The 72,089-nt window shown below is 46.5% G+C and overlaps 1 protein-coding gene and 1 pseudogene across 4 annotated transcripts; one reads left to right on the top strand and one right to left on the bottom strand.

The window, feature by feature from the left end:
- Positions 1-20,801: 20,801 nt before the first annotated feature.
- Positions 20,802-66,610, bottom strand: LOC134935055 (caspase-7-like). Of its 4 annotated transcripts, none has more exons than XM_063930358.1 (5): positions 66,525-66,610; positions 32,083-32,299; positions 23,117-23,289; positions 22,910-23,039; positions 20,802-22,349 (listed from the first exon to the last, which is right to left on the bottom strand). In XM_063930358.1, the coding sequence occupies exons 2-5, from the start codon at positions 32,288-32,290 to the stop codon at positions 22,129-22,131; spliced, it is 732 nt and encodes a 243-aa protein (XP_063786428.1). In that variant the 5' UTR covers positions 32,291-32,299; positions 66,525-66,610; the 3' UTR covers positions 20,802-22,128. The 4 variants fall into 4 exon arrangements, with proteins under 4 accessions (XP_063786428.1, XP_063786427.1, XP_063786426.1 ...); XM_063930357.1 differs by having other exon boundaries at positions 66,533-66,585; XM_063930356.1 differs by lacking the exon at positions 66,525-66,610 and adding an exon at positions 66,173-66,261.
- Positions 44,304-44,423, top strand: LOC134937777 (5S ribosomal RNA; annotated as a pseudogene).
- Positions 66,611-72,089: the final 5,479 nt, after the last annotated feature.

Here is a 72,089-nt window from a genome sequence, read left to right as displayed (position 1 = left end):
TGGCCACGTATCAGAAGAGGGGAAGGTCTTCCACTGGTAGAAGGATTACTAATCGCCCGTTTTAAAAGGGAACAATGAAATGTTTTATTGATACCCAAAGAACGGGGCAGATCTAACTGAAATGCCACCGGATTGATAACCCTGGTGATCTTATAAGGGCCGATGAACCGGGGCCCTAACTTATGAGATGGCTGTCTCAACTTCAAATTCTTGGTAGACAACCAGACGAAGTCTCCTAATTTGAAGCTGCAGGGTCTTTTCCGCTTATCAAAAACCCTTTTGGTCACTAATGACACAGACACAAGGGCTTTCTTCACTTTCCGCCAAATACCTCTAAGGACCGAAACCACAGAGGAACCACCAGGCGTGGAGTCCACGGGGTCAAAAGAATTGGCCTTAGGATGATGCCCATACACACAAAGGAAGGGAGAGATCCCTGTAGCAGAGTGAGCCGCGTTGTTATAGGCAAACTCCGCCATGGACAGATGAGCAACCCAGTCAGTCTGACACTTGGAGACATAACACCTGAGGAACTGCTCCAAGGACTGGTTCACCCTTTCAGTCTGCCCATTAGACTGCGGATGGTAGCCTGACGACAAGCTGACAGAAATCTGGAGATCGGAACAAAATGCCCTCCAGAATTTGGCCACAAACTGGGATCCGCGGTCAGAGACCACATCAAGTGGCAACCCGTGGAGACGCACAACATGCAGCATAAATAATTCAGACAGGCGTCTGGCTGATGGCAGCCCAACCAGTGGAACGAAGTGCGCCATCTTCGAAAACCTGTCAACGACAACCCAGATGGCTGTCATCCCCGAGGATTTGGGCAAGTCCACCACAAAATCCATTGAAATGTGGGTCCATGGCTTAGATGGGATAGAGAGTGGATGTAATGGGCCAACAGGAACCCCTCTAGGAGTCTTATTTCGGGCACAGATGTCACATGCCCGAACCCACTGATCCACATCCTTAGCCACCGAGGGCCACCACACCGCCCTAGATAGCAACTCCCGAGTTCTGGCAATACCCGGGTGACCTGCCGACTTCTTGGCATGGAATTCCAGGAACACTCGCTGTCTTAACCTAGGAGGCACAAACAAAAGACCTACCGGAAGGTCTGGAGGAGCCTGCTCCTGTGCTCTAAGGACTAATGATAAGAGGTCCTGGGTAATGCCCACTTTAATACATGATGGGGAAACAATGGGCAACGGCTCCTCGGTGGTCTCCTGGATTGGAGCAAAACTCTGCGAGAGCGCATCAGCCTTGATGTTTTTTGACCCAGGGCGATATGTTATCAAAAAATTAAAGCGAGCAAAAAACAAAGCCCATCGTGCCTGCCTGGCATTGAGACGCTTCGCTGACTCTAAATATGCCAGATTCTTATGGTCAGTGAGAATTGAGACCACAAACTTAGCCCCCTCAAGCCAGTGTCTCCACTCCTCGAGTGCATCCTTAATAGCCAACAATTCCCGGTTACCCACGTCATAATTCATCTCGGCAGGCGAAAATTTACGGGAAAAGTAAGCACAGGGATGAAGGCGATTATCAGACACTCCCATCTGAGAAAGCACTGCCCCAATACCCATCTCAGAGGCATCCACCTCCACCACAAAAGGACGCTCTGGATCTGGGTGTCGCAGCACCTTGGCCGAAACAAATGCCCTTTTGAGACGGGCAAAAGCCGCTTTAGCCTCACAAGACCAGTGAGCAACATCCGCCCCTTTCTTAGTGAGTGCCACCAAGGGCGCCACTATAGACGAAAATCCAGCGATAAATCGTCTATAAAAATTTGCAAAGCCCAGGAAACGCTGAAGCGCCTTCAAACTAGTGGGCTGCACCCAATCCAGGACTGCCTGTACCTTGGAACCCTCCATTTGGAAACCTTCTGGGGAGATAATATATCCTAGAAATGCGATTTGCTGAACTTCAAATTCGCACTTCTCCAGCTTTGCCCCAAGCCGGTGGTCTCTGAGTTTCTGGAGGACTAAGCGTACATGCTTCCGATGTTCCTCCAGGGAATGGGAGAAGATTAGGATGTCATCTAAGTATACAACTAAGAATCTATCCAAATATTCCCTGAGCACATCATTCATGAAATCCTGGAAGACTGCCGGGGCATTACAGAGCCCAAAAGGCATCACCAAATATTCATAATGCCCTGAGTGGGTATTAAAGGCAGTCTTCCATTCATCCCCCTCTCTTATTCGGATTAGATTGTACGCACCGCGTAGGTCAATCTTAGAAAAAATGGTGGCAGTACGAAGCTGGTCAAACAAGACCGAAATGAGAGGCAGTGGGTATGAGTTTTTAATCGTGATACGGTTCAATTCCCTGAAGTCGATGCAGGGTCGCAACGAACCGTCCTTTTTACCCACGAAGAAGAACCCCGACCCAACTGGAGACTGTGAAGGTCTGATAAATCCCTTAGCCAAGTTCTCCTGAATGTACTCTGCCATAGCCTGAGTCTCAGGACGTGACAGGGAGTACAACCTGCTCTTGGGAAGCTTAGCATTTGGCAACAAATCAATGGCACAGTCATAGGGGCGATGGGGAGGTAGTACCTCTGCAACTTTTTTGGAGAACACGTCCGCAAAATCTGCATAACACCCTGGCAATCCTGGCAAACTTAGCTGCGAGAGCCTGACTGGAAGGCTCAAGCAACTCCTGAAACAATCAGTACCCCAACTAAGAATCTCCCCAGAGACCCAGTCAAATTGAGGATTGTGGGCCCTTAACCAGGGTAACCCCAACACCAATGGGGCAAAAGTACAGACAGTCACATAAAAGGACAATTTTTCAGAGTGTGTGGCTCCAATAAACAAAGAAATCTGGCTAGTGCAAGAGGTAATTTTACCTTGGGATAATGGTTCCCCGTTTAACCCACAAATCTCAATTTCCGATGCCAAGGGTACTAAGGGAACAGAGTGTTTCAGGGCGAATTGGCGGTCCATAAAAACCCCGTCGGCCCCACTGTCCACAAAGGCCTCAGTCTTGACAGTTTGACCGAGGATCTTCAAGGTCACCGGAATGATAAAAGTCTTCTTGGGAAATTCTGACTTCTGGCCTGACAGGATATTTCCCATCACACTCAGGCCCTGAAGTTTTCCGGCTTTTCTGGGCATGATACTACCACATGACCTTTATTCCCACAGTACAAACACAACCCCTGCTGTCTCCTCCGCGTCTTCTCACGCGAGGAGAGGCGGGTAGCCCCAATCTGCATAGGCTCCTCAGAAAATTCCTCAGAGTCTGAGGTTCCCTTGGGAAGGAAGGAAATCTCAGTCTCCCTTTCAAGCCTACGCTCTCTCAGCCGTCTATCCACCCGGATGGATAACTGCATGAGCTGATCCAAGCTATCAGGCAAGGGATATTGTACCAGTTGGTCCTTTATCTGGTTAGAAAGACCTCTTCGGTACTGGTGTCTCAGGGCTGGGTCATTCCACTGGGTATCATGGGCCAACCTCCGAAACTCCGTACAGTAAACCTCAACTGGCCTGCGCCCTTGCTTAAGGATCGAAATCTGAGCCTCGGCTGAGGCCGTCTTGTCAGGGTCATCATACAACATGCCCAGTGCCGTAAAAAAAGCATCAACACTTTTAAGCGACGGACAGTCAGGCTGCAACCCATATGCCCAGACCTGTGGGTCTCCTTGTAGCAAGGAAATCACTATGCCCACCCGCTGAATCTCCGACCCAGAAGACTGAGGCCTAAGCCGGAAGTATAGCTTGCAGCTCTCCTTGAAACAAAAGAACTGCGAGCGATCTCCAGAAAAACGATCCGGGAGATTTACTTTCGGCTCCTTAACCCCTGCAGGTGCTGCTGCTGCGGGAGCTCCGCCAGCAGCCTGGGAGGTGTGCATTTTAATGGACAAATCATTAAATTGTCGAGTCAGGACCTGCACCTGATCGACCACCTGTTGCAACGTATTTTGAGGGGTATGCTCCATATTCCCACAAAATTTCAACAGGAGTATTAGGCTGCTGAATATGTTATGCACACCAGTGCCAGCAGGAAAGTACTGGTGTCAGAACTGTTATGCACTCCAGTGTCTGCAGGAATGTACTGGTGTTTGAACTGTTATGCAAAACAGATGGACTCACAGACAAACTGGGGGATATGACATAACGTACACAGAAGGTGATAGGGTAACAAAATACACACAAAGTGAACAGAGAAGCCCAGAGGCTAAGGAACTGGGTATCTCCCTTGTATTAGAACTGCTAAGATGGAAAAAGCAAGATGTTGTGTTTTAATACGTAGAGTACCCGAAATGCTGTTGCTAAGGGTAACAGCAAAACCCTAAAGGGTTACCAACGGGTGTGGCAGTAAACTCCTTGGTCAAAGATGGAATGATAGACACAAGGAGAATCTCCACAATCCAAATTCTCACTTGCAGTGCACAGGTTTTAGCTTACTGCCACTAAACTGACCCCTGACACCTAGCACAGTGAGACAGGATTAGACAGGCAAGTCTTAGAATACAGCCGCAAACTTGCTAAGTTCACAGAGTAGTAACAGAACCCCAGCAAGCTAAACGACTGACTCCAGTCTTACTGCTAGGTCTGGATTGGCAGAGTGTAATACCAAATTCCCAGGCCTATTTGCAGTAAGCAACAAACAAATACAAAGCTACACAGTACTGGCTAACGTTCATGAACTGACTAACCAACAAAGATTCAGCAGCATCTGCTTACCCTGAAAAGAGGCCTTATAAAGCAGGTGCTGTCCACGCCCCACTCAGACCTCACAGACTGTGAGCACAAAAACCAGCACCGGATCCCCTGCCGTGCACAGAGCCTATAACCACTGCACAGCAAAAGACCCGAACCGGAGTATCAGCTGCGCTCAGGTTACTCCACTAGCACTTGTCTCCCGGTTGCCATGACGACGTGGCAGCACAGGGCAGGAGACCCTAACAGCCTGGAGTTGGTGATGGAATAAACAGCACAGCAGTGAACTCACATGTCTCTGTGTCCTTATGACAGGATTTACAAACATATGAAGTAAACAGGGAGCCCCCACATAATTTCACACAAGCCCGGATAATTCTATTGCCTAAACCGGATAAAGACCCCATGTTGGTCATGTCTTATTGCCCCATATTTCTCCTGAATCCTGACTCCTTAAGCTATTGACAACTATAATAGCACGGAGATTACAAGCTGTGTTGCCAAAAATACTCCATCCCTCCCAGAATGGCTTTGTCAAAGGCCGCTCCTCAGTGCATAATATTAGACAGGTAGTTGCAGCACTGGCCAGATCTTTGACTGGTCCAGGAAACAATTCTTTATTGGTTAGTTGTGACGCTGACAAAGCCTTCGATAGGGTGTCCTGGGCACATTTGCTTCGTGTACTACATCTCCAAAATTTCGGGGTGGGATTTATTGGTTTATTCCGTAAACGATATGCTTCCCCTACCGCCTTTTTGACTATTAACGGCCTGAACACTTCAAATTGTCCTTTATCACGTGGTACCCGGCAGGGATGTCCGCTATCCCCTTTATTATTTAATTTAGCGTTAGACCCCTTGATTAAATTGTTTCAGCAGTACACTCCTTGGCGTGGGATTGAGGTGGGCCAACAGACACTGAAAGTCTCAGCCTATGTGTCACGATCCGGATAACTGGACGCCATTACTTACCATCCAGATGTCTCCTGAGGCTGGCTCAGCGTTCCAGGGCTGGATCTCAGCGGCGTTGCTGAGATCCACATTCTACATCTCCCTCCTGTCATCTGGCTGCGCTGTCACAGCGGCCTCATGTTAACCTCAGACTGGCGTCTCCGGCCCGCCGCGGCCTCCGCCGTCGCTCCTATGTTTTCAGTTCACAGATTCTTCAGAGTAACGTCTCCTGCCTGATGCGGCTTCTGATGTCATTCATCGGTTTCCAGTGTGTAAGTTGTCTGTGTGGCGTCTCCTGCCTTCTGCGGCATCTTCCCCCATTGTTACTGAATTCCTACATGGTTTTTCCAAACTAACTTTCCCTCCAAGCACTACATGGGCACAGCCATGTTGGTTTCAGTCACATGTCTTAGTTTACACCAATCCGCTGCTCCACTGGAACCTGCTTAATTGTTTGGCCAATGCCTGCCTCTCTGCAGGTATAAATATCCTGTGCCTGAACCAGGAAATTGTCAGTGCTTTAGATGTCAAACCTTGAGTTACCGGTCTCTCCTTCCTGTGGTCGTTTCTGCTTCAGGTTTCCAGCTCCTGCCTCCAAACTCCACTAGAGACCCGTAACAGCCTACCACCTTGCGGTGCAGCCTGACTCCACAGTGCCCTGTGATTTCATCTCACTCCTGGCTATTATTACACCAGCTTCCAGCGTCTAGCTTCCAGTGGTGTTCAGCTTCTAAGCATATCGGTGCTCCGTCATCGATTATCTACAATCCATCGATCTCCATATTCATCGAACTCTAGCATCATTTAAGCACAGTATCCTATGGTTCATCACCCGACTGGTTCCGTCCAGCATACTCAGCAGTCTACCGCTTTGTACAGTGTTGCCAGCTTCCAGTGAACATCTGCTGGTCTGTTCCTCATCTTTATTCCAACACTCTGCATACGGGTTTCTGGTTAAGGACATTCCAACTCCTGGTCAATTAGAACTGTTCCTGATAATACCAGTACCCTGAGGCATCTGCCAACCTGCAGCTTTCTAAGGAACTGTTATTGTATTACTTGCTCAATTCATTCCTGAAAAGTACTGCTGTTGTTTTACAAGAACTGTGCTTAATAAAAACCATAGACTTTTATTCCAGTTGTCGTGGTCACGCCTTCGGGCATTTGTATTGCATTCCACCTGCATGTCTAAGGGTCTGATCCAACCCTCTAAGTTTAACTACATCTCAGCCCCTACAACTGAGGCTTCCTCTCGTCAGCTCCAGCCCTCAGTTGTGACACTATGCGGATGATCTCCTCCTGTATTTTATGAACCCCCAAGAGGCATTCCCGGGCTTCTTACAAATGTTGGATGATTTCGAGCAAATCTCAGGTTTTATAATAAATAAAACGAAAACCCATGCACTAGCCTTACGGCCAGGCGCAAAAGAACATTGGACAGAGGGCTTTCCGTTTCTATGGGCAGATACCTCCACTAAATATCTTGGTTTAAATATAACGATAAAACCAGCTGATTTATACATCGCAAATTTCCCTGGGTTGATAGCTCGTACTATGTTAGATTTTAAATGCTGGCGTCATTTACCACTGTCTTTATATAGGTAGATGTTACTTAATTAAGATTATATAATTTCCTAGGCTGTTATACGCCATACAAATGCTTCCCATTTTATTAAAAGACTCAGATTTAAAACTTATAAACAAGGCTATTAGTGTATTTATCTGGGCGGGGAAGAAGCCTAGAATATCACTGTTCAAATTGAGTCAGTCCTCCTCTTTGGGGGGTATAAATCTCCCCTGCATACGTAGTTACACCTTGGCAGCGAAGTACCGATTTGCGGTGGATTGGCTTCACAACACCAGTAACTATCAGAATCAGAATCAGCTTTATTGGCCAGGTATACTTGCGTATACCAAGAATTTGTCTTCGGTTTGCTATACAACAGCCAAGTAGGTAACAGATAAGCAGGTGAGGGGGGGAGGGGCAAGTAAAGTCACACAGATAGGTATACCGTAGGGACACAAGTTGGTTACATGTACGTCTAGTCAGTCAATGTTCAGGAGTTCAGCAGGCGGACTGCTTGGGGAAAGAAACTTTTGAGGCTTCTGGTGGACCTGGCGGGGACGGCCCTGTAACGCCTGCCTGAAGGAAGCAAGTTAAACATGCTGTGGCCGGGGTGTAGCTGGTCTTTTACTATCTTTGTTGCCCGCTTTTTAGCTCTGGACAGGTACAAGTCCTGGACTGAGGGAAGGTCGGCCTCGATGATCTTCTCTGCGGTTCTGACCACCTTTTGGAGCCTGCATCTGTCCCTCGCGCTGGCGGAGCTGTACCATACGAGTATCGAGGAGCACAGTGCCAACTCCACAATCGCGGAGTAGAAGAGGAGCAGAAGCTTCTGTGGGATGTTGAACTTCCTTAGTTGCCTGAGGAAGAATAACCTCTGCTGCACTTTCCCAACTGTGGCGTCAGCATTGGACCCCCATTTAAGGTCCCGGGAGATTGTGGTCCACTAGCGATACCACACTATCAGCAATCGTTAGCGGAGGTGCACTAGATGACTTCTTCCTGAAGTCTACTATCATCTCGACAGTTTTTAGGGGGATGAGCTCAAGGTTGTTGTGGATGCGCCACTGGGCCAACCGGTCTGCTTCCTGTCTATAGCCCGATTCGTCTGCGTCCTTGATGAGGCTGATGACGGTGGTGTCATCTGCGAATTTGATGATCTTTACTGATTGCGCCTCTGAGGTACAGTCATTTGTGTACAGGGAGAAGAGCAGGGGTGAGAGGACACAGCCCTGAGGGGCCTCTGTACTAATGGACCGCGCTTGAGAGGTGAATTCCCCCGCTTTCACCACCTGTGTCCTATCTGTCAGGAAGTCTACTATCCAGGAACAGGTAGCTTCTGGGACCCCTAGGCGAAGTAATTTGGGGTGGAGGATGCTGGGGACGATTGTATTGAAGACCGAGCTGAAATCAACAAACAGGACCCTCGCGTAGGTACCGGGAATGTCTAGGTGCTGTAGAATGTAGTTCAGGCCCAGGTTGACTGCATCCTCGACACACCGATTCGATCGATAGGCGAACTGCAGGGGGTCCAGTCACAGTTTTCAGGTGATTCAAAACCAGACGCTCAAACGTTTTCATGACCACAGACGTCAGTGCTATCGGCCTGTAGTCGTTCAGGTTTGTGAAAGAGGGTTTCTTGGGGACCTGGACGATAGTAGACCTTTTGAGGCAGGAAGAGACTTTCAGTAGCTCCAGCGATTTGTTGAAGATCTTGGTGAATATGGGGGCGAGCTGACCCGCACATGCTCTTAGGGCAGATGGTGACACTCCGTCAGGACCCAGAGCTTTCCTGGGTTTGGCCCTTTTGAACAATGCCTCCACCTCTTCTTGGGCAACTTGCAGTGCCTGGGGTTGGCCGTCGGTGTTCGGGGCATCGTAGAGGCGATTGTTTGGGTTGCAGGGGACTTCTTTTGCGAACCTGCAATAAAAGTGGTTCAGTTCGTCTGCTAGGTCTTGGTGCATGGTGGTGGACTTCGATATTTTCCTATAGTTGGTTATGGATTGCATTCCTTTCCATACAGATACGGGGTCATTGGTGGAGAGATCGTTTGTCAGCTTGTCCGAGAACTGCTTTTTTGCTAGCCTGATTCCTTTAGTCAGAGAGTTCCTAGTACGGTTGTATAGTGCTCTGTCACCGCTGCTATAGGCCGCCTCTTTAGCTCGATGAAGTTGCCTGAGCTGGGCATTGAATCAGGGCTTTTCTTGTTGTAAATGCGGTAAGTCTTGGTAGGTACACACATGTCCTCACAGTAGCTGATGTAGGATGTGACAGTGTCTGTCAGGTCATTCAGGTCGGTTGCCGATGCTTCGAAGACCCCCCATTCCGTGCAGTCAAAGCAGGCCTGGAGCTTCATCTTGGCCTCATTGGTCCATTTCTTAACAGTCTTGACGACAGGCTTAACCGCTCTCAGCTTCTGTGTATAGGTAGGGAGTAGGCCGAGTGCAGGACGCAGGATAGACCGGAAGGCAGACTTGAGGGTAGTGTAGCATGTACTACCCTGGAACAGGCCTTTTGTCCGGATGTGGCTTTACCTAGTTTGTTACACATGAGACCCTCAGACCACCCCTCTAATGTATCTGATAATCTTTTACTTGCTACCACTTGTGCTGCCTGGCGATTGGCTAGATCTGGTTTAAGACTCTCCGCCCACAATACGATTTTTCGCTCCCTTTACCCCACTGATACTGTGGGTGCTCCTTTGATGTGGGGTTCTCCATTATCACTGTCTTGGCACAAGAGGGGCCTTCGTTTAATTTTCCATACCTTACAAGGAAATAGTTTGACATCATTACCACTTCCCCTACTACGTGATAATTACCCAGACTTGTCTATACCATTGTTTTTCTTTTACCAACTCCGCAGCTTCGCCTATAGCGTACTTTCTAAGATGACAGACAAGGACACCTCTAATGGATTAGATACTATGGTCAAAAATGCTACTATTAACGGATGCTCAACTTCCTTGTTATATATGCGTATTAAACATTTATAAATTTGGAAGGTCTGCAGACGGGAATGGCAAAATGGGTATAAATTTGGAAGGTCTGCAGACGGGAATGGCAAAATGGGTCGTTGATTTACCTGATGTTCCTATTGTGACACTTCTTGAAGCTTTTACACGTCTTAATAAAACCTTAATATCTGCATCTTACATGGAAATGCAATAAAAACTATTACACCGAGCGTATTACACCCCGAAACTACGTTTATTAATGGGCGCTTCTACCGATTCGAACTGCTTCAAATGTGCGGCTCCAGATGCAGATATGATTCACTGCATGTAGAGCTGCCCAGAAGTGCATAAATTTTGGGTGTTGGTTGGTCATTATATCAAAGACACATATGACATTGGGGGGTCATTCCGAGTTGTTCGCTCGTTGCCGGTTTCAGCTATGCTGTGATTTGTTGCAAATTGCGCATGCGCAAGGCACGCAGGGCGCATGCGCTTAGTTATTTAACACAAAACTTAGCAGTTTTGCTGTGGATCCTGCGGCACTTTTCAATCGCACTGCTGTTCGGTAAATGATTGGCAGGAAAGGGGCGTTTCTGGGCGGCAACTCAGCGTTTTCCCGGCGTTTGCAAAAAACCGCAGGCTTCTCAGGGAAAAACGCGGGAGTGTCTGGAGAAACGGGGGAGTGGCTGGCCGAACGCAGGGCGTGTTTGTGACGTCAAACCAGGAACTAAACGGACTGAGCTGATCGCAGTCTGTAAGTAGGTCCGGAGCTACTCAGAAACTGCTAAGAATTATTTAGTAGCAGTTTTGCTAATTTTTCGTTCGCTATTCTGCTAAGCTAAGATACACTCCCGGAGGGCGGCGGCCTAGCGTGTGCAATGCTGCTAAATGCAGCTAGCGAGCGAACAACTCGGAATGAGGGCCATTGTTATTACGCTTACTCCTGAATGGGCATTGTGGGACATATATACGTCCTCTGTTAGGCCAACTTTGGGACAAAGGTTATTTCTAGCTAAATTGGCAGCGGCTGGAAGGAAAACAATATTATCTCAATGGATTTCACCGGACCCACTGGTGTTATCTATACTCCTTCCTAGGGTACAGTATGTTATCTTTTCTCAATGGATTGGCTCGAAATGTCTCTCAATAAAGAGAAGCGAGCTGAAATTTTTTTTAGTACAGGTTGAGTATGGTTCCAGTTATCCCATATCCAAATATTCCGAAATACGGAATATTCCAAAATACGGACTTTGTTGAGTGAGATAGTGAAACCTTTGTTTTCTGATGACTCAGTGTACACAAACTTTGTTTAATATACAAAGTTATTAAAAATATTGTATTAAATGATCTTCAGGCTGTGTATATAAGGTGTATATGAAACATAAATGAATTGTGTGAATGTACACACACTTTGTTTAAGGCACAAAGTTATAAAAAATATTTCCTAAAATTACCTTCAGGCTGTGTGTATAAGGTGTATATGTAACATAAATGCATTCTGTGCTTAGACTTAGGTCCCATCACCATGATATCTCATTATGGTATGCAATTATTCCAAAATACGGAAAAATCCGATATCCAAAATACCTCTGGTCCCAAGCATTTTGGATAAGGGATACTCAACCTGTATCTGGTTGCCTCATATTCGTTCCCTACCCCTGCTGGTCAAGGACCCAGGGGTAGGGAACGGAGTGAGGTGCTGCAGCATCTGGGGCAGAGAGAGGTGCTGCAGCAGCCGGGGCAGAAAAAGGTGCTGCAGCAGCTGCTACAGATAGAGGTGCTGTAGCGTTAATGTAGAGAGAAGTTCTACAGCAGCCAGAGAGAGGTTCTGCAGAAGCCGTGGCAGAAAGAAGTGCTGCAGCTTCCAGGAAAGAGAGAAGTGCTGCAGCAACAGGGGCAGAGGGTGGTGCTGTAGGACAGAAGTAACCCTACTGCAAAGCTACAAGCAGACAGATCTCTGGCCTGCCCTGTTCCCTACCTAGTCTTCAAGTCAGTGCGCGCTCCCTCTGCTTCTTCTCCTCCTGCTCTGTGGCTGTCAGTACAGTGGCCTGTGGGAAGGGGGAGTGGTGGGCAACAGCGCGCCCAGGGCTGGTGCAAGGTCTCTTGGCATCCTAGGCAAAGTTTCAGCCCAGCACCCCGTAATCTGTAAATTACCCCCCCTCCCCACCCCCCGAAGGTATCAGGAAGAGAAGAGAGATGACACTCAAGGACTTTTAAAATGAAAAGATATATTGTAATATGTATAAATAAATATTAGCTGGCATGTTAGGAATCGAATAAGACACTGAGGCCAGTTTCACTTATATGCTGGGTGATATATATCTGGTGGGGATGTTTAATTGTATGTGTATATACATATATATGCACATATGTTTTTATGTTCCTGTGTTTTCTCTAATGTGCTGTGCAAACACCCCCCCCCCCCCCCCCCATTGGGCTGTATCTATACTGTCTGTTGTCCCGCAGAAACCCCCATGGGTTACTTACCTTAAGTTGTTTTCCCTTATTATAGGCATGGTTCCTCTTACAGGCAGAAGCATTACAGTGACACTAATTGCTGCTGTATAGCTGGGATCCAGGGGCCTAGAGGAGGTGCATCAGGGCTATGAGGAGCGACCGTGGGGACGCCCCTCAGGAGCCATAGTTACATCTGCCTCCAATGTGCCTTCACATGACTTGATGTTACACGTGTCAGCACGGAGGAAGCGCTGAGACATTATGTGGTACAGCCTGATAGCAGCAGCTGCACCTGACTAGACCTGGAGCCACCACCAGTGAAGTGTAAAAGGAGGATGCCTCGTACAGAGACATCCTTCAATTTATTGCTTAATAAATCCTGTGGCGCCCTCCAAGGGCTGGCGCCCCTAGGCAGCCGCCTAAAGCTGCCTAATGGAAGAGTCGGCCCTGAGCGCGCCCTCTAACTTTATTGGCGCCCGGAGCACGCGTTCCACCAGAGCCACCCTCACTACACCCCTGGCTGGATGCAACAAGACCGCAAACTCAAGCGAGGGAGTCGCTGAGCGCAGGCCAGGTTGTGCGGCTTGTTGCAGTTTACTCCACCATGTCATTTTTCATTTATTTTTTGACTATCCCATAGTGCTGTCACCATTGCTATAATACTGGCGTATTATGCCTTTGTATTCAGGTTCCCTATTTTTGAAAAATACTTGAAACCGATTGTTATACAATAACTCTGCCACTTTAACTTTGTGTATTATCTCCTAGGTGTTGCCTCTTCCACCCAGGGGAACCTATGTAGTGCGCCCAAAATGGCTAGCTCGCCTGTTCCTTTCATGGGTGTGTTGTAACCTGTGGAATTAACCAAAATGGCTGCACCAATCCTGCATTAAGGAGATAATTCCAAGTTGATCGCAGCAGGAATTTTTTTTAGCAGTTGGACAAAACCATGTGCACTGCAGGGGGGGCAGATATAACATTTGCAGAGAGAGTTAGATTTGGGTGGGTTATTTTGGTTCTGTGCAGGGTAAATACTGGCTGCTTTATTTTTACACTGCAAATTAGATTGCAGATTGAACACACCACACCCAAATCTAACTCTCTCTGCACATGTTAAGGCCCGTACACACTGGTCGATATATCGGCCGTTCTCCTGAACGGCAGATATATTGCGGGACCATCGGCCAGTGTGTACGGCCGATACGTCTGTTAACTCCGTCGTTCACAGACGTATCGCGTCGGCCCCGCAGCACAGCAGACGGCCAATATATCTACAGATATATTGGCGCATCGCTGTGTGTGTGTACGGGGCGGTCGGCTGCGGCGGCCGGCGGTGATTGACAGCTGAACTGGGCGGGCGTGTGTACACGCCCGCCCAGTTCATGACGTCAGTCCCCGACGGATCGGGCAGCACACTGCCCAATCCGTCCATCGACATATCTGCAGATCAATTGATCTGCAGATATATCTATTAGTGTGTACCCACCTTTATATCTGTGCCCCCCTGCAGTGCACATGGTTTTGCCCAACTGCTAACAAAATTCCTGCTGCGATCAACTTGGAATTACCCCCTAAGTTCACTATGTTCACTATATTTCGGTTTGTTTTCTTTTGCTGTAATCCTAAACCTCTGTGCTATGTTTCTGATGGCTGTCAAGGGACTGAGTTCTGCTGGAGAAAAGCACTACTGTATATAAATAAAATTATTTTTCTCGTACGTCCTAGAGGATACTGGGGTTCACATTAGTACCATGGGGTGTAGACGGGTCCACTAGGAGCCTTGGGCACTTTAAGAAATCAATAGTGTGCACTGGCTCCTCCCTCTATGCCCCTCCTACCAGGCTCAGTTTAGAAAATGTGCCCGGAGGAGCCGGTCACGCTTAGGGAAGATCCTGAAGAGTTTTCTGCATTTATTTTCTATTTTGTTGTTTTCAGGCAGGGCTGATTGGCACCAGCCTGCCTGCTTCGTGGGACTTAGGGGGGAAAACGGCCCAACTTCCTGAAGAGTTAATGGTCCCGTTTCTCTGCTGACAGGACACTGAGCTCCTGAGGGAGCTATTCGCAAGCCACACCACGGCGCAGCGTACCCTCCCGCAGCACGTCGCCACCCCCTACCAGAGCCAGAAGAGAGGTGAGTACAGCGCCGGCGTCCCGGTTAGCGGGGCGCTGGCGGGAATGGCGGCACAACGGTAGGAGCGCAGCGCTGAGTACAGGCTGCGCTCCAGGGGGCTCAGGAGAACATGCGGCTGCGTGTGTACTGCTGTGAGGGGCACGCTGAGCCACCAATGATACCCACACTGGCACCCATAGCTAACAAGTGTTTTAACCCCCTGTTAGACTGAAAATTACCTCAGGCCAGTAGAAATAAAAGCGGGAAGCCGAACGCCATTAAGGGGGTGAGGCTTCACTTAGAGCGGATCCAGCAGCTCACCAGCGACATTTTCCCTCTGCAGCTTGCACTGACAGGAATCGCAGAGAAGCACAGCTCCTCCACAAAGGCTCCAAGTCTCCTCAGCAGTACCAGGGGGTCTTAGGGGAAGGGGGTAGTATGGTTAAATAGCCCAGTGTGGCGACCCAGCTAATATTTTCTTGGCTACAGGGGCGCTGTGTGTGGCTGGCTCTGTGTGGGTTAAAACTGTGTTTTCCCCTTCTGTGTGTGCGTATCCATTCACATTACCATGTCCAGGGACTGTTTCCTGCCCGGCTGAGTGCCTCTTTCCCTGGAGACTCACTACCCTGTCCCAGGATAGTGCTCATCTCAGGCTAGTGGGTCAGAACCCCCATGGTTGGCTTCCATTAAAGGGATGGTATCGAATATTTCAACTAAATGATCCAATAATGAGGAAGAGATGCAAATCTTAAGACAGTCTATGGATGACCTGATAAATAGAGATTCAGTTTCCATACCAGTGTCTCAAATCCCCGCCATTTGCCCACAAAAGCGTTCTCTGGCCCAGCTCATGCAGGATGACAGGGATGACGATACATCAGAGCCAGAGGAGGGTGAGGTGGATGCAAGCGGGGGGAATGCGGTCTTATCACAGGGCATATAGGCTCTGATAGAGGCTATCAGAAATTTCCTGCACATTCCTGACAAGACGGCAGAGGTGGAGGAGGAATCCTTTTTTAATGTAAAAAAGAAATCCTCGGCTACTTTTCCTGCATCAAAGGAATTGAATGCCCTGTTTGAAGAAACTTGGGCTAACCCTGACAAGAAATTTCAGATCCCTAAAAGATTGATTACATCCTTTCCCCTGGAAGAGAGAAAGAAATGGGAAAACCCGCCGATTGGTATCTAGGTTGTCATGTAGATTGTCTTACCGGTGCCTGGGGCAGCATCCTTAAAAGGACACAGCTGACCGCAAAATTGAGAACACTCTCAAATCACTATACATGTCGGCAGGGGTGGCCCAGAGACCCACTATTGCTTGCACATGGATCACTAGAGCCATCGCAAAATGGTCTGGTAACCTAATTGACAGTTTGGATACCTTACCCAGGGGGGAGATAGTTTTACTCCTGCAGCATATCCAAGATTCTGCTAATTTTATGGTGGAGGCCTTAAAGGAAATTGGTTTGCTCAAAGCATGCACCACTGCCATGGCAGTTTCAGCACACAGGGGATTGTGGCTACGCCAGTGGACTGTGGATGCGGACTCCAGGAAAGGAGTGGAAAATCTACCTTTCACAGGGGAGGTCCTGTTCGGGGATGAACTGGATAAGTTGATATTCAAGGCTACGGTGGGTAAGTCTACATACCTTCCTTCCGCAACACCCCCAGCTAGGAAAACCTACACTGCTCCAACTCTGCTGTCCTTTCGGACAGCAAAATAAATTCAAAGGCAAATCCAAGGGTTTCTTCTTCTGACTTCAAAGGTAATAGAGGTACGACCAGGAAACAAGCAGCTGCAGGTTCTCAGGAACAGATCCGGGTCTGCTTCCTCAAAGCCTTCAGCATGACGGTGGACCGCACTGCCTGGGAGCATGGTTACCTTATTTCAGTCACGTTTGGGCAACGTCTTGCCAGGATCCCTGGGTCACAGACCTTATCGCCCAGGGATACAGACTGGAGTTTTAGGAACTCCCACCTCACAATTCTTCAAATCAGGATTACCAGATTCTCCAGAAGCAGGTATGACTTTATAGGCAGCAACTCAAAAACTGGTACTGACTCAGGTCATTGTACCAGTTCCACTTCAACTACAAAACAAGGGTTATTACTCCAACCTGTTTGTCGTACCAAAACCGGACGGTTCGGTGAGGCCCATTCTCAAACTCAAATCTCTGAACCCGTATTTAAGGGTGTTCAAATTCAAGATGGAGTCTCTGAGAGCGATGATCTCAGTTCTGGAGGAGGGGGAATTCCTGGTGTCTCTGAACATCAAGGATACGTACCTTTACATTCCGAATTGGCCGCCTCATCAGGCGTATCTAGGGTTTGCACTGCAGAACTGTCATTACGAGTTTCAGGCCCTGCCATTTGGCCTCTCCACGGCACCGAGGGTATTCACCAAGGTGATGGCAGAGATGTTTCTCCTCCGCAAGCACGGTGTGAACATACCATACCTGGATGACCTGCTGATAAAAGCACCTTCCAGGGAGAGGTTGTTGGATAGCATTGCCCTCTCAACCCGACTTCTCCAGGATCACGGTGGATTCTGAACCTGCCGAAATCCCACCTGGAGCCAACACGGAGGCTTCCGTTCCTAGGAATGATCCTGGATATGGAGGAACAAAGTGTTCCTTTCGTTGGAAAAGGCATTGGTAATCCAGTCAATGGTGCGGGATGTCCTAAAACCAACTCGGATGTCGGTGCATCTGTGCATTCGCCTTCTGGGGAAGATGGTAGCCTCTTATGAGGCTCTGCAGTATGGAAGGTTTCATGCAAGGTCCTTCCAGCTGGATCTGTAGGACAAATGGTCCGGATCGCATCTTCACATGCACCAGAAGATACGTCTGTCACCAAAAAGCCAGGATTTCTCTTCTGTGGTGGCTCCAGACTTCTCACCTGACAGAGGGTCGATGGTTCGGGATTCAAAATTGGATTCTGCTAACCACAGACGCAAGCCTCAGAGGTTGGGGAACAGTCACCCAAGGGGAACAGTTCCAAGGAAAATGGTCAAGTCAGGAAGCCATTCTTCCGATCAACATTCCGGAACTAAGGGCCATATAAAACGTCCTTCTACTAGCTTCGCATCTCCTTCAAGATCAAGCCATTCAGGTTCAGTCGGACAATGTAACGGCAGGAACGTACATAAACCGACAGGGCGGAACGAAGAGCAGAACTGCAAAGTCAGAGGTAACAAAAATTCTCCTCTGGGCAGAAAGGCACGCGGTGGCGCTGTCGGTAATTTTCATTCTGGGAGTGGACAACTGGGAAGCAGACTTCCTCAGCAGACACGACCTCCAACCAGGAGAGCGGGGCCTTCACCCGCAGGTGTTCGAGACCTTAACAAGTCGGTGGGGAATTCCATAGATAGACATGATGGCCTCTCATCTCAACAAGAAGCTAAAGCGCTATTGTTCCTGGTCGAGGGACCCACAAGCAGTGGCGGTGAATGCTCGGGTGACTCCATGGGTCTACCAGATGGTTTACTTGTTCCCACCTCTTCCACTGATCCCAAGAATTCTCAAAAGAATAAAAAGGGAAAAGGTTCAAGCAATTCTCATTGCTCCAGATTGGCCGAGAAGGGCCTGGTATGCGGATCTTCTGGAGTTGCTCCTGGAGGACCCGTAGCCTCTGCGAGAGGATCTTCTGCAACAGGGGCCGTTCGTCTATCAAGACTTACCGCAGCTAGGTTTGACGGCATGGAAGTTGAGCGTCAGATTTTAGCCCGCAAAAGGCATTCCAGACTAGGTTATTCCAACCCTGATCCAAGCTAGGAAAGGGCTAACGTCTGAACATTACCACCGCATTTGGAAAAAATATGTCTCGTCGTGTGAACACAGGAAATTTCCTGCAGTGGAATTTCAACTGGGATGTTTTCTCCTTTTTCTACAGTCAGGTGTGGATGTGGGCCTACGTTTGGGCTCCTTGAAAGTCCAGATTTCGGCCTTGTCCATTTTCTTCCAGAAACAATTAGCTTCCCTCCCTGAGGTGCAGACGTTCTTGAAGGGTGTTTTGCACATCCAACCGCCCATTGTGCCTCCCACGGCACCTTGGGATCTTAACGTGGTGTTGCAGTTTCTGCAATCGGACTGGTTTGAACCTTTACAGGAGGTAGACGTTAAATTTCTTACATGGAAGACTGTTACACTGTTGGCCTTGCCCTCCGCAAGGTGGGTGTCCGAACTGGGGGCGTTGTCTCACAAAAGCCCCTATTTGATTTTTCATGAGGATAGAGTTGAACTCAGAACTCGTCAGCAATTTCTTCCTAAAGGGGTGTCTGCGTTTCATATCAACCAACCTATTGTGGTTCCGGTACTTACTGACACCTCTGCTACCTCAAAGTCCCTGGATGTTGTGATGGCTTTGAAGATCTATGTGAAGAGGACAGCTCGTCACAGAAAATCTGACTCGCTGTTTGTCCTCTATGATCCCAAGAAAATTGGATGTCCTGCTTCAAAGCAGTCTATTGCTCACTGGATCAGACTTACTATCCAACATGCATATTCTACGGCAGGATTGCCGGTTCCTAAAGTACCGGCCCACTCTACTAGGTCGGTAGGTTCTTCCTGGGCGGCTTCCCGGGGTGTCTCGGCTTTACAGCTCTGCCGAGCAGCTACTTGGTCGGGTCTGAACACGTTTGCTAATTTCTACAAGTTCGATACTTTGGCCTCTGAGGACCTTCAGTTTGGTCAATCAGTTCTGCAGGAACCTTAGCACTCTCCCACCCGGTTTGGGAGCTTCGGTACATCCCCATGGTACTGTGGACCCCAGTATCCTCTAGGACGTAAGAGAAAATAGGATTTTAATTACCTACCGGTAAATCCTTTTCTCGTAGTCCGCAGAGGATACTGGGCGCCCGCCCAGTGCTTTGTGTTTCCTGCTCTGTTACTTTGTTAAATATTGTTGGTTCAGCTGTTGCTGTTTAGTTTTGGTTAGCACGGCTTTCCTCGTTTGTGTGTGCTGGTTTGAATCTCACCACTGTTCTGTTACATCCTTCCTCAGGATATGTCCGTCTCCTCGGGCACAGTTTCTAGACTGAGTCTGGTAGGAGGGGCATAGAGGGAGGAGCCAGTGCACACTATTGATTTCTTAAAGTGCCCAAGGCTCCTAGTGGACCATTCTATACCCCATGGTACTAATGTGGACCCCAGTATCCTCTACAGACTACGAGAAAAGGATTTACCGGTAGGTAATTAAAATCCTATTATACCAGTAATTATGCATAAACAGTCATGAGTAATGTTATAGATTCCAGGTCATTAGTAGAACAAGTAGATGCAAGGGTCAATGAACAGCAAAACAAACACATACAGTAGGCTGTGTAAACATTATATGTATAGTATTGTGCGCCATATTGTATGTGTGACTCATCAATTTTGAACCCTTGATAGTTTCAGTAAAATACATATATAAACATAATGATTACAAATAGAAAGTAAGTCGGTACACCTCAGTGTATTTTAACACAATTGTGTACTAGGAGTAAACAGAGTAATTGATGTCTAAAGTATGACTGTGGACCCGCTTACGCTACAGTATCTACCACTTCTCATATATGTATTATTACATAAGAATAGTTCTCTTTTACAATCCTTTTTATTTACAATTAAAGAGCACAGCGATGGGGTTGAATATGGTGCCCAATATACAAACATCTTCATGATGCCTAGAAGAACATTCTGTTTTGCATAACATACTCTGGGTATATTTACTTATGTAATAAATGTAGTGACAATTTTTTTTTTTAGGATGGGAGCTTACAGTATATGGATTTCATCTACTAAAAAGACTTTCTTTAATATTACACTCTGTGCTGGTCTATGGGTAAATAACTATGCCTTCCCACCCTTGTTCCACCTCTTATAGGTTTGATACATGCAATCTGCATAGGAACTTGTGCAGTACAAGATATGCTACGCAAACTGCTCACTCCACATCAGCCCGTAAATGTGTGTTTATAAATAAATATTATATATATATATATATATATATATATATATATATACACATACATACATACATACATATACACACACACACACACACACACACACACTTTAATACTCTTTGTATAATACCACTGTACACCACTTATTTAATTAGCAAAAATAGCTTTATTTTCACATACATTCAAATATTAATATAAATAAATAAATAGCAATAGACTGGCAATTACTTGAAACAGTTTCCTTGTAAACAAAATTAAGCTCTAGGCATAAGAGAGAAGTATCCATGCTGTAATACATCGTTTAGCAGGTAGCCTAGAGATATAGTGAACCATCCACATCAGCGGAGGCAGACATTTTGCGGGCTAAACCATAATTCATAAGGATACAGCATTCACTATGTACCGGGGGAATATAAAAATAAAATAATAATAAAAAAAAAAATGTCTGCAACCGCCATGTGCCGGTTACAGTTCCCGAGCTGAAACATTACTGGGTCTATTTACTATGAAATCGTGATCTGTGATCGTGGCTGCTGTGCCAGCCACTCCTGCATGCATTTGCACATGTGTGGTGGACTGACAGAAAGTGAGTTACAATAATTAGGCACATATGGTCTGTAATACTAGCAAAGGGTATGAGATGTTTGCAACACTGTAACATGAAAAGAATGAGTACTAGTGCAATATACACTGAATAATCACTTCAGTTTGTATTATGGCCTTGGGGGTCTATTACTTTTGTATTCAGTTGAACATTTATCAAAGCTTGGAGCGAGATGAAGTACCAGCCAATACTCTCCTGTCACAGGCTGTGTTTGAAAAATGATAGGAGTTGATTGGTTGGTATTTTATCTCTCTCCAAGCTTTGGTATATCTCCCACTAAATGTAATCCATTCTTAGACGGTTGTTGCATTACTTTCTATTGTGGCTATTAAACATTACAGGTACAGCCGCAGTCACTCTATTTTCATTTGCATAAGCAGACCCCATCTTTTTAGGCCTTTTACCAAACTCCAGCGCTAAACGGTCATCTGGTAGTCAACGTCATCTCCAGACGCTGTTAGCCGCTGTTTGCCCATGACAAAGCTCAGGTGAAAGGAGCGTCTGCACAAATACCAGCCTTTCAGCCAAGTCTGCACAGCAGTATCCAGCAGGACATACTAGAAAGTGAAGAATGTAGTGACAGACTACACTACAATGGAAAGTGCTTGGTAAAGTGTTCTGCAGAAAGAAAAGGAAAAAAAAGTCTGATGCAACCAGGTAAAAAAACAAATAAATCATAAATAGGCGCCATAAGAGCTCTAATAAGCTACTATTACTTCTGTAGGACAGGTATAGTAAGTATGCTTATTACATCTTCTGTTGTGTAATTCCCTCCTTGTCTTGTAAACGATGGGGCCATTCAGGCGAGGGTATAATGCAGTCACCAGAGGCACCTACAGAGTTCTTACACATGGCAGGTTTCCTTTCTATGTCCTGAATGGGTACACTTCCTGGGTGAGATTTGTTATGTAGCATGGCATCTCTTTGTAACCTTCATATTTGCCTTTGCTTTGGAATGTGTAGGCCACCCTGCAAGCCAGGCGCGTAAGGAGCCGCGTCAGTTCCAGGTCCTTCTCATTGCCGCTTAGCATGTCACACAACGTCTGTAGGAAGATGGAGCCCACTGGATTTTGGAAAGCAGCATAACCTGAGGTGGAGAACAACAACAACAAAACCATATAAATAAACCAGCTAATGGTAAAGTAAATAAAAAAAGACTCTGTTCCACGACAATCAATATCTCGTTCACATTCGCAGTCTGCCATCAAGCATTACTTTTTCATGTGACAGACGCCGGAATCTCAACTCCAATCAGTGGACCACAGAGGGTCACCAAAGTGAGGCAGCAAGAAACATGCTTTAGAACGTTCTTTTTTTTAAATCATATCCAAAACTTTAACTTGCATGGTGATCTCTAGTATTATTCCGACATGGAGTAACTCTATTACTTGATTGTCCAGCACCAAATTCCCCCCCCCCCCCCTTCACACCCCCTTAACCACAGGAAACTCATGCCTCCATAACTTGGACCTGAGTGATAGGTGCCAGCCTCAGGTGGGAGGAAGACATGGGTTTGACACCTCCCACATCACCTTGACAAAGGGTGATCAGAACTGCTTCTGTTTTTTCTAACTGCATTGCTTCACCTAAAGCCAGATATTCAGGGTAAGTTATTCATTTTGCCATAGTATAATATGCTTTACGTACCTTCACTGCTTGCAAACATGACCACAGTGTCCCTCGGCAGGAAGTCAATATGAGAGAAGGCACCTATATCCATTGGGGCACCGTCAGCCTCTAGGTCGGTCCCTTCATCTAATCCCGCACCTCGGCATGCCTGCAACCAGAGACAGACATTATACCACAGCTCTCCACAGATAATACACTCCCCATACCATGTACCAGAATGCTCACCTGTATAAAGAATATTTTGGGTATTCCAGCTAGTGCTGGGTTGTTGTGTGGAGAAACCATGTCGTATAGGTCTCTCAGCAGAAGGGGTTCGCCATAGAAATCGTAAATAATTCCCTCTTCACCATGGCTGGAAAGGATGCTGATGAAACACTCCCCTTGTGGCACCTTACTTTCTGCAAGAGACATGTCAGTGTTACAAGTACAGACAACATCCAACTATCCAGAGCTGGCCCTAACCAATATGATGCCCTAGGCAAGATTTTGGCTGGTGCCACCTAGCACCGCTGCTAGTTCCACCTATGATCCTCCACCCCTTTCCCGGCACTATCACCCCTCACCCATAGCATGTGCCCTCATTTTGGTGCTCCTACTCCATATATTTTATATAGGAACAGTGCGCAAATTCTTGCTTGGAAGGTGCATGGCTGCACAATAGTACCCCCCCATTTGAATTACGCCACACAGTAGTGCAACTTTATTTTCATTTTATCATGCGATAGTGTCCCTTATTCATGTTACATCACACGGTAGTGCCACTTTACCTTATATATGTTACTCCTCACAGTAGTGCCCCTTATTCACATTACATCACATTGAATTGCTCCTTAATCACATTACACCACACCATGACCATATTGCTCTTTATTCACATTAGACCACACAGTAGTGCCCTTTCTATAAGGTACACAACACAGTAGAGCACCTTATACACATAATGCACACATTAGTAATGCCTTTATACACATAACACCACACAGTAATGCCCCATACACATGACACACATTATTAATGTCTTTATAAACATAATGCGCATTACACATTATGCCAACCTTTATCAATTCCCTTATACACATAATGACACACATACTGTAGAGCCCCTTACACATATGCTGCACATTATTAATGCATTTATACACATGACATACATAATACGCCTTACTTACACATATGCAGAACACTATTGCACAACCAACCCACCTGCACTCAGCACTCACACGGCCACTAACACTTTGACCTCTGCCTCTGATTGGATACAGATGTGTCTACTCTTCATACATCTTGCCTCAATATGCCACGCAGCAGGAGATGCCTGGCGTGAGTCAGCTGGCAGCTCTAGGCCAGCTCTGCTAACGTCGGGCACCTTTTTTGATGAAAATGTGTCTTATTTGCATTGCTATGTGACTAGAAAGCACAAGCACCTTCTGCTGATTAATATTATATATGGCATGCCTATATACTGTGTGTGACTGCAGCTGTATCTGAATATGAAATGCTAAGTTGTAGTGATTTCCAGGAATACACTGTAACATAGCATTTCATATGCAGATACAGCCGCAGAACATAGGTATGTTGCATATTATTTTAATCAGCAGAAGCCGCTCGTGCCCCATGGCATTCCAAATGCCCTAGGCATTTGCCTAGGTAGCATATGACTAGGGCCGGCTCTGCAACTATCCATACTGCCACCAAGAAGATACAACCAGGTGTAATAAACCTGATTGTTACAAATAAACACATTAAAGGCAGACGCAAGAGATCACTGTGACAGTTATGTAAGATGTATGATAATCTCCCTTATGTACAGGAAATTATCCCACCCATCTACCCTCCCCCACCCCACACAAAAGTTGCAGATGTTCTCTTTATACACTCCTACTCCCAACTAAACCCCAGGCCAACACTTTCCGGATCATACCAAGTACCTTTTACTCTAGCAATTTGAAAGAACCAATGTGCAATATTTAGTACTTATTGTCGTTTCTACCATGGGTCCAATGTGTGTGGTGCATGCGGGCCCCTGGCTTCAGGGGGACCCACACCGCAAACACTGCACCCATGCTGTGTTAAAACTCACCTTTCCGGAGTCCCACGACGGGCGATGAAGCCACAGCAAAAACCTAAAATGGCCGCCTCACACGCACAGTAGGAAAATAGTTTCCGGACCATGGCGGGCGCCATGTTTCCGGAGACTTGCGCATGCGCAGTACGCTCATTGCCGGAGTCTACTGCGCCATGGAGAAGAGGGGGCCCACCCGGAGTATGCCCATGGGCCCCCTCCTCCCTCCTCTCTTAAAACGCTCCTTGTAGCACTTATCCTCAGTTAGCAAACAGCTATTCTCCTATAGATTGCGAACAGGACCCTCTTGCCTCTCTCTTAACCAGTCTTGTTTTATTTCTCTTTTGTTTCCAGATGTAAAGGCACTACAGAATATGCTGGTGCTATACAAGTAAATGGTCGGCACCAGGCCCGGCGCCACCCGCTCAGCAAGGTCTGCAATGCAGGGAGGCACCGGGTCGGAAAGGCGTTCTCCCTGCTCTGCTACCGTGAGCACTTTTGCTGCCGGTTCCCAGCGCCTGTCACTCTGACAGGCAGCAGCGGCGCTCCCCCTCTCTGCCTCCTTACGGACGGAGCTGCACCATCCTGCCTGTTGCTGCCTGGTGCCGCTGCTGCCAGCGCCTGTAAAGGCTGTAACACACACTCCGGTTTTTCCCGGATGGCAAAAAGCCGGACAAACTTTGTCTGGCTTTTTGCCATCCGGGAGAAACCGGCAGAGTCTCTCACACAGGACGGCTTTGAGCCGTGCGTGATGCTGTGCGCATGCGCAGCATTAGACACGGCTTGGGAAAAAAACGTTGTGTGTGAAAGCTCCCCTTCACACACACGGTTTACTGGCTGCAAAGACGGCCAGGCGCCCGCCCGGCAGCCGGACCTTCCAGTGGTGAGACCCGGCTGCAACCCGGCAGCCGGGCCGGGACCGTGCCGTGTGTAAGGACACATTGCGCTGCATGTGTCTTTACATCACGGCAGCGGTTTAAAGCCGGCCGGGTGTTTGCCGGGCGGCGCCAGCCGCCTCGTGTGTTTCGGCCCTATCACTCATCACAGGCAGCAGGGGCAGCCAGCAATGTGAAGAGATGCGCCACAGAAATAGAACATGCGCCTCCTTCCTGCACGCCCAGGAAGACCACTGCACGCAACGGGGGGGGGGGGGTTCAAAATACCCAGGAACCCCCCCTGAGTTGGACCAGTGCAGTCATCGGAGCTGCCGCACATGCGTGGCAGCCAGGGCTGAATTTAGCAACAGGTGAGTGTGGGGGAAGAGGGTACCTGTGAGTGGGGAAGGGGGGTCAGATTGCGAGGTGGGGAGTGGGGTCTCACCACCACCACTGCCAATCAGCTCTCTGTCCCGCTGCGCAGAGCCATAGACCACCTTCATGCTCACAACAGCACAGTTAAGTCATGTGATTACTGAGGCACTGAGCACCTAAGTTGTTCCTCTCTTATGGACATCCAATTTGCTGTGCAGCCTGCACAGGCTACAAGGAAGAAAGGAGGCATTCGTTGCAGCATGTCTTATTGTCACAACAACAGGGAGTAAGAAAGAAACCACCAATAAAATTTTGTGTACAATAGTAGATGGATAAGGTGGGTATACATAGTGTAGAATGGGGGTGGGTGGGTGTACATGGTGTTTAGTGTGTGTGTGTGTATACAGTTGTACAGGTGTGTGTGTGTGTGTGTGTGTGTGTGTATACACAGTATATGTACAGGTGTGTGTATACAGTATATGTACAGGTGTGTGTGTGTGTATGTGTATATATACAGTATATGTACAGGTGTGTGTGTGTGTGTGTGTGTGTGTGTGTGTGTGTGTGTGTGTGTGTGTGTGTGTATAAATAGCAAAAAATAAAAACAACGGCACTCTGGACTATTACAAACCAACTTGGAACACAATGGTGTGTTAAATCATTGTTTCAGCTCTTTAATTAGCTTTTTTTTCCAAGATTAACAGAATATAAAAAAGTGCACTAAAGAGCGGAAACTTTGATTGTGTTGCACTATTGTGTTACGAGCTGGTTTGTAATAGACCGGAGTGCCACGATTTCCATTTGCTGCTACATGCCTCAGAGTCCTTGCTGGTATCTGCGGAGCGCACCCAGCGAGTATATGTGGAGAGATCCACTGAGTGCTGGATCTAGCTACTGACAGAAAAATACACACACATACACACACACACGGACCCCCCACCCCCCATGAAAATCCTGCGTTTGTCCCTGCACACTAGCACAACTCCGAGTCCATTCTGAGTACCAAGCTCCGCCTCCCCTGTGGGCTGCTCTGCATCACAGGAATAGCGTCCCTGCCCTCACCCTCCCTGTAACTCCCCGTCAGCGTCCCTGCCCTCACCCTCCCCGTAACTCCCCATCATCATCCCTGCCCTCACCCTCCCTGTAACTCCCCGTCAGCGTCCTGCCCTCACCCTTCCTGTAACTCCCTGTCAGCGTCCCAGCCCTCACCCACCCTGTAACTCCCCGTCAGCGCTCTGCCCTCACCCTCCCTGTAACTCCCAGTCAGCGTCCCTGCCCTCACCCTCTCTGTAACTCCCCATCAGCGTCCCTGTCCTCACCCACCTATGAATCATAGGGACTACATACAGTGTAATGTGAACAAGATTGGTCTACAGTGGGGCGTAATTTGAATTGGAGGTACTATTGTGAGGTGCTATTGTGTGCTCACACCTAGGGCCGGTGCTAGGGTATTCGGCCTCCTGCAAACTATCAATTTTGCGCCTTTCTACAAATACAAATATGACCGATCTCATCCTCAGAGCTGTAACTAGACATTTTGGTCCCGTCCGTCCCCCTCAAGATCCATAAATATAGGGTCATAAAAAAATTACATAATATATAGGGGCGTAAAATAATTATGACGCACAGGGGTCAACATTATTCAAAATTACGCCACACAGTAGTACCACTTATATACATTGCGCCAGGTAGTGCCCCTTATATACATTACGCCAGATACAGTCCCCTTTTACATATTGCACCAGGTAGAGCCAGTCACACATTATTCCAGGTAGAGCACCCTTTTACACATGCCACTTCCCCCAGCAGGGGGAAGCGCCAAAAATATAGGGTCCACAGAATAGTACCAATTCACATTACACTGCACAGTAGTGTTCGCTAGTCACATTACACCGCACAGTAGTGTTCGCTAGTCACATTACACTTCATAGCAGTGTCCATTAGTCACATTACACTGCACAGTATTGTTCGCTAGTCACATTACACCGCACAGTAGTGTCAGTTAGTAACATTACACTGCACAGTATTGTTCGCTAGTCACATTACACTGCACAGTAGTAGTGTTCACTCTAGCAGTGAAAAGGGGCATGGCGCCGAACTCTGAAACGGGGACGCGGCCACGCAAATTAAGGGGCATGGCCACGCCTACGTCATTTTAGTGGGCGGTGCGGCCCACAGACGCTACTATAGAGAGCGTCTGTGGCCGGCGACGTCACTTTTGGGGGCGTGCCCAGCACCTCCGTCGGTGCTGGGCTTCCCCCAGCTCTCTCCCAATGCGTGAATGGATGCCGCGCGCATGCGCACGGCATCTTTACACGCTGGGAGGGCAGGAAGTGGGCGGCTGTTCTAGCAGGGCGCCGCAAAAGGGGCAGGGCGGATTTTGCCTGCTAAAAAACGGGCAGGGCGCGGCGCCCTGCTAAGACAGCCTAGAGAGAACGGTATTGTCAGTTTGTCACATTACACTGCACAGTAGTGTCCGTCAGTCACATTACACAGCACAGTAGTGTCCGTCAGTCACATTACACAGCACAGTAGTGTCCGTCAGTCACATTACACAGCACAGTAGTGTCCGTCAGTCACATTACACCGCACAGTAGTGTCCGTCAGTCACATTACACCGCACAGTAGTGTCCGTCAGTCACATTACACCGCACAGTAGTGTCCGTCAGTCACATTACACAGCACAGTAGTGTGCGTCAGTCACATTACACCGCATAGTAGTGTCTGAAAAAAAAAAAAAAGGCTGCTGACAGCGCAGCCAGGAGTCAACCTTACATCAGATGCATCGGCAATGTAATTGCGGATGCATCGGGAGGTGGCGCTACACATGCTGGGCAGCCTTGCTTTGTGCTGGGCGGCCCTGAGCAAGTTCAGAGATGAATGCAGATCCGGCTGCGTATTCAACGATCTGCGTTCATCTCTGAATGACCCCCTATGCTAGGTACAGCCTTTGTTCCCTCCACAGTGCCGCCCTGTTACCTGCAGGAGGTCCCGGCTCGGGCGCTGCTCCTCCTCTCCCTTCTCCGCCGGTTTCTCGCAGGCTCCGTTACTCCAATAGCTCTTTAGGATGCTGTCAGTGACGAGGGGGAGGGAGCGGGTACTAATTACTTGGGCCTGGGACTGATGGAGGGGCCCGGAGAGGGCCCTGGTCCGCTACTCTCCCACCTTACTGGGCAGCAGCAGCTCTCATCTTGGCAGCACAGCACATGCTGCAGTGTGCTGTGCTGCAGTGGGGCAGAGAGGCTGCTGCTAATACTGATCCAGTGTGTGTTCCTGTATGGGTGGGTGGGGGGAGTGTGATCACAGTGATCACACTCCCTCCTCGAAATGATCCTGGCTAAGGGGCTGAGTGGCTGAGGGCTGGGGGCTCAGGCACTGCACCTACCCAGCACTGTGCTGCAAGGACTTTTTTTCTTTTCTTTTTTCTAAACCACCAAAAGGGGCGTGGCCACGGCTCCCGCGATTAGGCCACGCCCCCACCATCTGAGCAGATCGAGAATTGGGATGTCAGCGGTGCTGTGTGTGGGCTGAGGCCGCACACTGCATACACACTCTGGGCAGGAGGAGGGAGCCGCGCTGCAAGCTGCCAGCGCCGCTACCTGTCATCCAGTGTGACAGGCACAGCGGCAGCAGGGATGCAGAGCAGGGAGAGGCTGAGCGCCTCTTCAGTTTGGCGCCTCCCTGCACTGCATCCCTTTGCTGAGCGGCTTGCGCCGGCTCTGCTCACACCCTTTCAATGTGAGACCACACCCCACTTTTGTGATGCACGCTGACCCTTTATGAGTTAAGGGAGGGAGGGCGCAATTTTATAGTTTGCAGGAGGGCGCCAAACACCCTAGCACCGGCCCTGGTCGGCACCACACATTTCAGTAAATAAACATCTAGAATGAGTCTTTGCTTCAAGGGTAGCAACAAAGTGGCTCTCACTATGATAAACTATAATTTATAGGTCCATGCATGTCCTTCTACAATTGTTACAGAGTGCATTGATTCAGCTTTGTTTCTCAGTCATGTCTTTATATTGTCAGGTAGAGATCATTTGTTTTGTTGGATACAAAACAGGTTTGTTGTTTGCACTGGATTAATTTGTGCCCAGAAAGCAGTTGTGAGTCATATGTCCCAATAGAACAAAATAAAGCTATTTTGTTTCATATAAAAAGCTATTGAAAATGACATAAGACAGGGTATCCGGTCTCTAGGTCAACCACACCTAGGTCGACTTTTCCATACTGTACGATCCACGTGGACTACAATTGGGAAAAGTAACCTGTGCCAAGCGCAGCGGTAGCGGAGCAAGGCACCTTGCCCGAAGCATGGCGAGCGAAGCGAGCCTTGTGAGGGCACAGTGCAGTAATTAGGGCAACCGGTCACTGTACGGAGAGAACGACACCCAAAAAAGTGCAAAAATTCAGGTCGACCTTCTGCCATGTCGACCTAGAGTCCCTGTCGACCTACTTACTGTCGACCAATAGTGGTCGACCTAGACACTGTCGACCTAAGTGTGGTTGACCTTATATACCACACCCATAAGACAGACACAAAGGAGTAGCAATATACACACTGGGAGACGTATCAAAGCTTGGAGAGATAAAGTACCAATTAGCTCCTGTCACGTTACAGACTGTGGGGCAGATGTATCAAGGCTGGTGAAGTGATAAAGTACTAATTAGCTCCTGTCACATTACAGACTGTTTGAAAAAGGGCAGTTAGGAGCTGACTGGTTGGTACTTTCACTCTCTCCAAGCTTTAATACATTGCACCCATAGGGGGGGGGGGGGGAATTCAATTACCTGCGATACCACTTTACTGAAAAATCTTCGGGGTAATTCAATTACCCTCTGTTTTTTTCGCTCCTGTTTTCACACAAAAAAATACAGGATCTAGGATAAGTTGCTGGATCCATGAGTTTGTGATCACAGCCGCGAAAATACGACACTTATTGGGGATTTTGTTTCTCCTGCCTTGCGGGCAGATGAAACAAAATCCCTGATGGTGCCGTCTGTTGGGGATAATTGAATTACCCCCTGGGGATCAATTGGCTGCGGTAATTTACTTTGGCTAACTGAATTCCCCCTTAGTGTGTGTACAGGAAGGAGAAAAAAGTACATTTAGATGGCTCATTGCAAGGTGGTGCTTCAAAGAAGTCAGCAGATAATACTACCACAGGTGGTAAGGGCAGTATTCTATTTAGATTATTATAACCTTCTGGTGCACAATATACCGCTTCTTCAGAAGCATATGTTTATTATGCAGCAAAACATATTAAGCAGGAGTATTGGGAACTATCATATTGCTGGATTATCATTTGGATAGTAATATTTCAATAGTCTGAGCATACATAGACCCATGTTATTTGTATTAGTACTGTTTTTCAATTTCAACATGTTCTTATTGTCGGCACCAGAATATCTAAATACCATTTCTTGCATATTTTAGCCTAACCCAAAAAATAACATTAAAGCATACTGTCAACATTCACATATCGATGCTTTCAGTTTTGCATTCTGAACACATTTGCATTTGACCATGTGGACCTAACACCCATGTTGGCATTCTGACTGGATGCCCCCTAAAAGGTCTTTTCCCCAATTGGGAGATGTACTAAGCAGTGAAAAGAGTGGAGAAGTGAGCCAGTGGAGAAGTTGCCCGTGGCAACCAATAAACTGCTTTGTATAATTTTATAGTATTGTTACTTCAATGCTGAGTGGTTGCCATGGGAAACTTCAATACTTCTCCACTCTTTTCACTGCTTAGTACATTGCCTCATGAAATCACAGTATTTTCCTATAGCCATCAGATTTCTTGGCCCCAGTTCCAAATTCTAATAAACTATGGTCTTCTCCCTTTGCCGTAACACCACAATCCGAATGCCCCATTACCTTTCCGGTAGATTTCTCGGATCTCACTGGTACTGACATCAGTGTGAATAGATACTGCAAATCCCAATTGGGAAAGAACTTTAAAGAGGCGCTTTGTGTCACGTGTAGCACCTTTACGGGTATCTAATTCTTTACCACTGCCCCCTGGCCGATTACGGAACTCTGTTATGGCAATGATAAGAACACGGGCTTTCGTCACCTTGGACATGATGGGTCACTGAGAAAAGAGACAAAATAAAAATCCAACAACATTAAGACATACTGTACATTTCTTCCACTCACAAACCAAAAGACAAACAAAGATGTGAAAGGGTTTGTCAAGAAAACATGAATACAATGTAAGAGGTAAGTAAAGGGGATGCGATTCATGGGGAACTATAGATAATGGTCAGTAAGTTACGTTTGAATATATTATTTTTAGAGATAAGCGGGTTCGGTTCCTCGAGATCCGAACCCCCCCGAACTTCACGTGGTTTACACGGGTCTGAGCCAGCCTCGGATCATCCCGCCTTGCTCGGTTAACACGAACGCGCCCGAAAGTCATCATCCTACTGTCGTATTCTCGCGAGATTCGTATTGCATATAAAGAGCCGCGCGTTGCCGCTATTTTCACTCGTGCATTGGAGATGATAGCGAGAGGACGTGGCTGCGTTCTCTCAGTTTCTGTGTTCAGTGTGCTGTAAATATCTGTGCTCAGTGTGCTGCAAATATCTGTGCTCAGTGTGCTGCAAATATCTACGTTCTCTGCCTGAAAACGCTCCATATCTGTGCTGCATTTTAGTTGTGTGCAGTATATAGTAGGAGGACAGTGCAGAATTTTGCTGACCACCAATATATATATATATATAACGTAAATATGCGGCGGCACTCAGACAGACTCTTCTATATGCAAAATCAGGTCATTTATTTAGACCGTGAAACCGACACGGTTTGACCCTGAGGACGGGGTTCTGCCCCGAAACATGTCGGTTTCACGGTCTAAATAAATGACCTGATTTTGCATATAGAAGAGTCTGTCTGAGTGCCGCCGCATATTTACGTTATATACCAGTGACCCAGAGTCACCCGGAGGGCAACGCAGCAGTTACCATACAGGCTTTCAGGAGTGCCGGGCCTTCTACAGCCAATATATATATATATCTCTCTCCAGCAAATTGAATTAGAGGGCGCTCTCAATCACTTAAACTGGTTACCAACTAAAAATTGACCAAATGATTATGGCTTTACACAATTTATTAAAAGCAAAGTATTGCCCAATCTAGACAGAGGTAACCCTTTTTCACAATTACAGATCACAATATATGTCAAATGTACAATAGTGTAGGGTTTCTTTTCTCTCTGTCTTCAACCCAGGGTTGTGATCTGTAATTGTGAAAAAGGGTTACCTCTGTCTAGATTGGGCAATACTTTGCTTTTAATAAATTGTGTAAAGCCATAATAATTTGGTCAATTTTTAGTGGTAACCAGTTTAAGTGATTGAGAGCGCCCTCTGATTCAATTTGCTGGAGGTGTTGTTTTGTATGGTCCTCACTAACAGGAGGATCGAATTAGAGGGCTGCCGCACCAGCGCAGTAATTAGGTATGATTGCGTAGAGAGAGAGAGAGAGAGAGAGAGAGAGAGAGAGAGAGAGAGAGAGAGAGAGAGAGAGAGAGAGAGAGAGAGAGAGAGAGAGAGAGAGAGGAGAGAGAGAGAGAGAGAGAGAGAGAGAGAGAGAGAGAGAGAGAGAGAGAGAGAGAGAGAGAGAGAGAGAGAGAGAGAGAGAGAGAGAGAGAGAGAGAGAGATATATATATATATATATATATATATATATATATATATATATATATATATATATATATAGCAGTACGGTACAGTAGGCCATTGCTATTGATATATTACTTGCATATAATTCCACACATTAAAAGATGGAGAACAAAAATGTGGATGGTAAAATAGGGAAAGATCAAGATCCACTTCCACATCGTGCTGAAGCTGCTGCCACTAGTCATGGCCGAGACGATGAAATGCCATCAACGTCGTCTGCCAAGGCCGATGCCCAATGTCATTGTAGAGAGCATGTAAAATCCAAAAAACAAAAGTTCAGTAAAATGACCCAAAAATCTAAATTAAAAGCGTCTGAGGAGAAGCGTAAACTTGCCAATATGCCATTTACGACACGGAGTGGCAAGGAACGGCTGAGGCCCTGGCCTATGTTCATGGCTAGTGGTTCAGTTTCACATGAGGATGGAAGCACTCATCCTCCCGCTAGAAAAATGAAAAGACTTAAGCTGGCAAAAGCACAGCAAAGAACTGTGCGTTCTTCTAAATCACAAATCCCCAAGGAGAGTCCAATTGTGTCGGTTGCGATGCCTGACCTTCCCAACACTGGACGGGGAGAGGTGGCGCCTTCCACCATTTCACACACCCTGCAAGTGCTGGAAGGAGCACCCGCAGTCCAGTTCCTGATAGTTCAAATTGAAGATGTCACTGTTGAAGTACACCAGGATGAGGATATGGGTGTTGCTGGCGCTGAGGAGGAAATTGACAAGGAGGATTCTAATGGTGAGGTGGTTTGCTTAAGTCAGGCACCCGGGGAGACACCTGTTGTCTGTGGGACAAATATGGCCATTGACATGCCTGGTCAAATTACAAATAAAATCAACCTCTTCGGTGTGGAATTATTTTAACAGAAATGTGGACAACAGGTGTCAAGCCGTGTGTTTGCCTTTGTCAAGCTGTAATAAGTAGGGGTAAGGACGTTAACCACCTAGGTACATCCCCTCCCCTTTATACGTCACCTGGAGCGTATTCATCAGAAGTCATTGACCAGTATCCACCGTTAATTCACAGGGAATTAGAGAATTGATTGAGGTACTGTCTGTGTCCCCGGTACTAAATACCATGTAGGTTCCATTTCTCTAGGCAGGCGATACCGAGAATGTACACAGACGTCAGAAAAAGAGTCACCAGTGTCCTAAAAAAATGCAGTTTTACCCAATGTCCACTTAACCACGGACATGTGGACAAGTGGAGCAGGGCAGACTCAGGACTATATGACTGTGACAGCCCGCTGGGTAGATGTATTGCCTCCCGCAGCAAGAACAGCAGTGGTGGCACCAGTAGCAGCATCTCGCAAACGCCAACTCGTTCCTAAGCAGGCTACGCTTTGTATCACAGCTTTCCATAAGAGGCACACAGCTGACAACCTCTTAAGGAAACTGAGGAACATCATAGCAGAATGGCTTACCCCAATTGGACTCTCCTGGGGATTTGTGACATCGTACAATGCCACCAATATTGTGCGTGCATTACATGTGGGCAAATTCCAGCACGTCCCATGTTTTGCACATACATTGAATTTGGTGGTGCAGAATTTTTTAAAAAACGACAGGGGCTTGCAAAAGATGCTGTCGGTGGCCCGAAGAATTGCGGGCCACTTTCGGCATTCAGCCACCGCGTGCCGAAGACTGGAGCACCAGCAAACACTCCTGAACCTGCCCTGCCATCATCTGAAGCAAGAGGTGGTACTGGTAACGAGGTGGAATTCAACCCTCTATATGCTTCAGAGGATGGAGGAGCAGCAAAAGGCCATTCAAGCCTATACATCTACCTACGATATAGGCAAAGGAGGGGGAATGCACCTGACTCAAGCGCAGTGGAGAATGATTTCAACGTTGTGCAAGGTTCTGCAACCCTTTGAACTTGCCACACGTGAAGTCAGTTCAGACACTGCCAGCCTGAGTCAGGTCATTCCCCTCATCAGGCTTTTGCAGAAGAAGCTGGAGAGATTGAAGGAAGAGCTAAAACGGAGAGATTCCGCTAGGCATGTGGAACTTGTGGATGGAGCCCTTAATTCGCTTAACCAGGATTCACGGGTGGTCAATCTGTTGAAATCAGAGCACTACATTTTGGCCACCGTGCTCGATCCTAGGTTTAAAGCCTACGTTGTATCTCTCTTTCCGGCAGACACAAGTCTGCAGATGTTCAAAGACCTGATGGTGAGACACTTGTCAAGTCAAGCGGAACGTGACCCGCCAACAGCTCCTCCTTCACATTCTCCCGCAACTGGGGCTGCGAGGAAAAGGCTAAGAATTCCGAGCCCACCCGCTGGCGGTGATGCAGGGCAGTCTGGAGCGAGTGCTGACATCTGGTCCGGACTGACATGTCGTCTACTGTCACTGCATATGATTCTGTCATCATTAAAAGAATGGTGGAGGATTATATGAGTGACAGCATCCAAGTAGGCACGTCAGACAGTCCGTACGTATACTGGCAGGAAAAAGAGGCAATTTGGAGGCCCTTGCACAAACTGGCTGTATTTTACCTAAGTTGCCCCCCTCCAGTGTGTACTCCGAAAGAGTGTTTAGTGCAGCCGGTCACCTTGTCCGCGATCGGCGTACGAGGTTACTTCCAGAAAATGTTGAGAAGATGATGTTCACCAAAATGAATTATAATCAATTCCTCCGTGGAGACATTCACCAGCAATTGCCTCCAGAAAGTACACAGGGACCAGAGATGGTGGATTCCAGTGGGGACGAATTAATAATCTGTGAGGAGGGGGATGTACACAGTGAAAGGGGTGAGGAATCGGAGGATGATGATGAGGTGGACATCTTGCCTCTGTAGAGCCAGTTTGTGCAAGGAGAGATTGATTGCTTCTTTTTTGGTGGGAGCCCAAACCAACCAGTCATTTCGGCCACAGTCGTGTGGCAGACCCTGTCGCTGAAATGATGGGTTTGTAAAAGTGTGCATGTCCTGTTTATACAACATAAGGGTGGGTGGGAGGGCCCAAGGACAATTCCATCTTGCACCTCTTTTTTTTTAAATTTATCTTTGCATCATGTGATGTTTGGGGCTAATTTTTTTAAGTGCCATCCTGTCTGACACTGCAGTGCCACTCCTAGATGGGCCAGGTGTTTGTGTCGGCCACTTGGGTCGCTTAGCTTAGTCATCCAGCGACCTCGGTGCAAATTTTAGGACTAAAAATAATATTGTGAGGTGTTCAGAATAGACTGGAAATGAGTGGAAATTGTGGTTATTGAGGTTAATAATACTATGGGATCAAAATTACCCCCAAATTCTATGATTTAAGCTGTTTTTGAGGTTTTTTTTGTAAAAAACACCCGAATCCAAAACACTCGAATCCGACAAAAAAAATTTCAGGGAGGTTTTGCCAAAACGCGTACGAATCCAAAACACGGCCGCGGAACCGAATCCAAAACCAAAACACGAAAAATTTCCGGTGACATCTCTAATTATTTTAGAAAGTAGCTGTGTGCAAGCTTTAAGCACACTCTGCTGTACATCTTGCCCAGTAGCTTCAAGATCATAATTTACTGTAATTCCTGAGAATGAGACCTACAACGGGTCTGAACAGCGCTGGCGTATGAACCACAGTGCGCAGGTGCTTCGGCCGCCGGCGACAGGGACCGCTGGGCAGCGACAGAACTAATGAAGAAAGCGATCGCACCGGGGATCGCAAGAAGATTGACAGGCAGAAGGCGTTTGTGGGCGGCAACTCACCGTTTCCAAGGAGTGTCCGGAAAAACGCAGGCATGCCCAGCCGTTCGGGAGGAGGATTCCCGACGTCAGCACCTGCCCGGATCGTCGCAGCGGCTGGGTAAGTCCTGGGCTGTACAGAGACTGCACAGCGATTACCCTCTCCCCTGTAGGCGGCGATTACCTGGTTGCAGCAGTGCAAAAATATATGCTTGCGTGCGACCAGGTCTGAATTAGGCCCAAAGTTAGGAATGCTATTTTTTATTTACTTCTGATTAGAGTTGCTTAAAGGCTTATTATTATTATCTTTTATATGGCGCCATAAAGGATCCGCAGCACCTAACAAAGTATGTAAACAAATTAGCAAAACAAGAAAACAGTGACTTACAGACAATGCAGGACAGGTACTGTACATGGTATATAAACATTGCTGCATCAGGGGACAGGACACTAAAATAAGCATCAGGGTGGCAGAAACGGAGGGTTAGGTGCCGTTGTAGGAAGTATGGAGTAGGAAATAGTCTAAGTAAGAGACGGAAAAGCACGTGAGTGGAGAGGGCCCTGTCCATGAGAGCTTACAATATAAAGGGGAGAGGCAGACAGACAGGGATGTCACAGATGGGGTAGATAGGGAGCATGGTATATAGGGTAAGGATGAGAGATGGCTGGGTTTGATGAAAAAGTGTGTTTTGAGAGAGATGGAGAGTCTGATCGAGAGCAGCACATGCAAAATCTTGGAGGTAGGAGTGAAGGCGGTAATTAGTAGGCAGGGGAAGCGGCATGCATTTGTGGAGTGAAGAGGGTGGGTTGGAGTGTAAAGGGAGATAAGGTCAGATATGTAATTGGGAGAGGACTGGGTGGGGCTTTGTAAAGAAGTGTGAGAAATAAATTGAATTCTGAAGGCGAAGGGTGAGGGTGAGAGGAGCCAGTGTAGAGCTTGTAAGAGAGGGGAGGCAGATGTAGTACATTTGGAGAGGAAGAGGAGACAGGCAGCAGCATTGAGGACAGACTGAAGTGGAGGGAGGCGATAGTGAGGGAGGCCAAATAGGAGAATATTACAGTAGTCCAATCTGGAGATGACCAGATAGAGATGACGGTCTTCGTAGCATCTAGGGCGAGAAAGGGTCTGATCCTGGAAATATTTTTGAGATGGAAATGGTACAGCTGAGAGAGCTACTGAATGTGTGGTTTGAAGGGAGGAGTCAAAGGTAACTCCAAGACAGCGTACTTGGGGTGCTAGAGGAGATGGTTGTGCCATCAATAGCTAATGAAACTGAGTGAAGTGAGGTTATGTGGGAGAGTGGGAAGATGATCAGCTCCAGTCTTAGACATGTTAAGTTTAACAGAGTGCTTGTGGGACATCCAGGAAAAGATAGCAGAGATAGTTGGGAGTTACGAGTGAGGGGGGAGGAGAGGTCAGGGGAAGAAAGGTAGATCTGAGATCATCAGCAAAGAAGGGATACCGGAGGTCAAAAGAGCTGATGAGCTTACCTAAACAGAACATGTAGAGAAAGAAAGGAAGAAGATGTCCAAGAACAGAGTTTGTGGGAAGGAGGAAGGGGTGGTTGATGTCATGGGAGGAGACAGAAGGAAGAGGTAGGTGAATAGCATCACACATACCAAGAGCGTGAATGATTGAGGGTGGTTCAGTGTGTCAGAATCAGCAGAGAGGTCAAGGAGTATAAGTAGAGAGCAGTGGTCCTTGGACTTGACAGCAAGGAAGTCATTGCTGACTTTCGTCACACACTAGGGCGCATGCCGTCAGTGCTGCTTTCTGTCCTACTATGCAGACAGCTGCGCTAGCCGGGAAAGTGTGTGCTGGAGGCTGTGGGCAGCCCAGCAGCCTCCAGAGTGCTGGGCTTGCCCCCAGCGTGATGGTGGGCACCTTCCTTTTGTGGGTGTGGCCTAACAGGACTGAGGCCATGCCTCGAGGGTCCCAATTTGCCGGTTTTCCCGGCGCTTGGAGATGATCTCATCTCCAAGCACCGGCCAAAAGACACTGCACCTGGGTGCAGTGTAAACGGCGCCGACCCGGGAAATTCCAGGTTCGCGCTGCAGTGGAAAGGGGTCTGACCTGGCTTAGAACAGTGTACCAAATCCCGGGTCAGATCTGCGACTTTAGTGGAAAAGGGGTATAAATAAATCCAGGTTACTGCAACTAAAAGTAAGTTATCAGACCAATGTGTCGCTGATGGAATGGACTATGTTGTCTGCTACGGGTAGGGGTTGCGTGACTGGTGGCCGGGATCCCGGCGGTCAGAATTCCGATGCCGGGTTCTCGGCCGCAGGATGCCAGCGGTGGGGGCGAGCTCGCTCACCAAAGTTTCTATTCCCACTCTACGGGTGTCATGGACACCCACAAGTGGGAATAGTCCCTTCTAGTCGGCATGCAGACTGTCAGTATTTTCAATGTTCGGGATGCAGGGGGAGGTTATGTGACTGTCGGTCTCCTGCCTGTCGGTCACATAACTATATCCTATCTGCTACATGGGGAGACCATGAGGTCATTCAGGAGGATAATTTCCAGCCTTACATTTCTGGAACTGGGCAGCCTGCAGAGACAGCATATCATTCCTGCTACAGATTATCTCCAGCCTCACCAGGGGGCCAGGGGAAAGACAGAAAGAAATAAAGGTAATTTCTGGCAATTACTCACTGTAGGCTGCAGGTGGGGATTGCAGATGCTTTGAGTGACTCATAAGCCCCAGGAGAGAATAGTGAATAACATCTGTTCATGAAGGTGAATTAAGATGATTTGGGCCCTGGGCTGCATCATGAACAGGTGCATAACATGCCACATAATGTAATCTGACATGTAGTCAAGACTCACATGATTCTGCTGTACGTATTCTGCCCCAGCTCTCTCACACCTTGTCATATACACTCCACCCCCATTCGTCACATATAATGGGGATCATATGTAACAAGGTGAGGACATTGGTGGGAGTATGCAGTTCTTAGAGCTGAATTCTTCTTGGCCCTTAAATACTATTAAAATAATGTTAAAAAAAAAAAAAATATATATATATATAAAAACCAGGAATATGGGCACAAGCGACCAATGGTGTCTATAGTAAAGGAACGTAAAAAGATTTTATATATAAAAAAAAATACATATTTATTTTTACACGATTTAAAAAATAGTAACACACTTTAGTTTAAGAAAAAAATGCTCAAACATGAGAATTCATATAAAATGGACAAAATTATGATTAAAAAGAAAAATAAATATAAAAGTACAAGGTACACATCGATTAGTAGTATATGTGTATAAAGTGCTTATCTTAGGTACAGGAGGTTGATCTGGGAAAGATCATGGAATGCCCAACGCGTTTCGTCCTTCAGGACTTCATCAAGGGTAGTGTGGTACTGGGACAGGGCTCCGATTTATACCACTGTCAATTAGAAGACTATGTGTGACATCACTTCCTCCCAGTGATGCTTGGGGAAAGCAACAATCTTCGTGTGTTTCAAATTTAAACAAATTAAATATGGGTGATATAAATGTCTTAAAACAAAGCTAATCATTAACACCAAATTATAAAACGAGTGGTTTGGTGAATGTAATCGATTGATTGTTCACAAATATACTGGCAGCAAGTACTTCCGCCCCACTTCCTGTGGTGTGACGGGCTCTTCTGCGCTTGCGCCCGCTCTTGTGTACGTGCTCAGGTGAAGGAAGTCTCTTCAAGGGCCCTTCTGCGCTTGCGCCTGCTCCCGCGATGGGTATCACGTCCCGGAAGTTACAATATTCTCGCCGGATGTCACGTTCGCGTCGTCACGTCGCGTATGGGAACCCGGAAGCTCTGTATATCGTGGAACGCATTCTGGGATCGGAACTCTGCGCGTCACTTCTTTTAGGAATTCCATTCAGCGGATGATATCCGGGATCTAGGCTTGAGACGCACGTGAACCGCAAATAGTGTTTCTGACAGCATTCCTTCAATAGTGGGTCCCAATGGCAAATCATTATTTCTTTTAAGATTATAGTCTGTGACTTCTTCATTTGGACAATATAGGAGTATAAAGTTTTCCAGAAAACATATGGAGGAAATAAAAAATATATATATATTACCAGAAAATCATGACGGACTTATTTATAACCAGATATGTATTAATTTCAATCAGAGAGATTGCAAATGTTGTATACGTAAAATATTAATAAAAGATAATAAAAAATATAATAATATATATATAATATATAAATTATGTTAAGAAAATAATTGTTAAAGTGCCTGTGCTAAATCTCTTATATCACTTAGGTATTTTTAATTTGTGCGAGAGTGTGAGTGCTGCGTTAATGTGTCTTGTAAGTAGTGCATTGGATAATATCCATACATCATAAGAGAAAGGTGAAGCCCAGAGGTGTTTAGGGGTTGTGTGAGTGAATGGTGATTAATTATTTGGTTTACAGCTGTTTCACTGGTTTAGGAACTCTTATGTGCATGCACTGTTTCTACAGCACCTAGTCTTCTCCGGAGGTCGCCCTCCTTGATACTGGCCAAGCCCATAAAAATGCTTAGCTTCCACGATCGGACGAGAGTGGGCGTTCCATTTTGGTATGGCTGTAGTCTACTTAGCACCAGTTCAGAGGTTTTTTCACAACTGAAATATAACCTAGAAATAAGAATAAAGCGCCATTCCCAAACACCACAGTGTTTATTAGAGGGGGGAGGGGGGGGGGTTATCAAGAAATATTTAAGGATTTAAAGAAAAGGAGAAATTTCATAGCTTTCGTTGAAACCAGCCGGATGCATCGTCCTCAATTGAAATATCCAAAACATTTCCCTTCTGGATAGCAGATTCGCCAAGTCGCCACTTCTTTCGCCAAGTGTAACATGTTCTATGGCTTTGTATGTTAAGGCCTCAGGATTGGAGTTATGGTATAACAGGAAATGCTTAGAAACTGCATGTGTTTCCACCTTATTTTTGATGTTCCGAACGTGCTCTTGGATCCTCAGTTTCAGCTGTCTCTTCGTCTTCCCAATATATTTTTTACCACAATCAATCACAAATCCACCAGGCAGACCAATAGTTGCCGGCATAGACTCTCTTACTTCAAATCTTTCTGAATATGCAGATGTTTTCCTGAGGAAATATGTGAACCAGTTACCATCATATCTCAAGGATACAACCGCAGTACTCAATTTGGTCAAAGATATTGAATGGAAATCAACATATCTATGGGTCACAATCGATGTACAAGCACTTTATACATGCATTGAACATACAAAGGGTGTAGCAGCATGCAAAGAATATCTGGACAATGACCCTTCCCTGACTGATTCCCATAGACAATTCATCTGTGATATCATGTTCTTCATTTTAACCCATAATTATTTTACATTTTTAGACAATTTTTACTTACAAAGCTGCGGAGCCGCTATGGGAACTATTTTTGCGCCAAGTTTCGCAAATCTATTTATAGGAATATGGGAGGAAACTTACATCTACAATGATCACCCTTTTAAGAATTTTATTGTGTTTTATAAGCGGTACATCGATGATATCCTGATGATCTGGGATGGTACTATGGAAGATTTTAATGATTTTTTTACTGAATATCTGGCACATAATGAACTGAATCTCACATTTACTTCAAAAGTGGACAAGGTACAAATTGAATTCTTGGATCTCATCCTTGTGGGGAAAGAAAATAGAATCATCACGAGGAATTACATCAAACCAGTAGACACCAACAGCTACTTGGATTACAGGAGTAATCACTTAAAACAGTGGAAAAACGACATCCCCTATTCCCAGTTCCATAGAATCAGAAGGAATTGCAGCGAAATAGAGGAATGCAATGACCAACTGGAGAAATACAGAAATAGATTCCTGGATAAGAAATATCCTATGAACATTCTTGACAAGGCGGTCACTAAGACAAGAACTTTGGAGAGAAATGACCTTCTAATGTACAAGAACGGGGAAACGAAAAAGGACTCCACTGCTTTCATCACGACCTACAGCAGACATGAGAAAATCATCAGACAATCAATGAAAACTCATTGGAACATCTTATTAATGGACCCTGTTTTAAAAGACATATTACCACCACAACCTGAAATTATTTTTAAGAAGTCCAAAAATCTTAAGGACTTAGTGGCACCAAGCATGCTGAGATTCGTAAACAAGAAAGAACCCCTCATCAGGTGTGTAGGTAGTTATAAGTGTGGACACTAACATCTGCAAGTATTTACATCCAAACCGGAAGACTTTCTCTGCAACAGGTGATATGAAAGAATTCAAGATAAAAGAATACATGAACTGCAACTCAACCTCTGTGATTCACCTTCTGGAATGTGATTGTGGTAAAAAATATATTGGGAAGACGAAGAGACAGCTGAAACTGAGGATCCAAGAGCACGTTCGGAACATCAAAAATAAGGTGGAAACACATGCAGTTTCTAAGCATTTCCTGTTATACCATAACTCCAATCCTGAGGCCTTAACATACAAAGCCATAGAACATGTTACACTTGGCGAAAGAAGTGGCGACTTGGCGAATCTGCTATCCAGAAGGGAAATGTTTTGGATATTTCAATTGAGGACGATGCATCCGGCTGGTTTCAACGAAAGCTATGAAATTTCTCCTTTTCTTTAAATCCTTAAATATTTCTTGATAACCCCCCCCCCCCCCCTCTAATAAACACTGTGGTGTTTGGGAATGGCGCTTTATTCTTATTTCTAGGTTATATTTCAGTTGTGAAAAAACCTCTGGTGAACTGGTGCTAAGTAGACTACAGCCATACCAAAATGGAACGCCCACTCTCGTCCGATCGTGGAAGCTAAGCATTTTTATGGGCCTGGCCAGTATCAAGGAGGGCGACCTCCGGAGAAGACTAGGTGCTGTAGAAACAGTGCATGCACATAAGAGTTCCTAAACCAGTGAAACAGCTGTAAACCAAATAATTCATCACCATTCACTCACACAACCCCTAAACACCTCTGGGCTTCACCTTTCTCTTATGATGTATGGATATTATCCAATGCACTACTTACAAGACACATTAACGCAGCACTCACACTCTCGCACAAATTAAAAATACCTAAGTGATATAAGAGATTTAGCACAGGCACTTTAACAATTATTTTCTTAACATAATTTATATATTATATATATATATATATATATATATATATATATATATATATATATATATATATATATATATATTATTATATTTTTTATTATCTTTTATTAATATTTTACGTATACAACATTTGCAATCTCTCTGATTGAAATTAATACATATCTGGTTATAAATAAGTCCGTCATGATTTTCTGGTAATATATATATTTTTTATTTCCTCCATATGTTTTCTGGAAAACTTTATACTCCTATATTGTCCAAATGAAGAAGTCACAGACTATAATCTTAAAAGAAATAATGATTTGCCATTGGGACCCACTATTGAAGGAATGCTGTCAGAAACACTATTTGCGGTTCACGTGCGTCTCAAGACTAGATCCCGGATATCATCCGCTGAATGGAATTCCTAAAGGAAGTGACGCGCAGAGAGTTCCGATCCCAGAATGCGTTCCACGATATACAGAGCTTCCGGGTTCCCATACGCGATGTGACGAAGCGAACGCGACATCCGGCGAGAGTATTGTAACTTCCGGGACGTGATACCCATCGCGGGAGCAGGCGCAAGCGCAGAAGGGCCCTTGAAGAGACTTCCGTCACCTGAGCACGTACACAAGAGCGGGCGCAAGCGCAGAAGAGCCCGTCACACCACAGGAAGTGGGGCGGAAGTACTTGCTGCCAGTATATTTGTGAACAATCAATCGATTACACTCACCAAACCACTCGTTTTATAATTTGGTGTTAATGATTAGCTTTGTTTTAAGACATTTATATCACCCATATTTAATTTGTTTAAATTTGAAACACACGAAGATTGTTGCTTTCCCCAAGCATCACTGTGGGAGGAAGTGATGTCACACATAGTCTTCTAATTGACAGTGGTATAAATCGGAGCCCTGTCCCAGTACCACACTACCCTTGATGAAGTCCTGAAGGACGAAACGCGTTGGGCATTCCATGATCTTTCCCAGATCAACCTCCTGTACCTAAGATAAGCACTTTATACACATATACTACTAATCGATGTGTACCTTGTACTTTTATATTTATTTTTCTTCTTAATCATAATTTTGTCCATTTTATATGAATTCTCATGTTTGAGCATTTTTTTCTTAAACTAAAGTGTATTACTATTTTTTAAATCATGTAAAATAAATATGCATTTTTTTTATATATATATAAAATCTTTTTACGTTCCTTTACTATAGACACCATTGGTCGCTTGTGCCCATATTCCTGGTTTTTATAACACTTTTTACCACTGCTGTTTTTATTTAGGGGCCTGCTGACACCCTTTGTACCAAGGGAGTGTAATTTTGGACATACATTGTACATATTTCTGAGGGCTAACCTACCACAAGTGGCGCTATTTTTTCTATATATATATATATATATATATATATATATATATATATATATATATATATATATATATATATATATATATATATATATAACCAGGGGGCAGATGTATTACGATTGGAGAAGGGATAAAGAAGTGATAAGTACAAGGTGATAACGCACCAGCCAATCAGCTTCTAACTGTCAGTATACATATTGGAGCTGATTGGCTGGTGCGTTATCACCTTGCACTGCTTTATCACTTCTCCAGTCTTAATACATCTGCCCCCAGGTTCCTATTTGGAGCACATGAAGTTCCAGGAAGAGGATTGATACAGTAGCCAAGTGCAAATTCCGTACCTCCCAACATGACCCTCTCCAGGAGGGCCAGAATGCTCTGCTCCTAGACTTCACTCTTAATTTATGGTTGCCATCACCGGTGGTGAAACACCTTTCTTTCCCATTTACCTGTTCAATGCAGGTGTCGGCAATCATAAATTAAGAGGGAAGTCCAGAAGCAGAGCATTGTGTCCCTCCTGGAGAGGGTCATGTTGGGAGGTATGAGATTCACATGCCTCATTGTCAGTCATGCTGCCCACCCCCCAATGTTATATGCTTTTCGCACTGATAGATTAATTAACAGTACAATTTATCATTCAAGTCATGTCAGGAAAGCGCATGCAATAAGAATTAAAACCTTGTTCCCCAGTAGCTAATCACATCAGTGAATTTGGTGATTGTATTGGGCACACACGGCCATCAGGCTGCAGAAACTGATCTGCAAAATTGTAATTTATAGGCTACCATGGCATCCTCCATCTGAAGATGCCAGTACCAAAGGGAGTGAAGCTCCGAGATCTAACCTTAGCAAACTGCAGGAAAACTTGAGTCATGTGGAAATGTGTAATACTGTGATTTCAGGGGCAGGTAAGTGATAAATAGGATCCAAACTAATTTGTAAAGGCTGAATAGCACTTTACACCTGATACTTCCACATTTCCAAGCCACAAGAAGCATGGATATATACTCATAAATACAGTGAACATTCACATCAAATAGAACTTTGCAATATATCAGCACAAAGTTCAGCAAAACCAGACAGTTCTTAATTGTTATTACACAACCTGACGGGGACCAATTACATAGGGCAGTGACTAGTGGGTCACCCGGCCACAGGTCTTACACCTCTGGCAGTTTCACTTTAAATGTATCCAGCTAAAAGCATTGAGACTCGGATATTTCTTTATTAGATACAATATATATCAAATACTACCAACTTCTCAGCCACCCAACACTGATATACCCAATGAGTAGAGTGACCAACTAAAGTAAAAATACATTTCATATTATAGTAAAAAATAATATCATATCCTCCAACTGTACTTTTTTGGTAGGTACAGTATCTTTTTTCTGTGGTCTGTACCGATTTTGACCCTCCATTTTTCCATGGAAAGTATGGGAAAGGGCGCCCCATTTACCCGTGGTCACGCCCCCTTTCCTGATTTGCACCGATTTTTCTGTGTAAAATGTTGGAGGGTATGTAATATTATAGTAAAATAATAATAGGCCAAATAGCTTTTGGAAGTTTCTGATCATTATACTTCTATAATGGACAGTTGCCTTAACAGATAACACTGCCTCACACGCCTGAGTCTAAAGGCCAGTACACACGAGGAGAGATGTGTGCCGAGCGATCTATCACAGAACGCTCAGCACACAGCGCGATGTGTGCTGAGCGAGGGGGGGGGGGGGGGGGCAGGACGCTCGCTTCACCCAGTGGTGAAGTGAGCGATCTGACTAGATTGCGCCTGAATGCAGGCAAATCTAGAACCGGCGTTAGCAACGCTCGGGGCCTCGCATCGCTATGGGGCATACACACGGAGCGATGTGTGCTTCGTTCCTAAGTAGAGATGAGCGGGTTCGGTTCTCAGGGAACCGAACCCCCCCCCCCGGACTTCACGTCACGATCCTGGAACCAAGTCAGGCTTGGGTTTGCCCACCTGTCTCGGATGCCAGAACGAGGCAAAACGTCATCATCCCGCTGTCGGATTCTCGTGGGGTTTGGATTCCATATAAGGAGCCATGCGTCCCCGCCATTTTCACTCCGGTATTGGAGAGTGTAGAGAGAGGACGTGTCTCCGTCCTCAATGGTAGTGTCTTGTACTGCATCTGTCCAGTCACAGTGGTGGCGTCCTCTGCCGCCATATGTCCAGTGCTGCTGTATAAGTCCAGTCCAGTGGTGCTGCATCAGTCCAGTGGTGGTGTCTTGTGCTGCATCAGTTCAGTCACGGTGGTGTCCTCTGCTGCCATATGTCCAAAAATTGCGGGCCACTTTCGGCATTCAGCCACCACGTGCCGAAGACTGGAGCACCATCAAACACTCCTGAACCTGCCCTGCCATCACCTGAAGCAAGAGGTGGTAACAGGGTGGAATTCAACACTATATGCTTCAGAGAATGGAGGAGCAGCAAAAGGCCATTCAAGCCTATACATCCACCTACGATAAAGGTAAAGGAGGGGGAATGCACCTGACTCAAGCACAGTGGAGAATGATTTCCATCTTGTGCAAGGTTCTCCAACCCTTCAAACTTGCCACACGTGAAGTCAGTTCAGACACTGCCAGCTTGAGTCAGGTCATTCCCCTCATCGGGCTTTTGCAGAAGCAGCTGGAGAAATTGAAGGAGGAGCTTAGACTGAGCAATTATGCAAAGTATGTGGGACTTGTGGATGGAGCCCTTCATTCAATTTGTCAGGATTCAAAGGCGGTCAATCTGTTGAAATCAGAGCACCACATTTTGGCCACCTTGCTCGATCCTAGGTTTAAAGCCTACGTTGTATCTCTCTTTCCGGCAGACACAAGTCTGCAGAGGTTCAAAGACCTGCTGGTGAGAAAATTGTCAACTCAAGCGGAACGTGACCCGTCAACAGCTCCTCCTTCATTTTCTCCCGCAACTGGGGCTGCAAGGAAAAAAGGATAAGATTTCCTAGCCCACCCGCTGGTGGTGATGCAGGGCAGTCTGGAGCGAGTGCCGACATCTGGTCCGGACTGAAGGACCTGCCAACGATTACTGACATGTCTACTGTCACTGCATATGATTCTGTCACCATTGAAATAATGGTGGAGGATTATATGAGTGACAGCATCCAAGTAGGCATGTCAGTATGTATACTGGCAGGAAAAATAGGCAATTTGGATGCCCTTGCACAAACTGGCTTTATTTTACCTAAGTTGCTCCCCCTCCAGTGTGTACTCCGAAAGAGTGTTTAGTGCAGCCGGTAACCTTGTCAGCGATCGGCGTAGGAGGTTACTTCCACAAAATGTGGAGAAGATGATGATCAAAATTAATTATAAATTCCTCCGGGAAGACCTTTACCAACAATTGCCTCCAGAAAGTACAGAGGGACCTGTGATGGTGGATTCCAGTGGGGACGAATTAATACTCTGTGAGGAGGAGGATGTATACAGTGAAAGTGGTGAGGAATCGGAGGATGAAGTCGACATCTTGCCTCTGTAGAGCCAGTTTGTGCAAGGAGAGATTTATTGCTTCTTTTATAGTGGGGGCCGAAACAAACCAGTAATTTCAGCCACAGTCGTGTGCATGTCCTGTTTATACAAAATAAGGGTGTGTGGGAGGGCCCAAGGACAATTCCATCTTGCACCTTTTTTCTTCTTTGCATCTTGTGCTGTTTGAGGCCTAGTTTTTTAAGTGCCATCCTGTCTGCCACTGCAGTGCCACTCCTAGATGGGCCAGGTGTTTGTGCCGCACACTTGTGTCGCTTAGTTTAGTCATACAGCCACCTCGGTGCAACCTTTTGGCCTAAAAACAATATTGTGAGGTGTTCAGAATAGACTGGAAATGAGTGGAAATTAATGTTATTGAGGTTAATAATACCGTAGGATCAAAAATACCCACAAATTCTGTGATTTTAGCTGTTCTTATGTTTTTTTAAAAATCATCCAGATCCAAAACCAGAAAGGGTGGTTTTGGCAAAACCAATACACAAGTGGTGAATTGGAACCAAAACAAAAACACGAAAAGTGCCCGCCGCACATCTCTATTTCTAACCAATCTAGTCAGATTGCTTAGAAATTAAGCAAAAATCGCTACGTGTGTACCCCTCTTTGGAGGGCGAACACGAGAACAGGAAATACAAATATTGTGGGGTTGATATATCAAGTGGTGAAAAGAGTGGAGAAGTGGACCAGTGGGGAAGTTGCCCATAGCAACCAATCAGCTAGGAGGTAGCATTTATCAAGGACATTCTATAAAATGTAAGACAATCTGAGTATATGGCTCTTTTGGATCCTAACACCCAGATTGCATTGTATTATATACAGGCCCTCATTCCGAGTTGATCGGTCGCAAGGCGAATTTAGCAGAGTTACACACGCTAAGCCGCCGCCTACTGGGAGTGTATCTTAGCATCTTAAAATTGCGACCGATGTATTCGCAATATTGCGAGCACAAACTACTTAGCAGTTTTAGAGTAGCTCCACACTTACTCTGCCTGTGCGATCAGTTCAGTGCTTGTCGTTCCTGGTTTGACGTCACAAACACACCCAGCGTTCGCCCAACCACTCCCCCGTTTCTCCGGCCACTCCTGCGTTTTTTCCGGAAACGGTAGCGTTTTCAGCCACACGCCCATAAAACGCCGTGTTTCCGCCCAGTAACACCCATTTCCTGTCAATCACATTACGATCGCCGGAGCGAGGAAAAAGCCGTGAGTAAAAATACTATCTTCATAGCAAAGATACTTGGCGCAGTCGCAATGCGAATATTGCGCATGCGCACTAAGCGGAATTTCACTGCGATGCGATGAAAAATACAGAGCGAACGACTCGGAATGAGGGCCACAGTATCTTTATTTCCTTTTCTCTTTCCCCTGACACCCTGGTGAGGCTGGAGATAATCTGTAGCAGGGATCATATGCTGTTTCCGCAGGATGCCCAATTCCAGAAATGTAAGGCTGGAAATTCTCCTCCTGGATGATATCATTCACCTCATGGTCTCCCCATGTAGCAGACAACATAGGGGCTGATTCAAACCTGATCGGTGCTGTACGTTTTCGTACAGCAGCGATCAGGTCTGAACTGCGCATGCACTGGTGCCGCAGTGCGCTGGCGCATGGCAGACAGCCGACGGCTGTCATAGCCCTGCGTTCACCTCTGCCTGATTGACAGGTAGAGGTGGTCGCTGGGCGGAAGGGGACAGGCCGGCGGCATTTGGCCGCCGTTTAGGGGGCGTGGTCCGGGTACCGCAGGCGTGCCCGGACTGTTGGGGGGGGGGGGCGGGCCGCGGCAGCTGCGTTACATCACACGCAGCTGCTGCGACCCTGGCAGTGACGAGTAGCTCCCTGCCAGTGCGCAAGAGGTGCTCTGGCTGGGAGCTATTCCTGAAGTACAAAAGCATCGCCGCTGTGCGATGCTTTTGTACTTGTGCGACGACTGATATGTGGGGCAGGCTAGCCCTGTGCTGGGCGTCTACCCGTATGTCTGTGTGACTGATCGTAGATGTGCTAAATTTAGCACATATACGATCAGGTCTAAATTAGCCCCATAGTCAATTCCATCAGAGACACATTGGTCTGATAACTTACTTTTTAGATCCAGTATCCTGGCTTTATTCAGTAACTACATGCAAATGGTTTGTTCAGCCAAAATATGTTTGCAATTCTGGACTAGACATGTCCCAGTGATGCAGTGCTTTATGTTGGCATTGGGTGTGCCAGCTCTGCCCCAGGAAATTAAACTGGATCCGCAGTGCATACACATCAGTGCGCTACGAGTGCCACCTACTATTTTGTGCTACACTCTATAAGGTGATGGATTGCTATGGGAAACTTCCCCACTCTTCACTGCTTGATACATCACCAGTCTTTGCTGCAGGAATCTATGTTAGCCCTATGCGCAAGTGTAATATCAAGCATGGAGATTCCATAAACCCAAGAGACTTTTGACAGCAGATGAAATATTCGTTTTAAAGATCTGCAATTAATTATTGGCGTAGATGTATGAAGTGGTGATATAGGGGGAAGTGGTATCAGCACACGTTATATGCGCAGATACCGCTCCCCCCATGTATTAATGCAGCAGTGTGCAAGATGACAGGGTCGCTATGCACCCCTGTCATTACTGGGAGATATGCATTGCTGATATGCAGGCAATGTAAGAACGGTCAGTCCGACACCTGCTGCCTGCAGCTACCTATTTCTACAGCTGTAGGTGTTGTTGCTCATTCACCACAGCAGGAACAGCTCTGTTCCCAGCTGTGGCGGCTGCAGGCTGCATAGGAGATCTCGCGAGAGTAGCGAGATCTCGCACATGCGCACTGGAGCTGACTGGGGAGAGACGCAGCGCATCAGCATTAAGGTTAGCCACTTGGTAAAGAGGTGAAGTGTTATATTAGCATGATACGTGCAGATATAATACATTTACCCCATTGTCTGATGTGATTACAGCAGGCTGGCTATATTAACTTGGTACCTAATAAGACACATAAAGGTGGAACATAGTACACACTGTGCATCAGAATCAGGTACACGGCTAGTGTCGACTTTAGAACATGCAGATAAAAACACTGGCTTTGGATTAAAGTCCCTCTGCCAGTTCTCAGTGATCTAGGGTCAGAGTCTCTGTGATAATAACTGTTTGATGTATTTACTATGTATTATGGGGGTAATTCCAAGTTGATCGCAGCAGGAATTTTTTTAGCAGTTAGGCAAAACCATGTGCACTGCAGGGGAGGCAGATATAACATGTGCAGAGAGAGTTAGATTTGGGTGGGTTATTTTGTTTCTGTGCAGGGTAAATACTGGCTGCTTTATTTTTATACTGCAATTTAGATTGCAGATTGAACACACCACACCCAAATCTAACTCCCTCTGCACATGTTATATCTGCCTCCCCTGCAGTGCACATGGTTTTGCCCAACTGCTAACCAAATTCCTGCTGCGATCAACTTGGAATTACCCCCTATGATCAGGACGTACACCCAGCGTTTCTTGTTTCTTTCTATCAAACTATCCCCTTTAGGAAAGGTAGAGTGTGGTTATGTATATTATAAACATTAATAATCTTTATTCTTACCATATTCAGGGCAGGAATACTAATATACATTGCCGCTAATCGCATATGTACTAACACATGCGATTATTATCGCAATGCAATGACAGAGGCCCCCTGCGATACCTGGTGGTCCGGATGTGCGGGGGTCTCTGTCACCTATCAGCCCCGGGAGTTGACTTCTCCAGTCAGTCCTGGGCTCCTCCTCCCTTGAGGTTGAGGGAATCAGAGAGCATGCCAGGAGGCAGCTAACATGCAGGTGAGGGGGCAGCATGAGGGCACAAGGCAATGCGGTAAGAGGCCCATAGGCTTTTATAGAGTATCACCATAAAAAGCTGGCAATACCCTCCGCATCAGTAAGTGGGCAGCCAGGGTTTACTACATTTGAGAATGCGGTTAAAACCCCGAAAACTGTGTTTTTACCGCATTTTTCCTTTAGTAAATACTGCCCACAGTATTATACTACATAGTTACACCACAGAAAAATAAGAATTTACTTTCCGATAATTCTATTTCTCATAGTCCGTAGTGGATGCTGGGGACTCCGAAAGGACCATGGGGAATAGCGGCTCCGCAGGAGACTGGGCACAAAGTAAAAGCTTTAGGACTAGCTGGTGTGCACTGGCTCCTCCCCCTATGACCCTCCTCCAAGCCTCAGTTAGGATACTGTGCCCGGACGAGCGTACACAATAAGGAAGGATTTTGAATCCCGGGTAAGACTCATACCAGCCACACCGTACAACTTGTGATCTGAACCCAGTTAACAGCATGATAACAGAAAGAGCCTCTGAAAAGATGGCTCACAACAACAATAACCCGATTTTTGTAACAATAACTATGTACAAGTAATGCAGACAATCCGCACTTGGGATGGGCGCCCAGCATCCACTACGGACTATGAGAAATAGAATTATCGGTAAGTAAATTCTTATTTTCTCTAACGTCCTAGTGGATGCTGGGGACTCCGAAAGGACCATGGGGATTATACCAAAGCTCCCAAACGGGCGGGAGAGTGCGGATGACTCTGCAGCACCGAATGAGAGAACTCCAGGTCCTCCTCAGCCAGGGTATCAAATTTGTGGAATTTAGCAAACGTGTTTGCCCCTGACCAAGTAGCTGCTCGGCAAAGTTGTAAAGCCGAGACCCCTCGGGCAGCCGCCCAAGATGAGCCCACTTTCCGTGTGGAATGGGCTTTTACAGATTTTGGCTGTGGCAGGCCTGCCACAGAATGTGCAAGCTGAATTGTACTACAAATCCAACGAGCAATCGTCTGCTTAGAAGCAGGAGCACCCAGCTTGCTGGGTGCATACAGGATAAACAGCGAATTAGATTTTCTGACTCCAGCCGTCCTGGAAACATATATTTTCAGGGCCCTGACTACGTCCAGCAACTTTGAATCCTCCAAGTCCCTAGTAGCCGCAGGCACCACAATAGGCTGGTTTAAGTGAAATGCTGAAACCACCTTAGGAAGAAATTGAGGACGAGTCCTCAATTCTGCCCTGTCCGTATGAAAAATTAGGTAAGGGCTTTTATAGGATAAAGCCGCCAATTCTGAGACACGCCTGGCTGAAGCCAGGGCTAACAGCATTATCACTTTCCATGTGAGATATTTTAAGTCCACAGTGGTGAGTGGTTCAAACCAATGTGATTTTAGGAATCCCAAAACTACATTGAGATCCCAAAGGTGCCACTGGAGGCACAAAAGAAGGCTGTATATGCAGTACTCCCTTGACAAACGTCTGAACTTCAGGAACAGAAGCCAGTTCTTTTTGGAAGAATATTGGCAGGGCCGAAATTTGAACCTTAATGGACCCTAATTTGAGGCCCATAGACAGTCCTGTTTGCAGGAAATGCAGGAAACGACCCAGTTGAAATTCCTCTGTAGGGGCCTTCCTGGCCTCGCACCACGCAACATATTTACGCCAAATACGGTGATAATGTTGTATGGTTACATCCTTCCTGGCTTTGATCAGGGTAGGGATGACTTCATCTGGAATGCCTTTTTCCTTCAGGATCCGGCGTTCAACCGCCATGCCGTCAAACGCAGCCGCGGTAAGTCTTGGAACAGACATGGTCCCTGCTGGAGCAGGTCCTTTCTTAGAGGTAGAGGCCACGGGTCTCCCGTGAGCATCTCTTGAATTTCCGGGTACCAAGTCCTTCTTGGCCAATCCGGAGCCACGAGTATAGTCTTTACTCCTCTCCTTCTGATTCTCAGTACTTTTGGTATGAGAGGACGAGGAGGGAACACATACACTGACTGGTACACCCACGGTGTTACCAGAGCGTCCACAGCTATTGCCTGAGGGTTCCTTGACCTGGCGCAATATCTGTCCAGTTTTTTGTTGAGGCGGGACGCCATCATGTCCACCTTTGGTTTTTCCCAACGGTTCACAATCATGTGGAAGACTTCTGGGTGAAGTCCCCACTCCCCCGGGTGGAGATCGTGTCTGCTGAGGAAGTCTGCTTCCCAGTTGTCCACTCCCGGAATGAACACTGCTGACAGTGCTATCACATGATTCTCCGCCCAGCGAAGAATCCTTGCCACTTCCATCATTGCCCTCCTGCTTCTTGTGCCGCCCTGTCTGTTTACGTGGGCGACTGCCGTGATGTTGTCCGACTGGATCAACACCGGCTGACCCTGAAGCAGAGGTCTTGCCTGACTTAGGGCATTGTAAATGGCCCTTAGTTCCAGGATATTTATGTGAAGTGACGTTTCCATGCTTGACCACAAGCCCTGGAAATTTCTTCCGTGTGCGACTGCTCCCCAGCCTCTCAGGCTGGCATCCGTGGTCACCAGGACCCAATCCTGAATGCCGAATCTGCGGCCCTCTAGGAGATGAGCACTCTGTAACCACCACAGGAGAGACACCCTTGTCCTTGGAGACAGGGTTATCCGCTGATGCATTTGAAGATGCGATCCGGACCATTTGTCCAGCAGATCCCACTGAAAAGTTCTTGCGTGGAATCTGCCGAATGGAATCGCTTCGTAAGAAGCCACCATCTTTTCCAGGACCCTTGTGCATTGATGTACTGACACTTGGCCTGGTCTTAGGAGGTTCCTGACTAGGTCGGATAACTCCTTGGCTTTCTCCTCCGGGAGAAACACCTTTTTCTGTACTGTGTCCAGAATCATCCCTAGGAACAGCAGACATGTCGTCGGAATCAGCTGCGATTTTGGAATATTTAGAATCCATCCGTGCTGTCGTAGTACTACTTGAGATAGTGCTACTCCGACCTCTAACTGTTCTCTGGACCTTGCCCTTATCAGGAGATCGTCCAAGTAAGGGATAATTAAGACGCCTTTTCTTCGAAGAAGAATCATCATTTCGGCCATTACCTTGGTAAAGACCCGGGGTGCCGTGGACAATCCAAACGGCAGCGTCTGAAACTGATAGTGACAGTTCTGTACCACAAACCTGAGGTACCCTTGGTGAGAAGGGCAAATTGGGACATGGAGGTAAGCATCCTTGATGTCCAGAGACACCATATAGTCCCCTTCTTCCAGGTTCGCTATCACTGCTCTGAGTGACTCCATCTTGAACTTGAACCTTTTTATGTAAGTGTTCAAGGATTTCAGATTTAAAATGGGTCTCACCGAGCCGTCCGGCTTCGGTACCACAAACAGCGTGGAATAATACCCCTTTCCCTGTTGTAGGAGGGGTACCTTGATTATCACCTGCTGGGAATACAGCTTGCGAATGGCTTCCAATACCGCCTCCCTGTCGGGGGGAGACGTTGGTAAAGCAGACTTCAGGAACCGGCGAGGGGGAGACGTCTCGAATTCCAATTTGTACCCCTGAGATACTACCTGCAGGATCCAGGGGTCCACTTGCGAGTGTGCCCACTGCGCGCTGAAATTCTTGAGACGGGCCCCCACCGTGCCTGAGTCCGCTTGTAAGGCCCCAGCGTCATGCTGAGGACTTGGCAGAAGCGGGGGAGGGCTTCTGTTCGTGGGAAGAGGCTGTTTGCTGCAGTCTTTTTCCCCTTCCTCTGCCCCGGGGCAGATATGAGTGGCCTTTTGCCCGCTTGCCCTTATGGGGACGAAAGGACTGAGCCTGAAAAGACGGTATCTTTTTCTGCTGCGAGGTGACTTGGGGTAAAAAGGTGGATTTTCCAGCCGTTGCCGTGGCCACCAGGTCCGATAGACCGACCCCAAATAACTCCTCCCCTTTATACGGCAATACTTCCATATGCCGTTTGGAATCCGCATCCCCTGACCACTGTCGCGTCCATAATCCTTGCTCTATAGTCAATAATATATTGTCCCTGTCCAGGGTATCAATATTTTCAGTCAGGGAATCCGACCAAGCCACCCCAGCACTGCACGTCCAGGCTGAGGCGATTGCTGGTCGCAGTATAATACCAGTATGTGTGTATATACTTTTAAGGATATTTTCCAGCTTCCTATCAGCTGGTTCCTTGAGGGCGGCCGTATCAGGGGACGGTAACGCCACTTGTTTTGATAAGCGTGTGAGCGCCTTATCTACGCTAGGGGGTGTTTCCCAACGCGCCCTAACCTCTGGCGGGAAAGGGTATAATGCCAATAATTTTTTAGAAATTAGCAGTTTTTTATCGGGGGAAACCCACGCTTCATCACACACCTCATTTAATTCATCTGATTCAGGAAAAACTACTGGTAGTTTTTTCACACCCCACATAATACCCTTTTTTGTGGTACTTGTAGTATCAGAAATGTTCAAAACCTCCTTCATTGCCGTGATCATGTAACGTGTGGCCCTACTGGAAAATACGTTTGTTTCCTCACCGTCGACACTGGAGTCAGTGTCCGTGTCAGTGTCTGTATCGACCTGAGGTAACGGGCGTTTTATAGCCCCTGACGGTGTTTGAGACGCCTGTACAGGTATCAACTGATTTGCCGGCTGTCTCATGTAGTCAACAGTCTTTTGTAAAGTGCCGACACTATCACGTAATTCTTTCCATAAGACCATCCAGTCAGGTGTCGACTCCCTAGGGGGTGACATCACTAACACAGGCAATTGCTCCGCCTCCACACCATTTTCCTCCTCATACATGTCGACACAGCGTACCGACACACAGCACACACACAGGGAATGCTCTGATAGAGGACAGGACCCCACTAGCCCTTTGGGGAGACAGAGGGAGAGTTTGCCAGCACACACCAGAGCGCTAGCTAGATAGATATATATATATATATATATATATATATATATATATATATATATATATATATATATGGATAACCTTATATAAGTGTTTTTCCCTAATATAGCTGCTGTATATATTAATATGCCAATTTAGTGCCCCCCTCTCTTGTTTTACCTAGAGATGAGCGCCTGAAATTTTTCGGGTTTTGTGTTTTGGTTTTGGGTTCGGTTCCGCGGCCGTGTTTTGGGTTCGAACGCGTTTTGGCAAAACCTCACCGAATTTTTTTTGTCGGATTCGGGTGTGTTTTGGATTCGGGTGTTTTTTTCAAAAAACACTAAAAAAACAGCTTAAATCATAGAATTTGGGGGTCATTTTGATCCCAAAGTATTATTAACCTCAAAAACCATAATTTACACTCATTTTCAGTCTATTCTGAATACCTCACAATATTATTTTTAGTCCTAAAATTTGCACCGAGGTCGCTGTGTGAGTAAGATAAGCGACCCTAGTGGCCGACACAAACACCGGGCCCATCTAGGAGTGGCACTGCAGTGTCACGCAGGATGTCCCTTCCAAAAAACCCTCCCCAAACAGCACATGACGCAAAGAAAAAAAGAGGCGCAATGAGGTAGCTGTGTGAGTAAGATTAGCGACCCTAGTGGCCGACACAAACACCGGGCCCATCTAGGAGTGGCACTGCAGTGTCACGCAGGATGGCCCTTCCAAAAAACCCTCCCCAAACAGCACATGACGCAAAGAAAAAAAGAGGCGCAATGAGGTAGCTGTGTGAGTAAGATTAGCGACCCTAGTGGCCGACACAAACACCGGGCCCATCTAGGAGTGGCACTGCAGTGTCACGCAGGATGTCCCTTCCAAAAAACCCTCCCCAAACAGCACATGACGCAAAGAAAAAAAGAGGCGCAATGAGGTAGCTGACTGTGTGAGTAAGATTAGCGACCCTAGTGGCCGACACAAACACCGGGCCCATCTAGGAGTGGCACTGCAGTGTCACGCAGGATGTCCCTTCCAAAAAACCCTCCCCAATCAGCACATGATGCAAAGAAAAAGAAAAGAAAAAAGAGGTGCAAGATGGAATTGTCCTTGGGCCCTCCCACCCACCCTTATGTTGTATAAACAAAACAGGACATGCACACTTTAACCAACCCATCATTTCAGTGACAGGGTCTGCCACACGACTGTGACTGATATGACGGGTTGGTTTGGACCCTCCCCAAAAAAGAAGCAATTAATCTCTCCTTGCACAAACTGGCTCTACAGAGGCAAGATGTCCACCTCATCTTCACCCTCCGATATATCACCGTGTACATCCCCCTCCTCACAGATTATCAATTCGACCCCACTGGAATCCACCATCTCAGCTCCCTGTGTACTTTGTGGAGGCAATTGCTGCTGGTCAATGTCTCCGCGGAGGAATTGATTATAATTCATTTTAATGAACATCATCTTCTCCACATTTTCTGGATGTAACCTCGTACGCCGATTGCTGACAAGGTGAGCGGCGGCACTAAACACTCTTTCGGAGTACACACTTGTGGGAGGGCAACTTAGGTAGAATAAAGCCAGTTTGTGCAAGGGCCTCCAAATTGCCTCTTTTTCCTGCCAGTATAAGTACGGACTGTGTGACGTGCCTACTTGGATGCGGTCACTCATATAATCCTCCACCATTCTATCAATGTTGAGAGAATCATATGCAGTGACAGTAGACGACATGTCCGTAATCGTTGGCAGGTCCTTCAGTCCGGACCAGATGTCAGCATCAGCAGTCGCTCCAGACTGCCCTGCATCACCGCCAGCGGGTGGGCTCGGAATTCTGAGCCTTTTCCTCGCACCCCCAGTTGCGGGAGAATGTGAAGGAGGAGATGTTGACAGGTCGCGTTCCGCTTGACTTGACAATTTTGTCACCAGCAGGTCTTTCAACCCCAGCAGACCTGTGTCTGCCGGAAAGAGAGATCCAAGGTAGGCTTTAAATCTAGGATCGAGCACGGTGGCCAAAATGTAGTGCTCTGATTTCAACAGATTGACCACCCGTGAATCCTTGTTAAGCGAATTAAGGGCTGCATCCACAAGTCCCACATGCCTAGCGGAATCGCTCCCTTTTAGCTCCTTCTTCAATGCCTCCAGCTTCTTCTGCAAAAGCCTGATGAGGGGAATGACCTGACTCAGGCTGGCAGTGTCTGAACTGACTTCACGTGTGGCAAGTTCAAAGGGCATCAGAACCTTGCACAACGTTGAAATCATTCTCCACTGCACTTGAGACAGGTGCATTCCACCTACTATATCGTGCTCAATTGTATAGGCTTGAATGGCCTTTTGCTGCTCCTCCAACCTCTGAAGCATATAGAGGGTTGAATTCCACCTCGTTACCACTTCTTGCTTCAGATGATGGCAGGGCAGGTTCAGTAGTTTTTGGTGGTGCTCCAGTCTTCTGTACGTGGTGCCTGTACGCTGAAAGTGTCCCGCAATTTTTCTGGCCACCGACAGCATCTCTTGCATGCCCCTGTCGTTTTTAAAAAAATTCTGCACCACCAAATTCAAGGTATGTGCAAAACATGGGACGTGCTGGAATTTGCCCATATTTAATGCACACACAATATTGCTGGCGTTGTCCGATGCCACAAATCCACAGGAGAGTCCAATTGGGGTAAGCCATTCCGCGATGATCTTCCTCAGTTGCCGTAAGAGGTTTTCAGCTGTGTGCGTATTCTGGAAAGCGGTGATACAAAGCGTAGCCTGCCTAGGAAAGAGTTGGCGTTTGCGAGATGCTGCTACTGGTGCCGCCGCTGCTGTTCTTGCGGCGGGAGTCCATACATCTACCCAGTGGGCTGTCACAGTCATATAGTCCTGACCCTGCCCTGCTCCACTTGTCCACATGTCCGTGGTTAAGTGGACATTGGGTACAACTGCATTTTTTAGGACACTGGTGAGTCTTTTTCTGACGTCCGTGTACATTCTCGGTATCGCCTGCCTAGAGAAGTGGAACCTAGATGGTATTTGGTAACGGGGGCACACTGCCTCAATAAATTGTCTAGTTCCCTGTGAACTAACGGCGGATACCGGACGCACGTCTAACACCAACATAGTTGTCAAGGACTCAGTTATCCGCTTTGCAGTAGGATGACTGCTGTGATATTTCATCTTCCTCGCAAAGGACTGTTGAACAGTCAATTGCTTACTGGAAGTAGTACAAGTGGGCTTACGACTTCCCCTCTGGGATGACCATCGACTCCCAGCGGCAACAACAGCAGCGCCAGCAGCAGTAGGCGTTACACGCAAGGATGCATCGGAGGAATCCCAGGCAGGAGAGGACTCGTCAGAATTGCCAGTGACATGGCCTGCAGGACTATTGGCATTCCTGGGGAAGGAGGAAATTGACACTGAGGGAGTTGGTGGGGTGGTTTGCGTGAGCTTGGTTACAAGAGGAAGGGATTTACTGGTCAGTGGACTGCTTCCGCTGTCACCCAAAGTTTTTGAACTTGTCACTGACTTATTATGAATGCGCTGCAGGTGACGTATAAGGGAGGATGTTCCGAGGTGGTTAACGTCCTTACCCCTACTTATTACAGCTTGACAAAGGGAACACACGGCTTGACACCTGTTGTCCGCATTTCTGGTGAAATACCTCCACACCGAAGAGCTGATTTTTTTGGTATTTTCACCTGGCAGGTCAACGGCCATATTCCTCCCACGGACAACAGGTGTCTCCCCGGGTGCCTGACTTAAACAAACCACCTCACCATCAGAATCCTCCTGGTCAATTTCCTCCCCAGCGCCAGCAACACCCATATCCTCCTCATCCTGGTGTACTTCAACACTGACATCTTCAATCTGACTATCAGGAACTGGACTGCGGGTGCTCCTTCCAGCACTTGCAGGGGGCGTGCAAATGGTGGAAGGCGCATGCTCTTCACGTCCAGTGTTGGGAAGGTCAGGCATCGCAACCGACACAATTGGACTCTCCTTGTGGATTTGGGATTTCAAAGAACGCACAGTTCTTTGCGGTGCTTTTGCCAGCTTGAGTCTTTTCAGTTTTCTAGCGAGAGGCTGAGTGCTTCCATCCTCATGTGAAGCTGAACCACTAGCCATGAACATAGGCCAGGGCCTCAGCCGTTCCTTGCCACTCCGTGTGGTAAATGGCATATTGGCAAGTTTACGCTTCTCCTCCGACAATTTTATTTTAGGTTTTGGAGTCCTTTTTTTACTGATATTTGGTGTTTTGGTTTTGACATGCTCTGTACTATGCCATTGGGCATCGGCCTTGGCAGACGACGTTGCTGGCATTTCATCGTCTCGGCCATGACTAGTGGCAGCAGCTTCAGCACGAGGTGGAAGTGGATCTTGATCTTTCCCTAATTTTGGAACCTCAACATTTTTGTTCTCCATATTTTAATAGGCACAACTAAAAGGCACCTCAGGTAAACAATGGAGATGGATGGATTGGATACTAGTATACAATTATGGACGGGCTGCCGAGTGCCGACACAGAGGTAGCCACAGCCGTGAACTACCGCACTGTACTGTGTCTGCTGCTAATATATAGACTGGTTGATAAAGAGATAGTATACTCGTAACTAGTATGTATGTATAAAGAAAGAAAAAAAAACCACGGTTAGGTGGTATATACAATTATGGACGGGCTGCCGAGTGCCGACACAGAGGTAGCCACAGCCGTGAACTACCGCACTGTACTGTGTCTGCTGCTAATATATAGACTGGTTGATAAAGAGATAGTATACTCGTAACTAGTATGTATGTATAAAGAAAGAAAAAAAAACCACGGTTAGGTGGTATATACAATTATGGACGGGCTGCCGAGTGCCGACACAGAGGTAGCCACAGCCGTGAACTACCGCACTGTACTGTGTCTGCTGCTAATATATAGACTGGTTGATAAAGAGATAGTATACTCGTAACTAGTATGTATGTATAAAGAAAGAAAAAAAAACCACGGTTAGGTGGTATATACAATTATGGACGGGCTGCCGAGTGCCGACACAGAGGTAGCCACAGCCGTGAACTACCGCACTGTACTGTGTCTGCTGCTAATATAGACTGGTTGATAAAGAGATAGTATACTACTAATATTATATATACTGGTGGTCAGGTCACTGGTCACTAGTCACACTGGCAGTGGCACTCCTGCAGCAAAAGTGTGCACTGTTTTAATATAATATTATGTACTCCTGGCTCCTGCTATAACCTATAACTGGCACTGCAGTAGTGCTCCCCAGTCTCCCCCACAATTATAAGCTGTGTGAGCTGAGCAGTCAGACAGATATATAATATATATATAGATGATGCAGCACACTGGCCTGAGCCTGAGCAGTGCACACAGATATGGTATGTGACTGACTGAGTCACTGTGTGTATCGCTTTTTTCAGGCAGAGAACGGATATATTAAATAAACTGCACTGTGTGTCTGGTGGTCACTCACTATATAATATATTATGTACTCCTGGCTCCTGCTATAACCTATAACTGGCACTGCAGTAGTGCTCCCCAGTCTCCCCCACAATTATAAGCTGTGTGAGCTGAGCAGTCAGACAGATATATATAATATTATATATAGATAATAGATGATGCAGCACACTGGCCTGAGCCTGAGCAGTGCACACAGATATGGTATGTGACTGAGTCACTGTGTGCTGTGTATCGCTTTTTTCAGGCAGAGAACGGATTATAAATAAAACTGGTGGTCACTATCAGCAAAACTCTGCACTGTACTGAGTACTCCTAATGCTCCCCAAAATTAGTAAATCAAGTGTCTCTCTAATCTATTCTAAACGGAGAGGACGCCAGCCACGTCCTCTCCCTATCAATCTCAATGCACGTGTGAAAATGGCGGCGACGCGCGGCTCCTTATATAGAATCCGAGTCTCGCGATAGAATCCGAGCCTCGCGAGAATCCGACAGCGTCATGATGACGTTCGGGCGCGCTCGGGTTAACCGAGCAAGGCGGGAAGATCCGAGTCGCTCGGACCCGTGAAAAAAAACATGAAGTTCGTGCGGGTTCGGATTCAGAGAAACCGAACCCGCTCATCTCTAGTTTTACCCTGTTTCTGTTGTGCAGGACTGCAGGGGAGAGTCAGGGAGCCTTCCTCCAACGGAGCTGTGAGGAAAAAATGGCGCTTGTGTGCTGAGGAGATAGGCTCCGCCCCTTTTTCGGCGGCCTTTCTCCCGCTTTTTTGTGGAAAACTGGCAGGGGTTAAATACATCCATATAGCCCAGGAGCTATATGTGATGTATTTTTAGCCATTTAAGGTATTTTTATTGCATCCCAGGGCGCCCCCCCCAGCGCCCTGCACCCTCAGTGACCGGAGTGTGAAGTGTGCTGAGAGCAATGGCGCACAGCTGCGGTGCTGTGCGCTACCTTATTGAAGACAGGACGTCTTCTGCCGCCGATTTTCCGGACCTCTTCACTCTTCTGGCTCTGTAAAGGGGCCGGCGGCGCGGCTCCGGGACCCATCCATGGCTGGGCCTGTGATCGTCCCTCTGGAGCTAATGTCCAGTAGCCTAAGAAGCCCAATCCACTCTGCACGCAGGTGAGTTCGCTTCTTCTCCCCTTAGTCCCTCGATGCAGTGAGCCTGTTGCCAGCAGGTCTCACTGAAAATAAAAAAACCTATTTAAACTTTTACTCTAAGCAGCTCAGGAGAGCCACCTAGATTGCACCCTTCTCGTTCGGGCACAAAATCTTAACTGAGGCTTGGAGGAGGGTCATAGGGGGAGGAGCCAGTGCACACCAGCTAGTCCTAAAGCTTTTACTTTGTGCCCAGTCTCCTGCGGAGCCGCTATTCCCCATGGTCCTTTCGGAGTCCCCAGCATCCACTAGGACGTTAGAGAAACTAAAATATGCAATAATATACAAAAAGATTGTTTCTGACTTATATGGTTACCATTTAACATGCATTGTATGGTTTCAAAAGTGTTCAAATAAAGGGGCCCATTTATCAATGAGTGATAAAACTCACTGGGCAAAATTCAATTGTTTCCCTCCCTCCAGTTCCAGTTTGTGCCCACCAACAGCTATTTAATCGTTTCTGCCAATGGGCGCAATAACATAATTTCAGCTCGCTACCCCCGGGGATGGCAAGCTGAAATGCATGAAAAGTGACCCGTTTGGGCACTCAAACAGGACTTTTCGCGATCATGCCCATCAGTTTAGTTGGGTATTGCTGCTTTACACGGCTAAACCCGACTGCTATGGGCGCAATATGTGGATAATGGGGGATCAATTGAATATCACCCCATGATCTTCCGTCACTTTAGACAGGAGATCAGGCGTGATAATATAACTGAATATCGCCCATTGTGAATGATAAAACTCATTGCATAAGCTATATGGTGCTTCAGCCAGTCAGCTCCCAACTGTCATTTTTCAAACACATGACTGACAGGTGCTGAAAATATGACAGAAGCTTATTGGCTGGAGCACCATTTATCATAAGCAACAGGTTTTATCACTCATTGATAAATGAGGCCCAAAATATTTAAAATATTAATATACACCAGTCAACATGAACGCTATAACAGTAGCATGCAGTACACAGATCTGCATGTCAGACTCAAAAGGTACAATTAGGAAGTAAAGCGATGTGAGCAGAAATGAGGGAGCATCCCGTCAACTAAAAAGCCAGGACAGATGGTCAGTAATAATGGTTTAATAACTGTGTAAACATTGCATATGTCCCATTCCCTATAATACAGCCAGGGCTCAGATAAAGGACCGGCCATTCCGGGAAATATTTTACTAACCATTTGATAAAATGGTCACCAACATTACTTATGGACATGTGATATGAAAGGGTTTTTAACACGCATCAAATGTACAAATGTAAATTTGATATGTGTCATATATATATATATATATATATATATATATATATATATATATATATACATACATCTATCTGTAAACTACATATACTGTCACAAAGTGAAAGTTTCTATAGGTGATCACCTCCTTACCTGCAGCACAGTGTCTGGGCTCCTGGAGAATGCACTTCCCTCCCGTTCTTCTGAAACAGTTGTTTGATGTACTGTAACTCATGGTATAGATAGGAGTGTGATGCCGGGGGCGGGGAGCAGATCCAGGTGACTGACACACCTTCCACCCAGTTTCCTCTCATTTGCTTTATGATCTTATACTACAACCTGAGTCAGAGGCTTCCTGTCATCCAGGCTCAGAGAGCATATAACTCGAGGTGGGTCAATAGACTAACATGCTGAGTTGTGTGTTTAAGACAGCAGCAGAATGGGCGTCATGTTATAGAAAGTGTGTCAAAATTGGAAGTGAACTTATGCCCCATATTATACATACTTGCCTACCTGACCCTCTCCATGAGGGAGAAATTGCTCTGTTCCTGGATATGTATGATTGCCATCACCTGTGGTGAAACACCTTTCTTATCAATTAACTAGCTCACCACAGGTGATGGCAATCATACATTACCAGGAAAGTCCAGCAACAGAGCATTTTCTCCCTCATAGAGAGGGTCAGGTAGGCAAGTATGACACATGAAGAAATCACGGGCCAGTTAGATACTGCAAATAAAGAACATGTATGTTTAACTGCTTTCTTGTGGGCAAGCTCACTAATTTCCCTCTAGTCTCCCGCTCCCCATGTATAGGCTTACCATACTAACCCTTTAAACCGGGACACTAATGAATTACACAGGTTCTGGCTAACTTCTACTGGGATATTCAATTACCCTGACACCTGTCGGGTGTAAATGTATCGGCGCCGGGTGCTATCTAATTAGCCAAGGATAAGCCGGCGCATGTCGCGGCTTATCTGGGACTTTGTTTCACCTGCCTTTGGCAGGCGAAGCAAAATCCCTGATAACAGATGAAAACGGATTTCAGATTTCAGATGAAAACGGGGCTACGTCACCCAAAAACACACGGGTTTCACTGAACCTGTGTGTTTTTAGGTGTTAATGCACGTTTTACCGGCTGAGCTAATCGAATAGGCCTACCGCAGCACCCGAAGAAAACATTGGGGGTTTTTACTCCCGATGTCTCTTCGGAGCAAATTGAATATCCCTGCAAGCCTAGTTTAAAAGGATAGTATGGTAAGCCTACCCGTGTACTCTTTTGACCACATCATCCATCAGCTTTTGGTACAGGATGGATGCAAATGCTGTATCTACTGCAGCAGAGATTTGTCCAGAGATGCCCCGGAAAGCGTCTCTGATCCGGCACTTGTGTACAAAGACGCATCAACCATCATCTGAGCAATCCTATAGATCAGGCATGTCAAACTCATGGTTATCCAGCTGTAGTGAAACTACAAGTCCCAGCATACTTTACCAGCTGATCAGTGGAAGGTATGCTAGCAAAGCATGCTGGTACTTGTAGTTTCACAACAGCTGGAGGGCCATGAGTTTGACATGCCTGCTATAGATACTCAGAAGTTCCATCGCAAATAAGTCTCCTGAGAATTTACAACTGCATATGAATTTGCAGTCGCAGGCTCAGACACCCCCATAAAATGGTGGCGATACACTAGCTGTCACTCACTTTGCAAATAAATCCTCACTGTCGCACACACACACCTGATATCCTAGAACCGTCATGGGCTAAAACTCTAGCATGGCACACAGCTCAGTACTTGGTCCTTAATTGTAGGCAAAGGGACAGATGCTGCAAACCCTCGCTGAGGGGAACATTTACTAAGCAGTGATAAGAGTGGAGAAGTGAGCCAGTGGAGAAATTTCCCCATCAACCAATCAGCAGCTCTGTATCATTTTATAGTATGCAAATTATAGATGTTACTTCAGTGCTGATTGGTTACCATGGGCAACTTCTCCACTGGCTCACTTCTCTGCTCTTATCACTGCTTAGTAAATGTACCCCTGAATCTTGATCAAATTACGTCCTGCTTCTCTGAGACTATGCCCATTAGTCAGCACTCAGCAGTGCCCTTAGTTAGGGTGACCATATTATTTATTTTATTTATTTATTAACAGTTTCTTATATAGCGCAGCATATTCCGTTGTGCTTTACAATTAGAACAACAGTAATAGAACAAAACTGGGTAAAAACAGACAGACATAGAGGTAGGAAGGCCCTGCTCGCAAGCTTACAATCTATATTATCCCTTTTACCCGGGACACTCATGAATTACACAGGTTCTGTGGCTGGCTGACTTCAAGCCTACATTTCAGCTGGTTTTAATCAGCCACAGAACCTGTGTAATTCATGAGCGTCCCAGGTAAAAAGAATAATATGGTCACTCCACCTTAGTGACACCACAAGACAATGTTTGACTGGTTAGAGAGTAGGCTATAGAAATGCTCACCAGTCAGGTAAATAATATCAGATTGTTGTTATTGTGCATTCCTAGGGAGGGTCTGATTACTAGTGCTTCTCCCAAGAATCCGACATGGAGAGTTCATAATGGTATGGGAAATTCCTCTATGGAGCGATTGTCTATAGTAGGGTGACCATAATATCCCTTTAATCTGGGACACCTATGATTTACACAGGTTCTGTCGCTGGATAAACTCTAGCCTGAATTTCACCTGGTTTTAGCCAGCCACAGAACCTGTGTAAGTCATAGGTATCCCAGATTAAAGGAATATTATGGTCACCCTATCTATAGTCACTAGTATTCCTTTTCCAAATGCAGCAGCTTTTAAGGATGATACAGACAAGAAATTCAAGACCATTCTTTTTTTCTTTAAATATACATATATATATTTATTTATATATATATATATATATATATATATATATATATATATATACTTATTGAGATTTTCAGTTTTACAATGGGATACGGTCGGTAGGTCGACACAACTTAGGTCGACAGTCATTAGGTCGACCACTGAAGGTCGACATGCATTAGGTCAACATGGTCATTAGGTCGACATGTACTAGGTCGACAGGCCAGAAGGTCAACATGAGTTTTCCTCATAGTTTTTTCTTTCATTTTTTTTATTTTTCCATAGTTGACGATTCACGTGGACTACTATTGGAACGGTAACCTGTGCTGAGCGAAGCGAGGCACCTTTCCCGAAGCTGAGGGGACACGGTGCACTAATTGGGGTTCACCGGCACTTTACGAACATAACGACATCAAAAAAAGTCTAAAAACTCATGTCGACTTTTTCACCCGTCGACCTAATACATGTCGTCCTAGTGCATGTCGACGTAGTGCCCATGTCGACCTTCAGTGGTCGACCTCATGACTGTCGACCTAAGTTGAGTCGACCCAACGACCCGTACCATTTACAACAAAACAACACACAAAAAAACATAGAGAAAGTGTGGTAAGTATACCATGTAAAAACCGGAAGGCATAGGATGCATCACTTTAAGAACAGAAGAAGCATGTACACTTCCAATGACCTTGGAGTCCATACCAATCAGGTGTCATCCAGGTCCCCGCAGAGGAATGTGTGACACCCCCACTAGGGCATTATAGGTGTCCCTATATGTATATTTATGTATGTGTAATTGTGCAACCTCTGGGGAACCTTGTGGGATGTGCCCCCACACATTACTGACTGTGGAGTATAGCCATCGTTATGCTGTGGCTGTGATGAACATTGGTGGCTGTGGGCAAGCAGAGGATATCACCCCACTGGAGCCGGCGCGTGAACAGAAAGCTCTGGAATTGCCATGCGCCGGCCTCCAGTGGACACATTGGGCTCGTGAAGGAAGAAGGGAGGCGAGCGCGGACCAACCGTTAGAGGGAGAAGCGTCTGCGGTGCTGCGACACAGGGAGACGGAAGGAGAGGAGTGCGATCCCGGACCCCAGCGATCCCGATCTTCCGTGCCCGAACACTGCGACCCCAACTCCATCATCCCAGCGGCTATAGAGACCAGAGTGGGGAAGTGCTCTGGGCAGCTGAGGCGGTCTCCGTGAGTGACCGGGACGGCACCTGACCCTCCACCCCCAAGGGGTGTTCCGGAAGGCGGTGCATCACTACTATAACAGCCGGAGGAGTGTCCGGAGGAGCGGCCTGGCCGAGAGTGACAGCCAAGGGAGGAGCAAGTGCGTCACTGATACAGAGAGAAGGGGGCTGTTGGTGGGCCAGGTCAGAGGCGGAGCTGAGGTAAAACAGCCAGCCTTTCCTTCACTAGTCCCTGGTGACAGCTGAGAGGATGAAAAGGATTCCCTGCTAATTGCTACCAATCCTGGATGTATCACACAGCTTCTGGAAAGATCTGTAAAACCCTGTGACAGTGCTTCCCACACTGACATTACTCCAGCGAGGTTATATTAAAGTGCCGCCTAGCCCTTCTTGCGTGTACTCCCAGTCACTGATAAGCATAGAGACAGTATGACCAATAAGTATAAAGGGAGTTATTAAATACTTGACTGGTCATTCAGGGACATGTACCGTTGCCTGACTCATTAATGGACAGCTACAATTTAACAACAGATGAAGGAGCGTCAGCATAGCAGAGAACTTACTAACTCAGGAGCAGTGATATTACGAGTCCTTCCCCTGAAGGGGATTTAGCACATCTCCCCTTAATTCAGTGTTTATTCAGCCTAAAGTGGCATTTGTTACGCTAACTCAACGTTATAAGCTGCCTGGGCTGAATAAAATAGTAATTCACCCTGTTAGGAAAATATCTTTTAGTCTGCAGCACACTATACTTCAGACTCCCAGAAAGACAGACCCATTGCCGCCGCTGCGCAGGCACAGTAATTACTAGTTGTCGGAGGTTTTCATTTCAACTGGCTTGGCATCCTACTTTCTGTTCATCTGATTTTTCCCAGATAATGATAGCAAGCTAAATTGGATAAAATCACCTGAAGTCAGTTCACCAGTCATACTTACGGAGTGATAACCGCCTACAGCACAGTACAGTCTAGACCGACTAATTATAACTATAGGCAGGTGTAGATAAGTCACTGCAAATTAAATTCTGACTACAAAGGGCCGCAGTTAGGGCTCCATTCGTCCTGGATTGAGTTACCATCAGTTTGCGTTGTGGAATACAAAGTTTGATTTATCTTCTTTATTCAGTAGAGAGAGCTACAGGGACTTTGGCAGGACTATCTCTCGCAGTATAATAAGAGTAAAGGCTCCCTGTGTACTACATTTAAGGCTAAGGATTCACAGAGACTTCATGTGCACCAACGTTATGGCCATTTAGAAGTAACAGACTGCGCAGTACAGACAATAAGGGGAATTCAATGGTATATATTATAGTAAAGCGTATAGATCCAAATGTATTTGTTTGCAGAGCCAGCTTGAGGGAAAATCGCTTACCGTTCTATTGTTAAATTGTAATTATATTCAACAGATCTTATTTATTTTAGCAAGAGTGTTGCAATTTTGTATCATATCAGTTTATTTCCTTTAGAAAGGACTGAGGTCATCCGTTGCTGATCAATAAATCTACCCTTGTTCCATGGTTGTTCGATTCAGCTGTAACGTAACAAAATTGCTAATCTGATTATCCATAGTACTATGGTTGTTCATGGTAAAGCTTTCACAGGGCATCTTTGAACCATACTTTTAAAGCAATAAAGCAAAGTAGTCTTTTGATGCGATAAAATCGTTATTGGAAACTTCTTGATACTAACCTCTCCACGAGAGCAGGAAGACCTCACGCAAGAAAAGGTACAACTACGATAATATACGATACCCTCACACGATACTCCTTAAGTAGTTTACATAAATTGTTGGCGTCCGCGAACAGAATAGATTGTCAGAATCACAGGAACCCCAGACTCCGGCATCAACATCAACATCTACCTGGAGGAGACTACCCGCATCACCGGGTCAATCTCCGGCAGGGCAGAACCAAGGGTAACATCACCCATTACCATGCTATATTACTTTGGCGCTTCATGGCTTCCTACCTACTCAGGAGACATGCGTGCCCAGAAACTAGCCAGCTTAAGGAGTTTAGGAAT

Source organism: Pseudophryne corroboree, chromosome 6 (assembly GCF_028390025.1).
Source record: "Pseudophryne corroboree isolate aPseCor3 chromosome 6, aPseCor3.hap2, whole genome shotgun sequence".
Lineage (NCBI taxonomy): Eukaryota > Metazoa > Chordata > Amphibia > Anura > Myobatrachidae > Pseudophryne > Pseudophryne corroboree.
The sequence above is the reverse complement of the archived record's forward strand: the minus strand, read 5'-3'. Positions and strand labels throughout refer to the sequence as shown.

Bases quoted from the DNA above. Each gene is read 5' to 3' on its own strand.
- LOC134935055 (XM_063930358.1), bottom strand. From the start codon at position 32,290: ATGTCCAAGGTGACGAAAGCCCGTGTTCTTATCATTGCCATAACAGAG. The intron at 23,290-32,082 runs GTAATGGGGCAT...TGTCTCTTGCAG, and splicing joins CCGAGAAATCTACCGGAAAG to AAAGTAAGGTGCCACAAGGG. The intron at 22,350-22,909 runs GTACGTAAAGCA...TCTCCACCTCAG, and splicing joins CATGTTTGCAAGCAGTGAAG to GTTATGCTGCTTTCCAAAAT.